This window comes from Pagrus major, chromosome 18, assembly GCF_040436345.1.
Source record: "Pagrus major chromosome 18, Pma_NU_1.0".
Taxonomy (NCBI): domain Eukaryota; kingdom Metazoa; phylum Chordata; class Actinopteri; order Spariformes; family Sparidae; genus Pagrus; species Pagrus major.
Window position 1 is genome coordinate 37,133,469 of NC_133232.1, and position 71,633 is coordinate 37,205,101.

The 71,633-nt window shown below is 42.7% G+C and overlaps 4 protein-coding genes across 6 annotated transcripts; all 4 read right to left on the minus strand.

Annotated features, from left to right (window-relative positions):
- Positions 1–2,269: 2,269 nt before the first annotated feature.
- On the minus strand, positions 2,270–34,383 carry anxa5a (annexin A5a). The gene is made up of 11 exons (XM_073486591.1): positions 34,263–34,383; positions 32,078–32,172; positions 23,162–23,275; positions 18,957–19,047; positions 17,279–17,358; positions 16,729–16,779; positions 15,799–15,892; positions 6,245–6,340; positions 5,981–6,039; positions 3,868–3,990; positions 2,270–2,329 (listed from the first exon to the last, which is right to left on the minus strand). Exons 1-11 carry the CDS (start codon positions 34,381–34,383, stop codon positions 2,270–2,272), a joined length of 984 nt encoding a protein of 327 aa, XP_073342692.1.
- Positions 34,384–44,282: 9,899 nt separating this feature from the next.
- Positions 44,283–48,457, minus strand: ccna2 (cyclin A2). Its single transcript, XM_073486367.1, has 8 exons — positions 47,852–48,457; positions 46,962–47,220; positions 46,712–46,818; positions 46,367–46,590; positions 46,063–46,267; positions 45,800–45,913; positions 44,950–45,083; positions 44,283–44,860 (listed from the first exon to the last, which is right to left on the minus strand). The coding sequence occupies exons 1-8, from the start codon at positions 48,230–48,232 to the stop codon at positions 44,809–44,811; spliced, it is 1,476 nt and encodes a 491-aa protein (XP_073342468.1). The 5' UTR covers positions 48,233–48,457; the 3' UTR covers positions 44,283–44,808.
- Positions 48,458–50,948: 2,491 nt separating this feature from the next.
- bbs7 (Bardet-Biedl syndrome 7) lies at positions 50,949–56,976 on the minus strand. Of its 2 annotated transcripts, none has more exons than XM_073487112.1 (19): positions 56,522–56,976; positions 56,278–56,343; positions 55,841–55,903; positions 55,576–55,751; positions 55,304–55,490; positions 55,123–55,195; positions 54,931–55,038; positions 54,573–54,703; positions 54,245–54,329; positions 53,968–54,070; positions 53,690–53,882; positions 53,479–53,553; positions 53,303–53,371; positions 52,939–53,078; positions 52,102–52,266; positions 51,876–51,985; positions 51,673–51,776; positions 51,369–51,492; positions 50,949–51,166 (listed from the first exon to the last, which is right to left on the minus strand). In XM_073487112.1, exons 1-19 carry the CDS (start codon positions 56,555–56,557, stop codon positions 51,027–51,029), a joined length of 2,148 nt encoding a protein of 715 aa, XP_073343213.1. In that variant the 5' UTR covers positions 56,558–56,976; the 3' UTR covers positions 50,949–51,026. The 2 variants fall into 2 exon arrangements, with proteins under 2 accessions (XP_073343213.1, XP_073343214.1); XM_073487113.1 differs by having other exon boundaries at positions 53,303–53,368; positions 56,522–56,639.
- A 4,046-nt stretch (positions 56,977–61,022) lies between these two features.
- tmem33 (transmembrane protein 33) lies at positions 61,023–66,913 on the minus strand. Of its 2 annotated transcripts, none has more exons than XM_073486292.1 (8): positions 66,843–66,913; positions 65,724–65,794; positions 64,619–64,713; positions 64,310–64,497; positions 63,769–63,836; positions 63,306–63,439; positions 62,718–62,801; positions 61,023–62,100 (listed from the first exon to the last, which is right to left on the minus strand). In XM_073486292.1, the coding sequence occupies exons 2-8, from the start codon at positions 65,766–65,768 to the stop codon at positions 61,971–61,973; spliced, it is 744 nt and encodes a 247-aa protein (XP_073342393.1). In that variant the 5' UTR covers positions 65,769–65,794; positions 66,843–66,913; the 3' UTR covers positions 61,023–61,970. The 2 variants fall into 2 exon arrangements, with proteins under 2 accessions (XP_073342393.1, XP_073342395.1); XM_073486294.1 differs by lacking the exon at positions 66,843–66,913 and adding an exon at positions 66,606–66,643.
- Between the last annotated feature and the right edge of the window lie 4,720 nt (positions 66,914–71,633).

The following is a 71,633-nucleotide window of genomic DNA, read 5'->3' on the forward strand; positions in this document are numbered from 1 at the left end:
AGAGCAGCCGGTAAATAATCCTGTTGTTCTGGCTGGTGTGCTCACTGAAAGATCATCCTGTCCTCGCCGTCATCAGTGTGTTTCCTGCTGCGATCTCAGTGATGAAAATCAACATCATATTTAATGTCTTCAACAACAGCGTCACTTTGATGGGCTCATATTTCAACCAACCCCCGGTGCTCGGACAAGAACTTCTCGAACTCAGAACTTTATTTTAAATTCTACTTTAACTTGAAGACGTAAAATGTGTCTGACTCACAGGGACATAAGATCCTCCACAAGATAATAAGACAGAAAAAGACACATAATACTGAAGTTAAACAGCGTTGAAAAGTGATATATTTCAAAGATTTAATGATTCCAGCAAGTTCATCTAAAATCTTATGAGCTGGAATGTAAATAACATCTAATAAAAGTTGAATATTTTGAGCTCTGAACTAATTTAAATCCAGTTTTTGAATACAGATTTTAAAATAACACAGCTTGTTATTGACTTAAGGATACCACATAAATATAATATATAAATATTAATGATTTTTAAAGTTATAGCAAAGTTTCTCTGCTTTAAAGTAGCATTTATTTCTGTGGCGTTTATGTCTTGAGCCACTGAGAATGAAAAACACAGAGACTTTGCTGCCACCCTGTGGAACAAGTCCAGCAGCATGAAGCCATTTCTCATCTATTAATCTGAGTTAACATCAGGCTCCTTCATGTCTTTACACCAGCCAGCAAATGTCTGATAGTGTCCATCTACTTATTGATCACTGAGAAACACATTGCAATTCAAGTCAGATCACTTGTAATTAATGAGAGCAGGAGTGCTGTCGACATGTAGAGTTTAATAATTCAGTTGCATTTAGCACACGCTCCAAACTACTGAACATGACTGAGGCAGAACGACGGTAACACTTTATAATAAGGGCACATAAATATATTTAAGTAAAGCTTAACAAATGCATGACTCTTTCAATCGATGCATTAATCCAGGATGTATCAAAATTCCTGTTGCGTAACCATTAGAAAATGAAGTTATTATGATTTTATGTGATTGTTAGTTTGCATGTAACCCTTCACTGATACAGAGCAGTCTCACAGTAAAGCAGAGGAACAATTCAGCAGCAGGGAAGATATGCAACCGAAGAAATTCATAGAACTATTGAGATATAAGTCAAACTGGTGGTCAGATGCAAACATTTAGACAATAAACATAAATGCAGTTATATAAATTAACTTTTATTTACCAGAAATCCAGCAAACTTGATGCATATCGATTATTGTATGAAGTAACTGTGAGTTAAAATTCCTTAAAGGAACAGTTCACCCAAAAATTCAGTCATTATCTACTCAGCCTCACGCTGATGGAAAGTCAGGTGAAGTTTTGCAGTCTCTGAAGTAGATGGGGGTTTGGGTTTTTTACATGTTTTAAAATGTAAAAAAAATAACCTAAAAGAAATGGATGCATACAGCTCGTCCGTACAATCCAAGTGTCTAGAAGCCCAGAGATCCCAAAGTGATTTGAAAAGATTGTTTACACCCTGACGTGTGGTCGAGTTCATGCACCCACTTCAGACTCGCTAAAACTTTTAGCTGAGCAGCTACAGGAAGAGTCTGGCTTCAAAAAGGGTGAAAATAGCATCAGTTTGGGATCTCTGGGCTTCCGTAGACTTGATTATGCTGGATGAGCATAATCATAATGAGATTGTGATGGATGTATGGAGCCCTCTTATGATATTTTCAGCTGTTTAGGAGAATGCTCCAGAAATGTTTCATCTTTGGGTGAACATTCCCTTTAACTGATGATCGATCAGTCGCAACTTGATCATTTGTTAATGGTGAGCAACAATAATTCATGATCCATCCTGTATTAAATCATCATGAGGTATCTATTAGTTCAGCTTTCATTATGTAATGATTTGTACCCTTTGAATAAAGTGTTAGTGAAACCATTTGTTAAAAAAACAAACAAATATTTAATTATGTCAAACACAGCTTTATTGTCTACATTACAGTCACCTGTGCTCAATGTGATGGAGCTGTTCTCTGTTCAAATTGTGACTAATATTAAACAAAAGCTAAACTACGTTTAAGTGGATACACTGTAACTGCTGTTCATGAAGAGGATATTATCAAAAAGTCAGAAATGAAAAGTGGATGATTCAGGCTAATTCAATCAATAGCAAGCTAAAGTCAGAAAGAATCAACAACACTGGATCAATAATCTCATCTGGTGTGCAGCAGCAACATCTGAACAACACATCTGAGAGCAGCATTAATCATTCCCACCACAGAGGTAGAGTAAAGCCTTCTGGTAGTCTCCAGTCGTGTCCTCCTGCAGAAACAACACACACATTATTATTTCATCAATCTTATACATTCAAAAGTTTGTTTTCTAGTAGAAAGTACTGAGTCAGTTTCCTCATTTCTTTTCCATATTTATTTCAAAATGGCAGATTTTTGGTATTGTTGCTCGTCATGCAGGCGGGCGGTTGAAGCTCCAGGTGGTTGGACGTCCTGCTCCTCCTCCCCACATGTTGACGTGCCTCACCTATAAGTGCAAGTCACGCACGGCAGTGACCGTAACCCTAACCCTAACCCACGGCACGAGATGCAACAACATAAAAGACAAGAAGACGGGAACAGATGGAGAGGGAGAAACATCTGGACTCCCACTTGAGTGAAGACAGTGTGTACTTTTGCCACTTCTGGTAAGATTTAGTTGATTGGTTTAAATGGATTCAAAATACAAAGTGTTGACAATATATAAATCCATGATGAATGTGGGTACACTTACTTTGAAAGACAGCTGGCTGACTGAAAATGATTAGCTTTTATAGGCAATTAAGTATTATTAAAATTCATATTCATAAGAAAACAAGACAGACTGTATTTTCATCTACGCTTTTCCAATCTACTGATTACCCAAAGTGCTTTACAACACATGCTACATTCAATCATCATACACACATTCACGCACTGATGGACACGTGTAGCTGTTGTTTATGAACAGCTGCAAATACGTCACACAACAGAAGTATCTAATACTGGAAATGTAAATGGTGTATACATATATAAGTACACTGCTGGCAGGTAGTTGTGTAAAGAGCTGCTGGCTCCGATGTTTCCACCAGTGTTCTGCTTCACCTCCCGAGCCTCGTCATGAACACGACGAAATCACAGCAGGAAAAGCAACGTTGGAAGTTATAACATAAATGATGGCTTGGGCACATTTCCAATAGCCAGTAAGCCACAACTGTGACACGTGTGTGATCGACAAGTCGAATTATCAGCGGTGAGAACGCTCTATGAACACGAAACGTGATATAAAATGTCACATGGAAAAATACCGCCATGAAATATGAATACTGTTGAAAAAGGGAGCATTTTGAGATAATAATTGCTATAATTAAATATAAATGAACTCTGTAAGAAAATATATATTGGATCATTTACACATTTCACTGCATTTCTTCAAAGGTTATTTCGTAATGACTTATTTATCTATTCAATATCAGCCATGTGGGGTTTTACTGGAGGGTGGCAATAACTCTGCCTGAACATCTGGCCCAGGAGAATACAGTAATTCACTTCGACTCGTGAAAAGAAGGGGAGCCATCTCATCAGGCTGAACAAGGCATTTAGAGTAAATCACTAATCTGCACCCCATCAGTGCGCCGACATGAATGGTGTATAAGCAGCACAACCACGGTACACCCAGCTGGTGCTTTGAAGCATGCAGAGGAGCAGACGAGTATGTTGAGGACATCAGCAGGAAAACAGTGAAGAGAATTACATTATCTGTCTTCTGAAGGATTAGACTATCTGGTACATATTGATTCATATTGAAACACAGTGAGCACTGATCAGTACCTGGATGGTGCTGTAAAGAGACGCTCCATACATCTTCTTGAAGCTGGCTCTGATGTCCAACATGTCCACCTCGCTCCTCGACACCATGATCCTCATCAGGGTGTTGTCATCAGTTCCAGCGCGCTGAGGAACATAATGAACAGCTGGAGTTGCTGCAGGTGGACTCTTTAAATTCCTAACAGTACAGTTAATTGACTTCAGAAAGAGAAGCTGCTACTTTAACATTTTTAAAAACACTTTGTTTTCAGAAGGTACAAATTTAGATTTGTAAATGTATTTTTCCTACCGTTCCAAGCTGGTTTCATTTGTATATGATATGAAAATCAATTAGTCTTTAAAGTCTTCAAACCTCTTTAAGAACATGTACATTATTCAATCATAGTGAACATCAAGTCTTTTGGGAAAAAACATTTGTACAATTACTTTCTGAGAGTTAAATGAGAAGCTTGATGCCACCTCAATATGTAGATGTTGCTGCCTTTCATCAGTACCTGGCTATCTGATCCACTATGGGGACAATAAAGTAGTTCGTATCGTATCGTATCGTTCGTATCGTATCATTCGTACCGTATCATATTGTATCATATCGTTCATATCGTATCTTATCATATCGTATCATATCGTATCGTTCGTATCGTATCATATCGTATCATATCGTATCGTATCGTTCGTATCATATCGTATCGTTCGTATCATATCGTATCGTATCGTATCGTTCGTATCATATCATATCGTTCGTATCATATCGTATCATATCATTCATATCGTATCGTTCGTATCGTTCGTATCATATCGTATCATATCGTATCATATCGTATCGTATCGTTCGTATCATATCGTATCGTTCGTATCATATCGTATCGTATCGTTCGTATCATATCATATCGTTCGTATCATATCGTTCGTATCATATCGTATCGTTCGTATCATATCGTATCATATCGTATCGTTCGTATCATATCGTATCGTTCGTATCATATCGTATCGTTCGTATCATATCGTATCATATCGTATCGTATCGTTCGTATCATATCGTATCGTTCGTATCATATCGTATCGTTCGTATCGTATCGTATCATATCTTAAATGTGTTTTCTAAAATGTTGAACAATTCCTTTAAACTGAATGACATCAATAATGTGACTTTAAAGGATATTAATTGAGGATTGATTCTCATTGTGGTGGATTATGCAGCTACAAATCAAGTTTTAAGAGTCTTCTAACTGATTCTCATAATGTGTGAGAACACATTAGCACAATATTTAGCTGTGATATGAAGTGTATCTAATTTTTCAAACATGCCAAACCACTGGTATTGTTCTTCAAAGCGATAAATCAGAGAGACATAGAAACAGCTGACCTGGCTCTGTCCAATTGAAATATTATCAAAATCACAACATTGCCAGGAGCCATATCCAAAATCGCAGGGGCTGCAATTTTCTAACAAGTTAAAATGTGTCACGAGTAGCATTTTAAAAAATCATTGCTGGTCTACAAATCATATTCTCCAGATCTAAGGGAACATGTACAGTATGTATGGCTGTTTGGTATAGACCACAGCAAAAATCATCATCATCATTTAAATTTTTCTTGTGTGAAAATGAAATCTGAAGCTCACTTATTATACTTGAGCTATATGTTTTATTTTATTTGTTCAATTTGTACAAAAATCAACGTGTAATAACACAACCAGCGGAGACAGAGAGGAAGGAAACAAGTATATTACAAAAATGTTGTAACTATAATGAGAAAGAGCAGTGAGACCAAAGGTGTCTATGTATTGTTTTGCTGAAATATCTACTGAAGTTAGCATGCTAACAAACTAGTAGTAAACAACAACAACAACAACGCTGCCCCTGTGCTCCGAGATCCAAGTCCAGGCACATTCAGCTAATCGGAGTGCTAGCATCACGGCTAAAGGAGCTAACAAATGGCAGCTACAGTTTGCAACAGCTTCCTGTTACTCTAACATGATATGCTGCCCCCTATTTGTTTGGAGTATGAATTCTTACATATTGCACCTTTAAACAAAACCCAACAAAAATACACTTACACAGACACTTAACACAACACACACACACGTTCATGTCTGAAGGTACAGTGTGATACCTACCCTCATAGACTTATAGAGACGATCCGCAAAAAAATCTGGAACACTCTGGACACATTTCACTGTGGAGAGACAACATCAGACACTCACAAGCCTCAGTGTGAAACAGACTTTTTGTCACGTTAATCTGCATTGATTTCTCCTGTCAAGTGTTATCTCCTGCTGTACTTCATTCTAACACGCATGTCAGAGAAAAACCCAGAGGGAGCTCCACTCTCGCCTGTTTATGATCAGTTAAGTACGACCCTGATAAATCACAGGTCTTACCAACAGCGAGCAGTAAGTTCTCCAGATTCCCGGTGGTCTCTCCTTCAAGACTGTCCTCGATATCAGAGCCAGAGAGCTTCTTGTAGGCGTCAAACACTGCAGAGAACAAAGCACCGCCGTCACACTTTTGATATTCTGCTAGGAGGGAAATAAACATCTTGACTTCAGGGTAACTGTGAAACAGAAACTTAATTTCAGTGCTTAGTTTTTTCTTTGCATTCTGTATGAGTGTGTGATTTTGACTGAGTTATTGCATTGTGTTTATTAATCTGTAGTACAGAACCACAGTCCACTTTTGAGGACATCATTACAACCCAAAAGAACAACCACCACGTTATGTCACAGTTCAGCTCTGCCTCACCACTCTGCACCTGCCTGCTTCAATCTGCCAATCAGACACACCCCTCTCATCAAGCCAACTCCACTCACCTGTGCTCTCTGCTCTGCTCTGGCTGCATTTAAGCTCCAACTCCACTCTCACTCATTGCCAGATTGTTCTCGATGCTTGCACCAGACTCTCCAGCGATTTTCTGCCTGATCTCCCGGTTCCGACCCTGCTTGCCTCTGACTATCCTGCCTGACCGATCTCCTGGATATTACCTCAGCCTTCTGTCTTCGACCACGAGTTTCGCCTATCCCCTCCTGGTTACACACCTGCTCGGCTCTGCGGCTACACAGCTCACCACTGGACCTGTCTGCCTGCTAGGTAATCCACCTGTTGCCGGCTTTGCCTTCAGTCAGCGACACCAGACTCACTCCTTCTCTGATCTCGCAGATCACTGTGAGCCAAGACTTTTCTCCTCATCACTGTATAAACTGTTTAAGACTCCAGTGATAAATAAAAGTCATTACCGACTGATATCCTGTCTGCCTGTGCTGCTTTTGGGTCCTCACCATACCCGTGACAGTACAATCTGGCCAGACATGGACCCAGCACACACGGCTATGGATCGCCTGGAAAAGGTAGAGGCGATGCTCCAGCACCACGAGGCGCTGCTACTGTCAAACTCCGCAGATGTCCGACTGGCAGTGGCTAAACAGGAGCAGGCGTTTACCTCGCTAGCCTCGCAGGTCCAACAGCTCGCCGCAGCTTTTGCTCAAGCTGTCCCTCTGCCTCCGGAACCAGTCCAGCCGCCACCAGCTCCGGCTGCCTCTGCCTCTGCCTCTGTCTCTGCCTCTGCTTTCGCTTCGGAGCCTCGGGTGGGAGTTCCTGAACGCTACGCCGGGGACGCGGAGGGCTGCCGCCCGTTCCTCACGAACTGCTCCATCCTGTTCGCTCTCCAGCCCCACACCTTCGCTTCTGAGGACGCCAGGGTGGCGTTCACTGTGAATCATCTGACGGGGCGCGCTCGGCTGTGGGGAACAGCCGAGTGGGAGCGTCGCACTCCAGCGTGCTCCTCTTTCCAAGCCTTCGCCGCCGAGCTCCGCAAGGTGTTCGGAGAAGCTTCCCGAGGTCCGGATGCTTCTGGAGGGCTTCTGGGTCTGAACCAAGGGACTCGTTCAGTGGCCGATTACTCCATCCACTTCCGCACCCAGGCTAGCTCCAGTGAGTGGAACCAGGCTGCCCAGTGCGACGCATTCCTGATGGGACTCGCTGACTACATTAAGGACGAACTGATTTCTTACGAACTCCCCACCACTCTCGACGGCATCATCGAGCTGGCATCCCGCATCGATCGGCGCATTCAAGCGAGACAGCGGGAGAAACATCAGGGGCTCACGGGACGACGCCAGCCCGCCCCGTCACCAGCAGCTTCCGGGGTATCGACGCCTCCTGGCAGCCAGCCTTCAGGGGAGCCTGAACCCATGCAGGTTGGTCGGGCCAGCCTAACTCCTGAAGAGAGGAGGAGACGCCGCGAGGGGAACCTCTGCCTGTATTGTGGCCAAGCCGGACACTTTATTTCCCGGTGTCCACTAAAAGGTCGGGCTCACCAGGAAGGGAGGAGTTCCTGGTGAGTCATACATCTAGCTCCTCCCCCAGCTCACGATCCCTGTGCCAGGTCCGCCTGCTACTGCCTGAGGGATCCCAGACCCTCGCCACCCTCATTGACTCTGGCTCTGATGCCAACATTATGGACTCGAACCTAGCTCTGCAGCTGGGTGTCGGTCGGATTCCCCTGCCAGCTCCAGTTTCCACCAACGCTCTGGATGGCCGACTTCTTGGAACAGTGACCCACCTGACAGCGCCGATACGGATGTTAATTTCCGGGAACCACCATGAAACACTCCAGTTTCACATCCTGCACTCTCCTCGCCATCCTCTCCTCCTGGGGTTCCCATGGCTCCGACGGCACAATCCACATCTAGATTGGACCACAGGGGCGATCCTGGGGTGGAGCTCATCTTGTCACCAGGTCTGCCTCAAACAAGCCGCCGCACCACAACCTTCTGCCGGGACCAGTTCTTCCACCGATGTGCTGGGGGTCCCGGCTGAGTATCTGGACTTCAGGGAGGTCTTCAGTAGGGCCAAAGCAACCTCCCTTCCCCCACATCGGCCCTATGACTGCGCCATTAACCTCCAGCCCGGGGCCACGCCGCCCAGAGGACGCCTGTATTCTCTATCCGTTCCTGAGAGGGGGGCGATGGAGAAATACATCAACGATGGTCTAGCGGCGGGCATCATCCGTCCCTCCTCGTCTCCGGCTGGAGCCGGTTTTTTCTTCGTGGAGAAAAAAGACAAGACACTCCGCCCCTGCATTGATTATCGGGGATTAAATGACATGACCATCAAGAACCGGTACCCCCTGCCTCTCATCTCCTCAGCTTTCGAGCTCCTAGAGGGGGCCACCATCTTCACCAAGCTTGACCTGCGCAACGCCTATCACCTGGTCCGGATCCGCGAGGGGGACGAGTGGAAGACGGCGTTCAATACCCCCACCGGTCACTACGAGTACCTGGTGATGCCCTTCGGCCTCACCAACGCCCCTGCTGTCTTCCAGGCCCTGGTGAATGACGTGCTCAGGGATATGCTCAACAAGTTTGTCTTCGTGTACCTTGATGATATCCTGATCTTCTCCCGCTCCAGAGAGGAACATGTGCATCACGTCCAGAAGGTCCTCCAACGTCTCCTGGAAAACTCCCTGTTCGTCAAGGCCGAAAAATGTGAGTTCCATGCCTCGTCTGTCTCCTTCCTGGGGTACGTCGTAGGGAGGGGGACCGTGGAGATGGACTCAGCCAAGGTTTCTGCCGTCACCACTTGGCCCACTCCTGATTCCCGCAAGCAGCTTCAACGTTTTCTGGGCTTCGCCAACTTCTACCGGAGGTTCATCAGGGGCTACAGTTCGGTGGCGGCCCCCCTCACAGCTCTTACCTCCTCCAAGGTGCCCTTTCTCTGGTCCACGGCCGCCAATGACTCGTTTCAGGCCCTGAAGACACGATTCACCTCTGCCCCCATCCTCCAAATGCCGGACCCTGAACGGCAGTTCGTGGTCGAGGTGGACGCTTCTGACTTAGGAGTGGGGGCCGTCTTGTCCCAGAGAGCGGCCTCCGACCAGAAGTTGCACCCCTGCGCCTTCTATTCCCGACGTTTGACCCCGGCTGAGAGGAATTATGACATTGGGAACCGAGAGCTCCTCGCAGTCAAGTTGGCTTTGGAAGAGTGGCGACACTGGCTCGAGGGGACTAAACTGCCGTTTCTGGTATGGACAGACCATAAGAACCTTGAATACCTCCGGTCCGCTAAGAGACTGAACTCCCGCCAGGCCCGATGGGCACTCTTCCTGACCCGCTTCAACTTTTCCCTCTCCTATCGACCGGGGTCCCGCAACGTCAAGCCCGACGCCCTGTCCCGTCAGTTCTTGGAAGAGGAGAGGGACAGGGCCGACCCAGACACTATCCTGCCTTCTTCCCGTCTGGTGGCCACACTCACCTGGGAGATCGAGGAGAGGGTCAGGGCCGCCGCCCAAGACCAGCCCGGACCCAGCGCTTGTCCTCCCAACCGTCTGTTCGTCCCGCCTGACCTCCGATCCGAGGTTCTACAATGGGCCCACAGCACTCGACTTACCTGTCATCCAGGGATCCAACGGACCAAGGACGTCGTGCAGCGCCGGTTCTGGTGGACATCACTGGACGAGGACGTTCGGGAGTTCGTTAATGCCTGTCCCACCTGCAACCAGCACAAGCCGGCTCACCATGCCCCTGCCGGTCTTCTACATCCCCTGCCTGTACCTCATCGTCCCTGGTCGCACATTTCTTTGGACTTCGTCACCGGTCTACCACCATCCAGCGGCAACACAACTATCCTAACGGTGGTAGATCGGTTCAGCAAGATGGCACATTTCGTGCCCCTGCCCAAACTTCCATCTGCCAAAGAGACGGCGAAACTACTCCTCCTCCACGTCATCCGTCTCCACGGCATCCCAGTGGACGTGGTCTCTGATCGGGGTCCCCAGTTCGCCTCAGTATTCTGGAGGGAGTTCTGCTCGCTCCTGGGAGCCACCGTCAGCCTGTCCTCGGGGTACCACCCCCAGTCCAACGGCCAGACCGAACGCAAGAATCAGGAGATGGAAACGGCACTACGCTGCATGACGTCTCAAAACCCTACTTCCTGGTCCGAACAGCTTTTATGGGTAGAATACGCCCACAACACATTGACCAGCTCTGCCACCGGTCTCTCTCCCTTTGAGTGCACCTATGGGTTCCAGCCACCGCTCTTTCCTGCACTGGAAAAGGAAGCATCCTGCCCCTCTGTCCAGGACTTCATTCGCCGTTGTCACAGGACCTGGACCCGAGCCAGGGCGGCTCTACTCCGGGCCGCTGACCGCTACACCGCGGCCTCCAATCGCCACCGCTCCAAGGCCCCGGACTACCAACCGGGGCAGAAGGTTTGGCTCTCTACACGTGATCTTCCCCTCCGGGTGGAGTCCAAGAAACTGGCTCCACGCTTCATCGGCCCATTCGAGATCCAAGAGATCATCAACCCGGTGGCAGTGAGGCTCAAACTTCCTAGATCCATGCGAGTTCATCCCACGTTTCACGTCTCAAAGATAAAACCAGTCCAAGAGAGCGCCCTGGTTCCTGCCACACCGCCTCCACCGCCTCCTCGCCTCATCGATGGAGGTCCCTCCTACACTGTCCGTCGCCTCCTGCAGTCTCGCCGGCGTGGGAGGGGATTCCAGTACTTGGTGGACTGGGAGGGTTACGGCCCTGAAGAAAGGTCCTGGGTCCCTGGGAGGGACATCTTGGACCACAACCTCATCAGGGACTTCCATCGACGCAACCTCACTCAGACATCCAGACCCAGGCCACCTCCCAGACCACATCCTCCGTCGGAGTCCCCGAACGACAGCGACGACGCCAAGGACAGGACGGGCCCCCCCTTCTCTGAGGAGGAGGACGACGACACCCTCCCCGGGACCAGGGAGGTGGAGATGGACGCTGGACTCTCGGACGAGTATTAGCCCTCCTCCAGGCCCCCCGCCTCCCACCCGGCTTGGTCCATTCTTCTTGGGACGTCGAGAGCCGTCCCTTGAGGGGGGGGTTCTGTCACAGTTCAGCTCTGCCTCACCACTCTGCACCTGCCTGCTTCAATCTGCCAATCAGACACACCCCTCTCATCAAGCCAACTCCACTCACCTGTGCTCTCTGCTCTGCTCTGGCTGCATTTAAGCTCCAACTCCACTCTCACTCATTGCCAGATTGTTCTCGATGCTTGCACCAGACTCTCCAGCGATTTTCTGCCTGATCTCCCGGTTCCGACCCTGCTTGCCTCTGACTATCCTGCCTGACCGATCTCCTGGATATTACCTCAGCCTTCTGTCTTCGACCACGAGTTTCGCCTATCCCCTCCTGGTTACACACCTGCTCGGCTCTGCGGCTACACAGCTCACCACTGGACCTGTCTGCCTGCTAGGTAATCCACCTGTTGCCGGCTTTGCCTTCAGTCAGCGACACCAGACTCACTCCTTCTCTGATCTCGCAGATCACTGTGAGCCAAGACTTTTCTCCTCATCACTGTATAAACTGTTTAAGACTCCAGTGATAAATAAAAGTCATTACCGACTGATATCCTGTCTGCCTGTGCTGCTTTTGGGTCCTCACCATACCCGTGACACGTTATACTTTACCACTTGATGATAATTCAATAATAATATGTGTATGTGCTTATTTCAGAGGTCTATTTATGCCATGAAACATGCCGTTCCACTATAGTTTAAACAATCTTTATTAAGTTTAGAGCCAGAGACAGGACGTCAGAGTAAACACAGGTCGCTGCCATATTCCTGAAACACCCTGAAGTGGTAAATACTGTTTCCAAGGAGACAGAAAACTGACAGCAGTGCTTCTCTGATCAGACACGTTTAACAACCTACATTGATGCTTTTCTGACAAGCCACTTGTAGTCGGGAGAGTAATTGGTGTTTTGTTTCTTCGTAACAAAGGCAGAAGTATCCTGCTGTGGTTTTATCAAGCTGAGTCATTTTATGAAAGTATGATGTGACTTTGACAGGTTTACATCCCAGCTACTCATCCGTCAATAAAGTTTTGTTTAACTATTAAGGCATTTTTTGTTGTCAGCCCAACAAATCAGTTTTAGCATGTTTCAGTTCTGATATGTTTTATGTGTTTAAATAGGTAACAAGGGCCTTTTAAAGAGGTCATATTATGCTAATTTTCAGGTTCATACTTTTATTTGGGGGTCGCAGTAGAACAGGTTAACATACTTACAAAAAAAACACATTATTTTTTCTCTGCTGCAGCATCGCTTTTCACACGGTGTCTTGAACGTTTTAGCTACAGAGTGAGACATCTCGCCTCTGTTGAATCTTTGGTGACTTAACGGGCAGGATGTAGCCAATCAGAGGCAGAGTGGGGCGGGTCATGCCGAGCAAGGTAGTGTGATCTAAAATAACGCAGCTACAGCAGTAGCAGCTGTATTACTGCTGACTGACTGGAGTGTATGTATTTTATAATAAACATATACAAATGTATATTTATATTACGCCTGTTGCACAGCGATGCACATGAGTTACAGAAGTAAAGGCTCGACTCCAGACCAGGTGTTTCAGGCAGCGCAGCAGTGTTTTCTGTAGGAGACAGTAACTCCTCCCTTTAGCGTGGACACTTTGTCGACCTTTTACCTGCACAGAAATGCAACATAACACAATAAAGGAAAGGCAAAACCCCAAAGGCAGAATATGACCCTCATAAAACGCCTATTAGAAATGTAGGCCTCAGTGTAAATAAGACTACATGTGTCTCATGTGTATTACATGTGTGTCTACATACAGGATCAGAGCTGTGGGGGGGCTCAGCTCCCACACAGTTAAAATTATAATAATAAAATGTTTTGTCACGATAACAATCTTCACTATTTGTCCACTTCCTCATCTGGTTCTTCACACTGTTGATCCCTCTCTGTGTTTCAGTCACACACAAACATAACGTCATGCAGCTAGAAGATGACAGAATCTGATAATAAATGAGTGTTTTTGACATAAATGAATGTAAGAGGAGGATAACAGGGTGTTAACATTACTAAACGTGAAATAATTGTGGAGTCAGACAGAGGAGAGAAACCATAATGACAATAAATGAGCAAAACATTAATGAAGTAAATAACATTGATAAAATATTTTCTGTCTGTTATGGTTATAATGAAGGAAAACTGATCAAAAATAATAATTAATCTTTGGGGGGCTGTGATTAAATATAGGTGCCACTAAAAAGCCTAAAATCACTCATGTCTATGTTGAAGTGCTAATGACATCATCAAGTCACACAACACTTATAAACAGCTTGTAATCTGTTCAAAGACGCCATGAACTTTGAGTTTCTAATAATTGTTTGTGTTATACAGCATTAAAAAAACACATTCATTTAGATAAACTAACCTGTAACTGTCAAAAAGTGCATGATAATGGATTTATTAACCGAACAAGGTATTTACTAGCTAAGAGCATAATTAACTGGTTTTAAGTACATAGTTAAATGTGAATAAATAGTTAATAAGTTATGTATTAATCTTAATAAAGCAACAAAAAGCTTAGTGGAGGTTTAACAATAACATTATAAATGATAAAAGTTAGTTAAACTCAGTAACTGTGTTGGTAATTCACTCATGAGACTTTTATAAATGTTCTCAAGCATCTATAAACTCTGAACAAGTTTCTTAATGTCATTGTCTTACTTTTGAATGTCTTATAATCCAAATAAACTTTGTATTTATGATGCTATTACTCACTCGTATATAATCGTACTGACACATAATAATGTTGATAATAATTACCTTTTGACTAACACTTAAAAATAAAATAGACTTTACTGTCTTTACTCATTACGAGGCCCTTCAGAAGCATCACCTGTTCACCTGGTTATTTTATTCTCTGTATTGTTATTTGCCTGAATCTATTTTACTGTGACGCTGAATTTCCTTTATCATGTTTTGCCATGTAAAGCACTTTTGTTTAGAAATAAATTATATGAATAAAACATTTAATTTTAATTATAATTCTGGTCCATAAACATAAACATATAAGCACAAGGTCAGGAAACATGTATCTGTCATTTGTGGAGACTCTTTCATGCTCGCTTCATGCTCGCTTCATGTTCGCTTCATGCTCGAATCATGTTCTCTTCATGTTCTCTTCATGTTCGCTTCATGTTCGCTTCATGTTCGCTTCATGCTCGCTTCATGTTCGCTTCACGTTCGCTTCACGCTCGCTTCACGTTCGCTTCACGTTCTCTTTCATGTTCGCTTCATGTTCGCTTCATGCTCGCTTCATGTTCACTTCACGTTCGCTTCACGCTCGCTTCACGTTCGCTTCACGTTCTCTTTCATGTTCGCTTCATGTTCGCTTCACGTTCGCTTCACGCTCGCTTCACGTTCGCTTCACGTTCTCTTTCATGTTCGCTTCATGTTCGCTTCATGTTCGCTTCATGCTCGCTTCATGTTAACTTCACGTTCGCTTCACGTTCTCTTTCATGCTCGCTTCATGTTCACTTCACGTTCGCTTCACGTTCTCTTTCATGCTCGCTTCATGTGACCCATCATCGACCTGTTCAGAGCGCGTCCACTCGAGTGCTGCAGCGTGTGTTCAGCTGAGTGTCTGACTGATTAACTGATCCTGTCTGACCTTTTCTTTGCAGTGAGTAATCTTTGCCGTCGGGACGCTGCTGAGCTTGTGCTTGTTGTTTATCACACCTTAATAAACTGTCTTGTATTTTGAAGTGCTCTCATCCTGCATGTCTAACCTCTGAGTGGACACGTTTCAGCCTCATTTCTTCTTAAGATATCTGTGACTTTTTGCACTTTTAACAATTATTTCAGCAATTTCTTTCTTTTTGGGTGAAAAAACTGACCTTAAGGATTTCCTCTGGTGCATTTCTCTACAACACTGAAGTTCTTTAATTCAGTGAAACTGCTTCATCATAAATAATTCAGACAGCATTTGTAAAGGCCAGTTACTGTTCAAATACATGTTTAAGTGAAATAATAGTGTATAAGAAGAATAGATAGTGGTGGTATGTTGTTTTCAAACTGTGATGTTGCTCTCTGATAAAATCTACATTCAGACATGAGAACAAGTAAATATGCTGCAGAAACCAACACTCACCTTCCCTGAGATGCTCGACGCTCCTGTTGCCCAGAATTTTGATGATTTTTTCCTCGTCTGTGCCGACCTTGCCCTCACCAGCAGCGTACAGGTCCTGTAGTGGCAGGTACACACTTGTACATTGCAGCTCACACACACAGCAACCTTTTGCAGACGTGATTTATTTGAACACACAGACGGTGACGGCACTGATGTAAGAGCTCGTACTTACCAACACAACACAGGAAACTTCTGTTTCGCTCAATATGTCTTTGCTATGAGAGAGAAGTTCTGCCTTCATGATCCTTTATGTTATGTGTTTCTCATCTTATGCTCAGATACACAAAGATTATTCAAATAAAAAAATCAATAATTATAAATGTTTTATGGGAAACAATTTGTTCCATTCCCGGAGGTTTACATCCTGTAATCAATTTTTCATATTGACGATTCTTCAGCCTCGACCTTTAGCTTTTGAGAGCAGCCACACAAATAAGATCATAAATTTAATGTGCTGACATTTGAAAGAAGAAACCATCTGATCGGAGCCACAGCGGCCATCTTCCTGTTGTTAGGGTCTATGTGACTGTTCTGCCACTAGATGTCACACTAGAGAAACCTGACACAAAACCAACACTGGAAATGAAAACAGTATAACCACAAGTGTCTCTAGGTTGCCTTTTTAAAACTGAAGCACCAGTTTAGATTCTGCAAAACAATAAGTTTGGCTGCTGTACAGCACAAAGGACGGGGCTGCCTGTTTCTGCACCTCACCTTGTCTCATGCACACATTCAGGACCTGTGCAGGGAGCAGTGTGACCTATAGCGACTGTCTGTTCATCGAATACAAAGCTGCAGCCAGCAGCCGGTGAGCTTAGCTTAGCTTAGCTTAGCATAAAGACTGAAAGCACAGGGAAACATGCTAACTTGTTAATGTGTTTGCTTTCTTACCTTGGCGTCTTTCTGGATCTTCTCCTCGTCTATTCCCTCCTCTCTGCTCCCCTTTACAGACAGACAGGAGGACATACAGGAGGACGGACAGACAGACAGACAGACAGACAGACAGGAGGACAGACAGGAGGATGGACAGACAGACAGACAGACAGACAGACAGGAGGACACACAGACAGACAGACAGGAGGACAGATAGGAGGACAGACAGGAGGACACACAGACAGACAGACAGACAGACAGGAGGACAGACAGGAGGACAGACAGGAGGACAAACACAGTCGGTCAGTGTGGATGGGAACACGAGAGCTCAGACCTGCATCTCTTTCCCCAGCTGAGCCCTGAAGATTACATGAAGCGCAGAGTCCAGGTCACAGTTGTGCCTGTGGACCACGACACATCAGAGACACCTCCTGTAGTGTATTCTGCTCTCACCTCCTCCCCTCCCATTCTCCAACCCACACCTCAGCCTCTCATGACTTTGTAATGGCCTCACCAGAGGCTCTCAGTATCAGGAAAGGAAACACAAGTCTCTCCCCCCTTCTCCTACCTGCAGGAGGATCACCAGTAGTTTCTGATAGTGCCCTGAGGTGTCACCGCAGATATCTTTCTCCAGCTTGCTGCTGAACTCTGGAAGAAAGAGGAGAAGAGGGGCAGAAGATTGCTTACACTTCCAGCTCACAACAGTCACCGATGGCTGCAATCGACCCCGGTGGACCGCCCTCCGCTCTGCAGGAGGATCTCCGACGGCAGCGATTTGATTAGTCGGCTAAAGGACAGCGTGGCCTTCTCTTTCGTCCAGATCAGATAAACTGGCCTCCTTTCCTTTGGCTGTCAGTGCCTTTGCTGTCAGATGCTATTTTCCATTGTGGTTTGTTGCAATTTAGAGACGTTTCTGGAGACGTTCTCACGGGGACACATTTGGGTGAGACAAGTGTGAAGAGAGGTGCAAATGATGCTACGCCATTGACTGTAAATAGACTTTATGCACCAGAGGCTTCTGCATCTTCTACTCACTGGAGAATACTAGATACTTCAAATACATATGAGATTAGAAAAACATATACTTCCAGACTTTAATAAAGTTCACAGTCTTTACATTTCAGCTTGTTTTTCAATCCTGTGAAATTATTTTTGAACTAATTGTTTCCCCAGAATTAAATGTAAAGACACTGTCACGAGTCACAGCGGCTCTAAAATGTGACTCCACTGTTTTTACTACTACTACTACTTACTAACTAAAAATTCGACTTCATACTTTTTCAAATGAAATCATTCAGTTACAATTGCTGTAATTTAAATTGGCTCGTGGCTCGTTACTTTGTCTTGACAGTAAATGATTTTCTGGTTTTATTGCAACATCGCTCCACCTGACAGCGCTGATGAAGACATCGACTAATCGATTCAGCATTAAACTGCACGTAAAAGCAGATGAAAGCAGTTTAGACGATGTGAGTTTGCTGTCCAGGAAATATTATTTTTCCATTTTTGTGCAAAAGACACGAGCACATCTGAAGTCATTCAAGCAGCTCCACCTGGATCATCTGGCTCTATGTTGTCTGCATGTTTCCAGCCTCTCTCTGTCGAGTCACACACTTCAGGAACAAGTCCAGGTCCACCTGTCCAGGTCCACCTGTCCAGGTGGCAAAAACTACTGAGTGAGAACGTGTTGAATGGAAAATAACGTAAAGGAAACCTTTGAGGGGCAAGAGTATATGTTCTCAATGGAATGTAACTAAGTACATTTACCCGAGTACTGTACTTACAGTTACAGTTTTGCAGCATTTGCACTTTGAGTATTTTCTGCTACTTTATACATCAACTCTACATTCTGGAGGCAAATATCGTACGTTTGCTGCCTGACACACCAAAGCCACAGTTGTGTATTTGGTATTAATTTTTTGATCGGCAATTAGAAAAAAACAAAACTGATTCCAATAATTAGAAAAATGCTGATTCAATAATAAGTCTCATAATTTACTTTTACTTGTGCTTTTGAGACTGAAGTGCATTTGATTTCAGCTCAAGTGAGACATTTGGTTTACAGTAGTAACACTAGTCTGTCCATGACAACGCTTAATGAAAGCTGTGGGCACATTAACACAAAACAAGGTTTTCTCTCCAAACTTAAAGATCTCATCAGCCTTGTTGCACATTTCAGCCTGTCACAATAAAGCAGAGGGAAAGCTCAGCCCGACGCATCAATAACAGAAACATGAGTGAATCACCTTTCTTGTACACTTTGATGATATCTTTAATCTCTTCGCCCGTCCTGGAGGCCAGGATTTCAATCAGCACATCGTCATCAGTCCCGGCTCCCTGAACCAAACACAACATGTGGATGAGACGACATGGATTTGTGTGGCGGCGTGTTCTCATAGCAATCTCACCTTTTTTCATGGTTTGTCAACATCAATAAAAGTGATTAAGCTCAACATTGTTTAAGAAAAAAGGCTGAGGGAAATGGTTGAAGTATAATTGGTCAGCACAATGTGCTAAAGAGGAATGAAGCGAGAGGATGAAGAAGCTCAGTTTACCGCAGAGAATTAGCTTTGAGGCTCAGCCACACTTTCACTCTCTTCTCTTCACCGTAATTAACCTCTCAGCTAACAAATGGAGCAGCAGGTGTGACGGGATGCAGCGGCCAGTCCTAAATGCTTTGCCTTCACTTTGACTGAACATTTCATTCGTGCTGGTAATGCAAATGTAAATGTGATTAAAGAATAGTAATTCAGAAGAGAATCCAGGAGTGCTGAAGTTATTATCTCAGGCAAACCTCCGTCAAACCTCCTCAGCCTTTAGTGTGACATAAGAAGCAGCAGAGGCAGGTTCGCGATGCATTAAAGGATTATGGTGGCTGAAACATCTCGGTGTAAAACAGGCTGTTAGATGGAAGCGACAGTATCAATAAGTGATATGTGTGCTCAGATGTTATACCACCAGGTGTTACAACCTGCACTGACAATCAGAGATAAAAAAAACGTGAAGGGAAGCAAAGAGAATAAGAGGATCGTATCTGTCGAGCAGCTCTAATGAAAAACAGCCTTGGCCTCTGACCCTAAATAAATCTGAAGCAGATGCAGACAAAGGCAAGGTTACTTCATTCATGAAAATGACACCGTATGAAAGATTGTTTTCATTATGCAGCGCACTGAGTGCTGAGTGTCACATGTCCGTATGTTTCCAGCAGACTGTGGCTCCTTTTGTTCAGGAAGCATGAGATATGCTATATGCTAATTAAGTTTAAGGTTTCAAGGTTCATTCAATTGTCATTTTACAACACGGGGTTTGTTACGTGTGGCCACTGGGAGGCAACCGCCATTCCGCCATTAGGCCCTAACTGTCGGCATGGCAACACTTCAACCTTTAATTAAACGCCCCATCATTCCGACATTTTTTGCCTCCTAAGGTCGGAATGCTGGTATTTATTTCTTTTTTAAACGTGTTGCCGTTCCGACACATCTTTTAAAAGGGTTAGCCTTGTCGGATGGCGGCATGTAACCGTGGCCAGTATCAGTGCCTCGTTGTGTTCGGCTACGGCCGTTTGTTTTGAGTTGAATGAATAAATCACTTCTAATTGACTGTGCTGAGTCGGCGTCCTTCACATGTTACTGGCCTGTTTGTGTTCGAGTCTTTGTTTTGGTTGCTTTGGGGCGTAACAGGGTTGTACAACAAAATGCATCAAGTAGGTTCATGCAACACAAGAAAAAAAGAAACGTATTTTTCTGTTGGCGTGTTGAGGACGAGTTCAAGAGTCACAGCCGGAGGAAAGACGCTCTCTGGAGGACACTTCTGTATTTTCTGCCAGGCTGCGGCTGGGATGTGGTATCATGAGTAAAAAACACACAGTGCCTTTTGTTTTTATGAAAGAAGCTGCGAGAAGAAGATTCGACCCAGAGCAATCGCAAATTGATCTTTTGTTCATCAGACTAATCGGTTCGTGTCCTTGCTTTTGTTCTCAGTTTTCAACAGCGAGATTAGTCCTTTTCACAGCGCTGACTGGGTTTATCAGAACAGCTGCTGCCACAGATTTATAAGATACTCAATGCAAATGTCATGCTTTGGTTTATTTGTTTCCTGTTTATTTCATGGATTCATCCTGATGTCTCATGTTTTCTTTGTGTTTCCCACCTTTTTGAATTGCCCCATTAGTTTCACTCGTCTTCTCTCGTTTAGCCTGTGTAAGTCTGTCTGTCCGTCCGTCTGTCAGGCTGCAGTTAGTACTGAGCTCAGGGTTTTGTGCTCCTCAGATCCTTCAGTTTTAGCTTCAGTTGGCTGCTTTTGTTGCTTGCCTTTGATTTTTTTGGACCACAGCTTCTTATCATGAAAGCTCACTCCTGTTGTTCTGCTCGCCTGCTCCTCTGTGTCTTGTGTTTGGGTCTTTTTGATGTATACAACAGCAAAGATGGCGTCTAATCACTACACTGAGAGCTGCTCGCTTGGCGCATAAAGAAAGTCTTTGCCCTCTGAAGTGTTTCTCCTGCTGGCCCTAACGTGAGCTCCTGCTCTGCTCAGCTTTTTCTCGTCTCAAGGAAAGTTTTACAAATATGAAACCTCCATGGATCAAATATGGAGTGATCTTGTTTGCAGTTCAAAGTGTCCTATTAGCAGTTTTACAGATGTCTCTTCTATATTTTGGCGGTCTGTGGGGAAAATGCGTTTAAGGCCGCACATTTACATTTACATTTACATTTACATTTAGGGCATTTAGCAGACGCTTTTGTCCAAAGCAACTTACAATAAGAACATTTGTCACAAGAAAGAAACCACAACATATCACCATCGATAAAGATAGAAACATTTTTAAGCCCTCATCTGAGCAAAGTAGCTGCTATTTATCAAGGATACCATAAGAACATAAGTGCTATGATGTAAGTGCTGATGTAAAAAAGGGTCAGAACATACAAGTGCATATTAATTATTTTATTTTGGGGGGGGGAGGGGGGGGGAGTCGTGCTCTGCGGGGTCGAGGTGAAGTCTGAACAAGTGAGTCTTGAGTCTTCTGCAGAAGATGGCGAGTGACTCTGCTGTCCTGACGCTGGTCGGGAGTTCGTTCCACCACTGAGGCGCCAGAACAGAGAAGAGTTGTGACTTCGCTGAGCGGCCTTTGTTTGCTCTCAGCGATGGCGGTACCGGCCGGCCAGCTGATGTAGTGGACCAAAGTGCTCGTGCTGGGCTGTGTGGTCTGACCAGTGTTTGGAGGTAGACGGGTGCAGTTCCACTGACGGCCTTGAAGGCCAGCACCATGGTCTTGAATCTGACGCGGGCCGCAACAGGAAGCCAGCGGAGGTCACGGAGGAGACGCGCACATTAGCTGCAATACCACGAATGGCCACTGGGCAGAACTGGAAATGTGGTCTTAATAGCAGATTGAAGACTGATAAAGACAAATAATGACTTCAGAAGAGGAACTCAATAGACCTGCAGAGATTAATCAGTTCATTGTCCAATATCAAATTCATCTGCAGCTGTTCTGATAATAAGTCAACCTAATTTATAAAGTAAAAATCTACATTTTCTGATTCCAGCTTCTTAAATGAGCTTTCTTAGTGAATATTTCTGGTTTCTGGAACAGTCGACTGAACATCTTTGGACAAGACATTTGAGGACGTCATTTTGGACTTTGGGAAAGACTCGTCAACATTTTTCACAATTTTCTGACATTTTATAGACAAAATAACGAATTAATTTATTGAGGAAACAATCGGCAGATGAATCTGGAGTGATAAAAATCGGTAGTTGCAGCCGTAACGCTCAGCAGAGACACAGAGTTGGATGATAATTATCTGTGGTTGAACCTTTTAACGATATCTGTCGTCATTCATTACTAATATGAAATGATTAGTGGAGGTTTAGTGCTCTTACAGCCTAATGAACCACATAAATATGTATTAGCTTTTCTCAACCTATACATCAGTAACATTGTTCTCTACTCAACAGTATTTAAGCCATTCATATCCATTCATTAGCCAACACATCCATCCATAATATTTTCACTTTTAAATGTTGTGTAACCAAATGAAGATTAACTCTGGATGGCTTTAAACCATCCAGACATATTTTACATTGACACAAGTCCTCGTCAGACGCTTCATCTCGTCTATCACAGGTGCAGCTGAGTTCCCTTCATACGGGCCGATGCCGGGCTCTGTTATTGTGCATGCTGGGTTATTGGCACGGCTTAAAAAGAAGGAAGCCTTCATCACCGTGAGCGGTTCACACATGTGGTTTTACTGCTGTGGTGAGTTGAGGTGAGTGCCATGAGAAAGGTCTGATGCTCACGTGCTCCCCCATCAAATGTTGGAGCAAATATGCACAAATACCACAAACAAAAGTAAATGAACTGTGTCGTCTGAGGGTTTTAACTCATTTGCATACAAAAGACTTGCAATCTGGATTAACTGGAGTTTCTGAGTTGACTTCCATCTGTTACCTTGAGAGCCTTGTGCAGTTGGGAAGCATCGTATGAGATAGCCGGAGTCATCAGGGCCACAATCAGACTCTCGAACAGCCCACCGAGCTCCGATTTCAACGCGCTGACCAAGTCCTGATGATTAATGAGGAGAACGACAAAACAGGAATAATTGTGTTTGTGTGGAACTTATCTTCATATCATCACATACATTGTGTAACATGGAGGAAACTGAACGAATGAGCTGTCTCTCTGGCATTTTACTCCATTAATAGTCTTTAAATGCATAAACAATATTGGATATAACGATATATAACAACACTGTGACACAGGAGAAGTTAGGAATCCTCAAGTAGGAAGGCACAGACTATCCTCAGGATAACTGCCACTCACTGCCGTCAGGTCTGTTGGTAATGACAAAGATCAACATGAACACTTAAATATTACGACTCAGAGGCTTCTCAGACCTGTCTGCTGGAGAGGCACATACCGTGTTGCCTGTTAGAGAAACTAACGCTGGTGTTTTGTTGGATAAACTAACAATAATGTTAGACTGTTGAAACAACCAGAGAAACAACTGACGTTAGCCTGCTGGAGAGGCTAACACTGATGCTAGTCTACTGGAGAGGCTAACACTGATGCTAGTCTGCTGAAGAGGCTAACACTGATGCTAGTCTACTGGAGAGGCTAACACTGATGCTAGCCTGCTGGAGAGGCTAACACTGATGCTAGTCTACTGGAGAGGCTAACACTGATGCTAGTCTGCTGAAGAGGCTAACACTGATGCTAGCCTGCTGGAGAGGCTAACACTGATGCTAGCCTGCTGGAGAGGCTAACACTGATGCTAGTCTGCTGAAGAGGCTAACACTGATGCTAGTCTGCTGAAGAGGCTAACACTGATGCTAGTCTACTGAAGAGGCTAACACTGATGCTAGCCTACTGAAGAGGCTAACACTGATGCTAGCCTACTGAAGAGGCTAACACTGATGCTAGTCTGCTGAAGAGGCTAACACTGATGCTAGCCTGCTGGAGAGGCTAACACTGATGCTAGTCTGCTGAAGAGGCTAACACTGATGCTAGTCTACTGAAGAGGCTAACACTGATGCTAGCCTACTGAAGAGGCTAACACTGATGCTAGCCTACTGAAGAGGCTAACACTGATGCTAGCCTACTGAAGAGGCTAACACTGATGCTAGTCTGCTGAAGAGGCTAACACTGATGCTAGTCTACTGGAGAGGCTAACACTGATGCTAGTCTGCTGGACAAACTAACACTGATGCTAGCCTGCTGAAGAGGCTAACACTGATGCTAGCCTACTGAAGAGGCTAACACTGATGCTAGTCTGCTGGACAAACTAACAATGATGTTAGCCTGCTGAAGACGTTAACACTAGCTTTAGCCTCAGACAGCCGTTGTCATGGATACAGGCAGTCTCAACACAGACACACACACGACAGAATGACCAGCTGCCATTTTGTTTGAGTTAGGACTCGAGGTCTGAGATGGGAAGAAATGTAAATGAAAATGATGGTGGTCATCACAAACCTTTGGTTTACTGGTGGATTGGTGCAGAACTCCACCTGCTTTACAGTGTAGAGTCTGTAACGTGATGTAGTTTGAATCCTGCCCATCATGCTGTGTGTCTGAACGTAAACAGTGCAACATGTATTTCATGACGCCCTCTTCGTTTCTGCTCATCCTCCCACCTTTCTGCCGTGTCTCCATTACTTTCTTCTTGATCACTGCTTGCCTCCACTTTTTCCCAGCTGGACTGGCAGTTATTTCCTTTTGCAACGCTGTTTCTGCCAGTTTATCAGCACACTCATTCATCAGCCCCTCGTGTGCTGGCACAGTCTAAGTAAACTACGGTAGCGTTCAGTGCGTCTCCGACAGCTCTCTGTTGACGGACTCAGACACAGCGACTGCATGTGTGCGTATCACCACCCTGTCTGCTCTGACCTCTTCACCCACTCTAACCTGATGCCACTATAGAAACAGATAACTGTTTGGATCATTACAGATTTACCTGGAGAAAGGAAAATAGATTTACTTAAACTACCAGCGAATCAAAAATACACATTACTGGCAGATGGCTTCATTGTTGTTGATTTGTGTGTGCAACGAATCACATATAATGACACTGCAGATGAACACAACCGGGATATAACTGCTGAAACAGTGTCGACAACAAAGCAAACAAACACCTGGAGGGATCCTGTAATCTGCTCTTCTTGGCCAGAAGTGTTCAGTAGGCAGACAAGTCATTTCTTTAACAGCTCACAGAAAGCATCTATCGCCACATCAGAATCTGTTTCCCTTCTCAGCTCTGTTAGGAGCCAGCGAATCGTATTCCCATCAACAGTTTGTCACAGAGGCATCACAGAGCAGGAATTACACTGAGCCACAGAGGCAGCAGACCCTGCAGCATGCAGCCAGACACATTACTTATACACCGCTAAGATATCAGTATTTACAGTTCTCATTTTGGGTGTTATTGCATATGAGCGGTCTGAGGCTCTTCAGCCATTACACTTTAGAGGTGCACTGAAACAGTGATGAAGGAAATGGGCTCCTCTGTGGGCTCGTTGTGATAAAACACTGTAATGTTCAGAGATATTCTGGAAGCTACTTGTACTTCTGAACCCTTCTTCTCCCCGGCTGCCTCAGCTACCTCCACGGCAGGCAGACAGCAAATGACCTGCTGCCTTCAGTCCACAGGTGGTCATGAAATAACTTGACAGTGTGATAGAACGGTGAGAGCAGGAGAGCATCAGGTGACCCGGGCCTCGTATAACTGATGGAGCAGCATTCTGGTCCGTGGAGACTGGAGGATGCTGGTCTCCCCACAGCTCACAGCTCTGGCGATTCACTTTCCCTGTATGACTGTCAGCTCGCTGCCAGATCATCAATGACAGAAGGTCTGAGATGCTGAACGTGCAGTGGAGGCTGAGCGAGGCTGAGCGAGGCTGAAGCAGCCTGGCAGAAATACAGCCGCCACAACGATCCCTCACCACACAGAGGCTGAGGCTTCTTCAGCTGCTGGAGGCGGAGCTTCTTCAGCTGCTGGAGGTGGAGGTGGAGCTTCTTCAGCTGGTGGAGGTGGAGCTTCTAACAGCTGCTGGAGGTGGAGGTGGAGCTTCTTCAGCTGGTGGAGGTGGAGCTTCTAACAGCTGCTGGAGCTTCCAACAGCTGCTGGAGCTTCTAACAGCTGGTGGAGGTGGAGCTTCTAACAGCTGGTGGAGGTGGAGCTTCTTCAGCTGCTGGAGGTGGAGCTTCTTCAGCTGGTGGAGGTGGAGCTTCTTCAGCTGCTGGAGGCGGAGCTTCTTCAGCTGGTGGAGGTGGAGCTTCTTCAGCTGCTGGAGGCGGAGCTTCTTCAGCTGGTGGAGGTGGAGCTTCAACAGCTGCTGGAGCTTCTAACAACTGCTGGAGGTGGAGCTTCAACAGCTGCTGGAGCTTCTTCAGCTGCTGGAGGTGGAGCTTCTAACAGCTGCTGGAGGCGGAGCTTCTAACAGCTGCTGGAGGTGGAGCTTCTAACAGCTGCTGGAGCTTCTAACAGCTGCTGGAGGCGGAGCTTCTAACAGCTGCTGGAGGCGGAGCTTCTAACAGCTGGTGGAGGTGGAGCTTCTAACAGCTGCTGGAGGCGGAGCTTCTAACAGCTGCTGGAGGTGGAGCTTCTAACAACTGGTGGAGGCGGAGCTTCTTCAGCTGGTGGAGCTTCTAACAGCTGGTGGAGGTGGAGCTTCTAACAACTGGTGGAGGCGGAGCTTCTTCAGCTGGTGGAGCTTCTAACAGCTGGTGGAGGTGGAGCTTCTTCAGCTGGTGGAGGCGGAGCTTCTAACAGCTGCTGGAGGCGGAGCTTCTAACAGCTGCTGGAGGCGGAGCTTCAACAGCTGCTGGAGGCGGAGCTTCTAACAGCTGCTGGAGGCGGAGCTTCTAACAGCTGCTGGAGGTGGAGCTTCTAACAGCTGCTGGAGGTGGAGCTTCTTCAGCTGCTGGAGGCGGAGCTTCTAACAGCTGCTGGAGCTTCTTCAGCTGGTGGAGGCGGAGCTTCTAACAGCTGCTGGAGCTTCTTCAGCTGCTGGAGGCGGAGCTTCTAACAGCTGCTGGAGCTTCTTCAGCTGGTGGAGGTGGAGCTTCTAACAGCTGCTGGAGGTGGAGCTTCTAACAGCTGCTGGAGCTTCTAACAGCGGCTGGAGGCGGAGCTTCTAACAGCTGCTGGAGGTGGAGCTTCTAACAGCTGCTGGAGCTTCTAACAGCTGCTGGAGGTGGAGCTTCTAACAGCTGCTAGAGCTTCTTCAGCTGGTGGAGGTGGAGGCGGAGCTTCTAACAGCTGCTGGAGCTTCTAACAGCTGCTAGAGCTTCTTCAGCTGGTGGAGGCGGAGCTTCTAACAGCTGCTGGAGCTTCTAACAGCTGCTGGAGGTGGAGCTTCTAACACCTGCTGGAGGTGGAGCTTCTAACAGCTGCTAGAGCTTCTTCAGCTGGTGGAGGTGGAGCTTCTTCAGCTGGTGGAGGTGGAGCTTCTTCAGCTGGTGGAGCTTCTAACAGCTGCTAGAGCTTCTTCAGCTGGTGGAGGTGGAGCTTCTAACAGCTGTTGGAGCTTCTAACAGCTGCTGGAGGTGGAGCTTCTAACACCTGCTGGAGGTGGAGCTTCTAACAGCTGGTGGAGCTTCTAACACCTGCTGGAGGTGGAGCTTCTAACAGCTGGTGGAGCTTCTAACACCTGCTGGAGGTGGAGCTTCAACAGCTGCTGGAGCTTCTAACAGCTGCTGGAGGTGGAGCTTCTTCAGCTGGTGGAGCTTCTAACAGCTGCTGGAGCTTCTTCAGCTGGTGGAGGTGGAGCTTCTAACAGCTGCTGGAGGCGGAGCTTCTAACAGCTGCTGGAGCTTCTTCAGCTGGTGGAGGTGGAGCTTCTAACAGCTGCTGGAGGTGGAGCTTCTAACAGCTGCTGGAGCTTCTAACAGCTGGTTGAGGTGGAGCTTCTAACAGCTGCTGGAGGCGGAGCTTCTAACAGCTGCTGGAGGCGGAGCTTCTAACAGCTGCTGGAGCTTCTTCAGCTGGTGGAGGTGGAGCTTCTAACAGCTGCTGGAGGTGGAGCTTCTAACAGCTGCTGGAGCTTCTAACAGCTGCTGGAGCTTCTTCAGCTGGTGGAGGTGGAGCTTCTTCAGCTGGTGGAGCTTCTAACAGCTGCTGGAGCTTCTAACAGCTGCTGGAGGTGGAGCTTCTAACAGCTGCTGGAGCTTCTTCAGCTGGTGGAGGTGGAGCTTCTAACAGCTGCTGGAGGTGGAGCTTCTAACAGCTGCTGGAGCTTCTTCAGCTGCTGGAGGCGGAGCTTCTAACAGCTGCTGGAGGTGGAGCTTCAACAGCTGCTGGAGGCGGAGCTTCTAACAGCTGCTGGAGGCGGAGCTTCTAACAGCTGCTGGAGGTGGAGCTTCTAACAGCTGCTGGAGGTGGAGCTTCTTCAGCTGCTGGAGGCGGAGCTTCTAACAGCTGCTGGAGGTGGAGCTTCTAACAGCTGCTGGAGGTGGAGCTTCTAACAGCTGCTGGAGGTGGAGCTTCTTCAGCTGCTGGAGGCGGAGCTTCTAACAGCTGCTGGAGGTGGAGCTTCTAACAGCTGGTGGAGGTGGAGCTTCTAACAGCTGCTGGAGCTTCAACAGCTGCTGGAGGCGGAGCTTCTAACAGCTGCTGGAGGCGGAGCTTCTAACAGCTGCTGGAGGTGGAGCTTCTTCAGCTGCTGGAGGCGGAGCTTCTAACAGCTGCTGGAGCTTCTTCAGCTGGTGGAGGCGGAGCTTCTAACAGCTGCTGGAGGTGGAGCTTCTAACAGCTGCTGGAGCTTCTAACAGCTGCTGGAGGCGGAGCTTCTAACAGCTGCTGGAGCTTCTAACAGCTGCTGGAGGTGGAGCTTCAACAGCTGCTGGAGGCGGAGCTTCTAACAGCTGCTGGAGCTTCTAACAGCTGCTGGAGGTGGAGCTTCTTCAGCTGGTGGAGGTGGAGGCGGAGCTTCTAACAGCTGCTGGAGCTTCTAACAGCTGCTAGAGCTTCTTCAGCTGGTGGAGGTGGAGCTTCTTCAGCTGGTGGAGGCGGAGCTTCTAACAGCTGCTGGAGCTTCTAACAGCTGCTGGAGGTGGAGCTTCTAACACCTGCTGGAGGTGGAGCTTCTAACAGCTGCTAGAGCTTCTTCAGCTGGTGGAGGTGGAGCTTCTTCAGCTGGTGGAGGTGGAGCTTCTAACAGCTGCTAGAGCTTCTTCAGCTGGTGGAGGTGGAGCTTCTTCAGCTGGTGGAGGTGGAGCTTCTTCAGCTGGTGGAGCTTCTAACAGCTGCTAGAGCTTCTTCAGCTGGTGGAGGTGGAGCTTCTAACAGCTGCTAGAGCTTCTTCAGCTGGTGGAGGTGGAGCTTCTTCAGCTGGTGGAGGTGGAGCTTCTAACAGCTGCTGGAGCTTCTAACAGCTGCTGGAGGTGGAGCTTCTAACACCTGCTGGAGGTGGAGCTTCTAACAGCTGCTGGAGCTTCTAACAGCTGCTGGAGGTGGAGCTTCTTCAGCTGGTGGAGCTTCTAACAGCTGCTGGAGCTTCTTCAGCTGGTGGAGGTGGAGCTTCTAACAGCTGCTGGAGCTTCTAACAGCTGCTAGAGCTTCTTCAGCTGGTGGAGGTGGAGCTTCTTCAGCTGGTGGAGGCGGAGCTTCTAACAGCTGCTGGAGCTTCTAACAGCTGCTGGAGGTGGAGCTTCTAACACCTGCTGGAGGTGGAGCTTCTAACAGCTGCTAGAGCTTCTTCAGCTGGTGGAGGTGGAGCTTCTTCAGCTGGTGGAGGTGGAGCTTCTAACAGCTGCTAGAGCTTCTTCAGCTGGTGGAGGTGGAGCTTCTTCAGCTGGTGGAGGTGGAGCTTCTTCAGCTGGTGGAGCTTCTAACAGCTGCTAGAGCTTCTTCAGCTGGTGGAGGTGGAGCTTCTAACAGCTGCTAGAGCTTCTTCAGCTGGTGGAGGTGGAGCTTCTTCAGCTGGTGGAGGTGGAGCTTCTAACAGCTGCTGGAGCTTCTAACAGCTGCTGGAGGTGGAGCTTCTAACAGCTGCTGGAGGTGGAGCTTCTAACAGCTGCTGGAGCTTCTAACAGCTGCTGGAGGTGGAGCTTCTTCAGCTGGTGGAGCTTCTAACAGCTGCTGGAGCTTCTTCAGCTGGTGGAGGTGGAGCTTCTAACAGCTGCTGGAGCTTCTAACAGCTGGTTGAGGTGGAGCTTCTAACAGCTGCTGGAGGCGGAGCTTCTAACAGCTGCTGGAGGCGGAGCTTCTAACAGCTGCTGGAGCTTCTTCAGCTGGTGGAGGTGGAGCTTCTAACAGCTGCTGGAGGTGGAGCTTCTAACAGCTGCTGGAGCTTCTAACAGCTGCTGGAGCTTCTTCAGCTGGTGGAGCTTCTAACAGCTGCTGGAGCTTCTTCAGCTGGTGGAGGTGGAGCTTCTAACAGCTGCTGGAGCTTCTAACAGCTGCTGGAGGTGGAGCTTCTAACAGCTGCTGGAGCTTCTAACAGCTGCTGGAGGTGGAGCTTCTAACAGCTGCTGGAGGTGGAGCTTCTAACAGCTGCTGGAGGTGGAGCTTCTAACAGCTGCTGGAGCTTCTAACAGCTGCTGGAGGCGGAGCTTCTAACAGCTGCTAGAGCTTCTTCAGCTGGTGGAGGTGGAGCTTCTTCAGCTGCTGGAGGTGGAGCTTCTAACAGCTGCTGGAGGTGGAGCTTCTAACACCTGCTGGAGGTGGAGCTTCTAACAGCTGCTGGAGCTTCTAACAGCTGCTGGAGGTGGAGGTGGAGCTTCTAACAGCTGCTGGAGCTTCTAACAGCTGCTGGAGGTGGAGCTTCTTCAGCTGGTGGAGCTTCTAACAGCTGCTGGAGCTTCTTCAGCTGCTGGAGGCGGAGCTTCTAACAGCTGGTGGAGGTGGAGGTTGCTGGCTCCAGCTCCACACCCCGTGAGAACACACTGTGTTACGATGTGCGTGGGCACAGCAGAGAGCTGAGTCGCTCCTCTTCCAGGTCGCTTCATGGGACCTTATTTTGGAAAACTGTGTGAATAGAGACATTCAGTCCATAAAGTGTCAGTTTGTTGTGTTAAAGTCAAACCTCGTGTAGTTTTGTGTTGAAGCGCTCAGTGAACTACATCGTCTCATCAGCACCAGAACCAACACCAACATGGAGCTCAGAAAAGCTCGTAAACAAGATGAACATCACAATCAATCTGCTCATATTGACGACTGCAGTTCTGGTTCTGGCTCAGTTCTGTGAGCTGCTGATATGCAGGAGCAGCTCTACAATGTTTCAGTGAGGAGACGACGTCACGAAGGCGACTGCTGGCTGCGTCGTCTTTATAATGACGTGTTTTCACTTATTCATCTCGTGTTTCATTAGTTTGATGACAAACTGAGACTTTCTTGTAAAATCATCTTTTCAGTTGACAAACTTCATGTGATTCGTGGCACAGTTCAAACGGGGTGAGGTGATTTGTCTCTCGCTCACTACCAGGCAGATCTTTGCTTTAATGTTATTTTGCTCTTGAATTGAACTCCAGTGTAAAGTAGTGGTCATCAGAGAACTAGTTAGTCCTTCATGAATCATGTTAATAATAAGCTCTGCAGCACAAAACACTTCACATGCTGACAGCTGTAAAGGTTTCACTCTTCGGGAGCCTGAATGTGCTGACTGTCAGACAGACTACTGAGAGACGGACTAACACAGTGTAGTTTAGCAGCTTTTAACGGGAGATATTCACAATAACTAAAATATAAAGTTCTGCCAGGATAATTTGTTAAGTAAAGAAAGTAATAAAGGAAGTGTAGAAAACCTGAAGCCTCTGAGCTGGATTAAGTGTCATCGGGACACAGTGTTAACGTGACCTGTAACCATCCATCATTTTCACCGCCGCTTGTCGTCGGCTCTCGGTTTCCTTCCCAGCGGCTCATCTTACCTTTCCGTAGGCCTTTTTATACGCTGCCTTAATTTGCTGGCGCTGATCGTTGCTGCGGGATGTCAGGAGCATCAGGATGGCGTCTTCATCCGTACCTGGACCACAAGTCAAAAAAGCATTAAATGACATCTGCAGTGAGCCGCACACCCTAACGTCTCTTCACTCTCACAGATTAAAGGCTGTTTACACCTGTCTCCTTAGCAAAACCTCATTGAGAATAATTGACAGCTTGGAAAATACTCCCAAATAAACCGTCGCCCCCATAAAGCAGGAGATCAGCATTTAATAGGATGACGATCAATAACTCCTAAAGCCACCAGCACTTCAGAGGAAACGGACAGATAGACAAACAGCATGTGATATTTCCTCTGAGGGATCGAGATGTTAATGATGGCACAAAGCCCTGCTGATCTGTGCGACAGCTCTGACTGCAGACACACGTGCTCAGGTCATTATTGTCCTTCTCACGTTTTTTTAGATCTTCATAAAATCACCATCTTACTGTGAGAAACTGGCAGGAAGTGAGAGTAGGACATAAAAGGAAGAAAAGGTGTTAATAGTCAGTCAGGTTGTGTTCAGCAGGAGAGGTGCTGGTGTTAATTGTTACACCATGAATTCCTGCTGTAGGCTACAGCTTTAATCTGATGATTGTCACGGGGCTCATTGATTTACACTAATGACTGCAGAGGGACGGTTCGATTGCAGTTTCCCATCACCTGTAAACTGCAAAATGGGGTCGAAGGTCAAACTATCAGAAAGTCATCTGGATTAAACCGAACAGCTTTTAACAAAGACATAAATCACATGAAGCGACATCTTTACATTGTAAAAGTCTTTAAATTGCTCTTTTTGCAGGAATGCTGACGAGCTGAACAGATTTCTGACATTTGTTTGTCGGTTTGTGCTTTTAGTGAAGTATTTATACTCAGTCAACAGAGTGAATGTCCAAACTACAAAACCACTTCTTTATGCTGAATGTTACATTGTGACAATGCTGCGCTTACGATCTGGGTTGATTTCAGCATGTAAACCACTCTCAGTTAGGGTTAGGGAAAAATGTTTTAGTCACCACAAAAACAGCTGGAGATGTCCTGAGGTCTGGTTAAACACACTCATATCTGTGACCACAATTAAAGCTGAGGTGTCCTGACCTCCAGCCAACAAACACAAACATGGTATGACGCTTACAAATGTTGAAACACTTCTTGTTTGCCTGCACCTCCACACGAGTCAGGTCATCAACATGTAGCGTGTTTTGTTGAAATGTCAGTACAGTTCGTAGCCTAAGACTTGTGAACGTAGTGGTGTGCAGAAGCGGCACTGCCAACATCTCAGCCTGGTGACTGGGCTGATTAAATCCAGTATGTTGACAAGTGTACGGCCTCAAACAACAAGGTCTTAATACAACGATCAGCTGGACCGTTACAGGAGTCTCACTGAGATGAATGCAGCAAAACAAACATTAAATTGCAAAGCACTTCTTTAACCTCAACAAAAACAAGAATTCATTAACGAGACACAGCTGTCGCCTGCTGGTACGGAAGATAAAACTACTGTTCTGACTTTACCGCTGCGGCTGTTTGGGAGAAACTATATGAGAAACACCTACAACTCAGAAATAAACCTCATGAAGTTTCAGTCAGCAGAGACGTGGACCTGAGTTTCACTTTGACCTCGAGTCGGCTGAAAAATAAATGACTTGAGATTCAAACTGGACTTTAACTGGAAGTTAACCAGTAGTTATTTGACTTGAGACGTGACGACACAAATGTCTTTTCTCTGTCAGATTAAATTATTATTTTGTGTTGGACGGTCAGTGATGGGGTCGGGATACTTTTTTGATTGAGAGGAAATTAAGAAAAAAAGTTATTTGTTTGTTGTTTGGTTACATGTATTTTCCTGTAGATCAATAATTACAGTACAAATTCAATCCATTGTCACAGTTTTTAACAGGTTAGACAAAGGAAGGATGTCTTGACTTGGGACTCGACTCGACTCGACACAACCTGTGACAGGTCCTCTAAATGACTTTGGACTTGCTGAACACTTTGACTCAAGTCATTTCATCACATGTCTGATAACCTGACGAAAGCTATCCAGTATTTACAGATATCTGTTCACCTGCACTACATGAAATGTAACACGCTGAGTGTGAGCAGGAGAGGCAGCAGCAGTGGAGACTGACCGATTCCCTTCATGGCTTTATGGAGGATTTCAGCGTCGTGTTTGGGGTTAAAGTTGACGAACGGTCTGACGCTGCCTCTGTACGCCTGTGGAGGAGAGACACAGATAAGTGTTTTATACATTTACGACTTGTAACAGTTGTGTGCGTCTGTGTGCACTCATGCATGTGTGTTTGTCTTGATTCTGATTCATATGTCCTCCTGCGTTCATGCCACAGAATTAAAGTAACACATGATTATATTTGGAATTAATTCAATGCAGTGTTTGTATTATAACTGTTATATTGCATAGTGTGCAAAATAGTTACCAGACTGAAAGCAGTGAATGAATGAAAGTGTGAGTGAAAGTTCAACCATATGGCTCATAAAAAAATGTCAAAATAAACAACATAAAATGTTTTCAGACAACTCGGCCGGCATAATTCAAGTCTGCAGAAGCCCTGTGATCCCAAACTGATCTAAAAAGACGTCACGTAGACCCTCAGCGTGAGGTCGGGCTGCTGCTTTTAGCTCAGCAGCCGCACTGAAGACTTTCTTCAGGGGCTTTTGGTGACTTGGATTACGAGGACGCGCTGTACGGAGCCATTTCATGTTGTTTTCCAACCTTTTTTTAATTACGTTTAAAACAAGTCCCCATCTACTTCTATTGTTTAGGAGAATGCTGCAATGCTGTTTTACTGTAAAGCTCCAGAAATGTTTTGTGGACTATGAATAAATTATAATGACTGAATTTTCAATTTATTCTTTAAATTCTAATGCATCTGAGAGTTCTGGTGCTCCTTGCTGGTCCAAATGGTGTTCAAATGCTTCCCCAACATAATAAGAATAAAACCTCAACAGAAACACTGAGAATGTTTCATTTTCGAGGCATAAATGTCATGAATATAATATACTGATCTATAAAAGAAATGCTGCCACCAGCCAACAAAACCCACCTGTGGTTAACCGCTGTCAGTCCAAAGTCTGGGGGCCAGTACTAACTTAAATACTGCTGGTGCTGCTGCTTTGTGTTGTGCAGGTTATTTTAAAAATGTCCTGTCTCACTTGTTCTTCAGGGATAATGTCATTTGAAAAAAAGCAATAAAACATTAGCCTCAGCTGCAGCCTTGTACCAAACTCTGCGCAGGTGGGAGAAGTGAAAGAATATTATCTTTCTCTCTCAGTGAAGGTTTCTGTTCATCATTTCTTTTGTTGTTCATCTGTTTTCACACACAGAAGCTGTTTGGTGTTTCAAGAGCACAACCTCCGCCTCGAAGGGCCACCTTCATACGACGCTGCCAGGGCCCCAATAAATATCTATATATAGATATGTATATATATATATATATATGTATAGATATTTATTGGGGCCCTGGCAGCGCACCCTAACCCTATATATAGGTAAAAACATGTGATGTGAATGTGATATGACATGTACCATGTGATATGATGCGTGGCCTGTGACAAATGTGAACGCATCAGTGGTTTGCAGAACATTAACTACCACCGTTTACCCTGGTAACAATGCTATTTCGTAATTCCTGAAAATTTGACCTTTTGCAGATACGAGCTTCTTTCTACATCGTGCATCAATCTAAGTCCTCTTTCTTGAGCGCACAGCAGTCAACAATTGTTGAGTCTGAACAGGATGGACGTGTTTTAAGCATGTTGCATGATGACAGTCAATGATAATCTCGAAGAATAGCTGCTTTATCTAGTTTTCAGGTACAGAGGGCTTCCTCTTCAGTGACGCTGCCATCAGGGAGCTGATTGTCTCCCAACTGCCCTTTTAGGAAATTGTAACCAGCAGGGATACAATAGACACACGTACCTGCAGTTTCCAGGCACATCGTAATACAATATGGTACAAATTAGACCATCGCCATTAACTGAAACTGAAGTTCTTGCCATCACTTGAGGTCTTAAATCAGCTCGTCCTCATCAGACAGTCTGAGCTCTCTCAACAAGCCGGAGAGGATAAAATCAAATCAAGGATATCAAATGAAGCTGCTCCTTCTCTTTTTGTTCCGATGTGAGTGCACGAGTCGTGGTAATGTTTTACTAATGAGTGCATCCTCACAGGGATCATCTAGACGTCAGGTTATGTGTGCACAAAAAGCAGCTAGTGTTGCATGCAAATCAGATGCTGTTTCTGCCAGTTATTTGTGATGTGTTTTGTTTGAGACTGGTCGTGCAGTAACTGTCAGTGTGCCTCAGAAAAGCAGTGACCTTTTCAGAGTCGAGACACACTTCATCACACAAACATGCAGGTAAGTTCTGGTGCTGTGGCTCAGAAATACTCGTCTTAATCTCAGCATTTTGGGCAAAAAAAATATTATTTCTTGTGGCAATTCTCGTTGCAATTTGAGAATATTTAAATTCACAGGAAAACAAACAAAGAGAGGAAACACTTACCATCCTTCTTTCTGATGGGAGACAACTGTTGTAACCTGAAAGAAAGTGGATGATAAAATCCTGATTAAAATAGGCTCAGAGTTTGTGTGTAATTGTCTTAAATCCAGATCTCATTGCTCAGTAAGTGTGTCAGCATCAATAAAGCAGAATAAGTCATGTTTAGTCTGCCTCTCACCAACAAGCGTGGTTCCTCTCTGTCTTCACAGGTGATCTGTGGCTCAGGTACACGCTCTTTATTTCCCTGCTGGCTGCAGCGTCACAGGTGAAAGCTGACAACATGTCCGTCCTCGTCCGCACGCCGTGTTGTCTTTCACTCACTGTCCGTCAAACAGCAGCTCATGAGCTCATGCGCTCAGCTGCTTTGTGTGACCTTCAGAAAAGTGTCAACAGGCTACTGAACGTGTCTCAAAGGTCAAGAGGGCTGTAAGTTACTATCCTTCCCTGCAGTGTTACGTTACAGTTAATGTCAAAGATTATCCTGTAAGATGTAGTTCAGGTTTAGTTTCTCTGCAAATGACACTTCTGGAGAAAAGCACAGGAAGTATTAACTGTAACGATGACAAATAAAAGCTCACACGCAACAACATACTGAATCAGTAAGGCTGAATACCAGTTTGACAAACATTATATACACCTGAGCCTCGAGCAGTGCATCGCTTTCTATAAGACCACCACATGTTTGTCGCTGTCCTGTGATAAGCTCATATCTCTAAAAACTCAACTTTTCTTGAGCTCAGAAAAACAGCCTGTTAATAAGCTTCGTCACGATGCAGCTTCCAGCTGGTTTTTAAAGCGTTTATCTAAAGAAGCACGAGGGTTTTCTCAACACATAAAGGAACACCTAATCCTTTCATTTATTACAAACAGCAGTCAAAATGGAGATTCAGGGGATTCAAACTTGAAATGTGACTTCTAATTTAAGCGGTCGGACAAATGAAGTGGAGTAAAAACTACGATATCTGCCTCTGAGATGCAGTCGAGTAGAAGTATATATATATATATAGATATATATATAGAAGTATAAAGTTCCATACAATGGAAATACTCAAGCACAGTACAAATACCTCAAATGTGTACTGAAGTGCAGCACTTGAGTAAATGTACTATGTTACATTAGTTCAACCTATAAGAACACATAATATATGACAGGATCCTCATTACAAATAACTATAATTGTTAAATAAATGCTGTGAAGTAAAAGTACAATACTTAAATAATGGAGTAGAGGTACCTCATATTTGTATGTAAATGTATTTAATTACTTTGAACACTGAACATCGATGATGTTTTATAAGTAAATATCTTGAGGTGCTCGCAGGAATATTGGCCTATAATTACTTCAAAGTCATGAATCAAAGTGTGAGAGCTCGTCTTTCTTTACAAACGGTAAATGATTGAATCAAAGCTCTACATTCTGGGACAACATGTTTTCATGTGTAGTTAGTTCACATGTGTTACAGCGAACAGAAGGCAAACAGGAGATGCCTGATGCCTGACAGGAGCACCGGGATCAGCAGAGCGCAGCGGCGAGGTGCAGCTCAGTATCATCACTGCTGTCCTCGTCCCTGCGAGCCTTAATTAAAGTGAGCGCTGGTGAGAAGATGAGAGTGTGAACACCATCTCTCAGGTGATCCAGTTACGGATACTCACAGTTTCATCTCACAAGAGCTCTCAGACTGACATGGAGTCAATTTCCTCTCGCCACAAATAAACAAGCAGCTTTTTTTTTTTTTTTTTAAATGTATCAGATTAAACAGAGACCCTTTTCTGCATAATTGAGCCTCTTTAGTCGATGAGCATTAAGCCTAATCAGGCTAAATGAATCATGTGCTGTTTTGGATGTTAAATGTCAGTTTCACTTGAATATTAATTATCACAAAACTCTCAAAATACAAGCTACAAGATGGAGACTTCATCTAAAGTATGGAGGAAAATTAATGTCATTACTTTATCCAAACATCATCTGGTCCTTCTAATCAGATCCTGTACAATAAATGAACCCCTAAAACATGACAACACTGAATCACAGAGTAAGACATTACATTTAAAGGCCCTGAAAACCTTTTTCCTCTGTCAGCTTCTTACTGATGAGACCCATCATGATCCTACCAGAGTATGCAGCCACGTTTTGCGGAACAGTCTCAGTCACCGTCAGCTGTGATCCTTCCTTTGGTTCATGCCTTTGGAAATCAAGTATTAGTTTAGCACAGATCTGAATAAACATGTATATCACATTAACTCTCCTGCCTAGAGAGGAGTCGGTCCGAGGGTCGCCTGTCACCTATCAGCCTATTAAATCTGATCACAGCACAGCCACACAGTCGGGATGACGCAGATTAACTCTAACTGTGTTAAACTCTGACTTTGACTGACTGATTGTTGCATATTCAGTCATGAATATTTAATGTTGTAGAGAAATATGACACGAACCATTTTCATAATTTGGACAGGACTGATTAATGGTTGCTTGTCTTGTAGAGTGTTGAAATTCTGCCTTGACAAAATATCTAACACAAATGACAGAATGGGTAAATAGCATTTTGAGGAACGACATGTTTGCTGTTGCCTTATAAATGGTTCTCTGTAGCTATAATTAAATCAACCAGTAAAGCTCAGGCTGAGACTGAAGGTAGAGGATAATCATGTGATATGATCCAAAGCTACTGAATGGACCTTCAGGTGAGATAGTTTGAACTTTGACCTCAGATTAGAGTTTGTTTTCATATGACAACAGCTACCGAGCACTTCTGAGTCATATGAGTAAACCAGTTATCCTGCAAACTGCTGACTGTTGCTTTCACTTCCCACTTTCATCCCTGAGAGTCAGTTTCCAAACCGAATCACTGTGAGATTTTCATTCAGGAGCCGAGCACCCTGGGACAGTCGGGTATACAGAGCTGTGGACAGCTCAATTAGTCGGGTGCTGACTGACGAACAATAAGCTGTATCATCAACCAAAGAGCCTCCCCGGCCACCGCCCATCGGCTGTTTGCTGTCTGCCTCTGTGCTGAGGGCAGGCGTTGTCAAATGCAAATGGCTCCATTTCAGCAATTACCTGGCCAGCTGAGTGGACGTTTGGACAACATCCACATGAACATATCGTACCATCTGGTGAATTTGAACAAGACTTTTTTGTGAGAATAATAGCTGCTTTTTCTGTTGGGTAACTGCTCTGATGTAAAGAAGCATGTAGCTTCAGACTGAGACACACGGGGGTTTTACTCTATTCATGTGTATTTCACATTTTAAATGGACCTTTCCTTTTTACATGGGAATGAGTAGAGAAACATAAAACGTATGCCAACTACATTACACACTGCATCAACAGCAATGAATACAGGATGTGTGACTTGTGTCCATCATAAAATGCCAGCAACATGTTGAAAACAGCCACTGTAAGAACAAGGTCTTTTTACCATGACATTTTAGTTTCTTCTGTTGCTCTGAGGCAGCTTACCTTGATTTATATTTTATTATCTCCAAGCAGGTGTTTTCATCTCTTCCTGTCAGAGTCTCACCCTCAAAAATATAACCAGAGTCCTAGAAAATGGACACATAATATGAGACGGACTCCATATTTTTGTTGTCTTCATCAGCAACATTTATTATCCACATTTCTCACCATATGTCATCAGATCTCATCCATTCTTGACCAGCGTTTCTACTGTCTGCAGGATAAACCCAGCAGGGATCTACACCAGAGGAAACATGTCCATCATTATTCAGATTAATGGCTCTGTTTTTATTACAAGAGGATTGTGAGTCCACAGATGGCCACGCTGTGCCCGAGGACATATTTCAGCTCAACAGCAGAGGTAGAACACATGCAGACATGAGATCTGTCCAAGATGTCAGACCTCATTAGTCTACAGGTGTCTGCTGAAGTGAGCAGACAGGTGAGCTGTTATTAGTTTGAGACGACCTGTGCTCAGACCAGTGGAAGATTTCTTGATTTATTAGTGCAGAAAGTGAACTGTTACAGTACAAGTGTCTCTTTCTTCTTTGTGAGGAATCAGGTGAGAAGATGGATACCACTACCACTCAGCTGGCTGAAGCTAGAGTCAGCAGCTGGTTAGCTTTGCTAGCTTAGCTTAAAGGAACAGTTCACTCAAAAATAAAAATTCAGTCATTATCAAGTCACCTCATGTCGATTGAAAGTCAGGTGAAGTTTCGTGGTCTACAAAACATTTCGGGAATTTCACAGCAAAAGAGCGTTGCAGCGTTCGCCTTAACAACTGAAGTAGCTGGAGACTTGATTCAAAATGTAAAAAACAAACAAAAAAACATGAAATGGCTTTATATAATCAAAATCTTTCCTGTAGCTGCTAAGCTAAAAACATTAGCTCATAGTCGGCTAATAATAACGTCTTTTCAAATTAATTTGGCTTCCTCATTCTCGTTAGGCCGGACAAGCTGTCTGGAGCCATTTTTATTTTTTCTTTCGGTTGATTTTTTTTTACATTTTAAAACAAGTTGCTATCTTCTTCACTGAACTCCTTTAACCCTCTTTCCAGTCTATAAGAGCTGTATCGGTCTTCTTATCGAACTCTCAGCATGAAAACAAATATTTCCCAAAATGTTGAATTAATCTTTGAACAGGGCGTATCTGGATCTAGAAGCAAAGGACACAGCTAGCCTGGCTCTGCTCAAAGCTAACACAATTAAAAAACAGTCATTTTTACACTTATGTGTTTGTACGGATTAGACAAAGGAAATATAAAGTCACTTGTTAATGAGTGAGCTTCGGTAAGTTAGTCAGGCTTTGTTACCTTTGGACCAAGCAAGGCTAACAATTTACTGTTTCCAGTCTTTATGCTAAGCTAAGCCTACGGGCCGGGGCTCCCGTTTCACAGTTACAGACATGAGAGAGGTATTCGTCCTCTTATCAAACTTATCTAACTCTCGACAAGGAAACAAAGAAGTTTATTCTCCAAACGTTGAACTTCTATAAAAACACCAACAAACGGATCAATTCAGCACATTGTGCAAGACAGAAATAAGAAGGCCAATCTTCTGTAACTAATGTAATTGTTTTGATCGATCTGTTCGCTGTAGAAACATGCCAGTGTTCACACCCCTTGAGAAATGTTTGTGACAGTGAAGAATCCCTCCGTCTGAGCCACGGGCGCTCGTATTACTGTGCTGCTGAATAAGGAAATCAACGGGGTAATTAACATGCCCTCCTCAGGGCTAATGGCTATTGATTCCTATCGGACTATTACATGAAAGACAACCTGGCCACCTCGGACTAATGATTGAAGAAGAATAAAAAATAAGCACATACAGACTGAGAGATACCATTTATACCATAAGTCATATGAAGTGTGATATGTCAGATGCCTGTGTAAACCGTTTGTTAACACCATGCAGCTTTAAGCATTAAGGCGTTCGGCTCTTGCAGGGGATATTAGTTTTCTGCCTCAGGGTTCTCATTTACTACACCCCCTGATACGGACGCACGAGCTGAGAAACGTCGTGCCACAAAGCAGCTCCCTTTCATATTTGTCATCTGCGTCACGTTCTCAATATCCCTCCTGCCAATTTACCAACCAGATGAGAGGAGGTCAAACTGCCCTCCTGAATGTGTTGCTTCAATCAGCAGGAATTGAGTTGCAGATTTAGTCTTGGCTAACTCTTGACTTTACTCTGCAGATGTTTGAGCTCGGCTGTGCGCATTAATCTGAGATATGAAAAGAAATCACATAGAATGGTCTTGAATAACCCCACTTCATGCATGTCTGCTGTAGAAGCTGCTAAAAGAATAGACAGTGGTTTCTATAAACAAGAACATGATTTTTATTATTTTGTGAGGGAATATAAGTCAAAAACAAGATTTTTTTAAAAGTCATTTTCTTACACGAATCTGCAAAAGCACATTCAAGCACTCCAACAAGCCTCAGTTCTGGCTGAGTTTTGGCAGAATTGTCCCATTTTTTCACGGCAGGTGCTGACGCCTCTGCTCAAAGCGAGGCTGTCTGAACGAGCGGACAGGCTGCAGCGTGGCTTTTCCCACCGAGTTGCTCAGCTGCTTGAGGAGCACCCAGAGAAGCAGCAGCATGAGGGTCAGGAGTCCCAGGAGCATCCCCACGTACAGGCTCAGGTTCCAGCCCCAGCCCAGTGCCAGGGGCAGTGAGGTGGATGCCACCAGGAATCTCCTCGGGGCAGGCATGGGGTTAGGCAGCAACCCGCCCTCCCCTCCTCCGCTTCCAAAAAACGTCTCCTTTTCCCACACTTGGATCTTCTCAGGGGTTAGACAGATGCTGTGCCGTAGCTGCAGGAGCCATTGTTTGAACAAGTATCCAACTGGTTTGGCTATGTTATAGAATTCCCATCTGTCTCCATGGTTTAATCCTCCAGTTAGCCGAGCAAACCTGTTGAGAGTGTGAGCGTGGTCTTTGAGCTATCCATTCTCCAGTGGTGGAAATCTTTCTGCAGCTGGGCTGTGCTGTGTTTCCCCCTCCGTCAGACTCCTGCACAGAGCCAGCCTCCCAATTTATCATGAGAGAGAGAGGAGGAGGAGGAGGAGGAGGAGGAGAGAGCAACAGAGAGATGCCTTCAACACCAGTGGCTGCCTTCACTCTCACAGAGAAAATCAAATCCCTGAAGTGGAAAATGTCAGTCCTGTTCTGTCATTTACTAATTAATAATTATGTGCAGACAAAAAAGGACAAAGCATGTCTTTATATTTCAGTCTCCCTTTGTATTCATATTGGACTTGTGTGCCAGTTTTTGGTGTTTCATACAATCGACAGTATCACTTCAGGTTGATGGAAACTGTATCCTGCCAAGATTTAATTGAAGAGTTGAAGTCCAGCTTCCATCAAAAACTTTTTTTCCTCCAGTTGACAGTGAGCTTCACTGTGTAGATGGATGTATGTGCAGTTTGACACTAGACTATTAGGGCTGCAACTAACGATCATGTTCCCTGTTGATTAACCCGTCAGTTTCCTTGATAGAGTGGTTTAGTCCATAAAATGTCAAAGTTGAAAATTGTTGATCAGTGTTTCTGAAAGCTGAAGATGACGTCAAATGTTCAGTTAACAAGCATAACACTGGGGAACAGGCCGAAAGGAAACTTATTGTACTGCTGATGCAAAATGTTACTTTGATCCCAAGGTCCCTTAATTACCTCAAAAATAAATCACATACTCAATTGGTTTTCACTAGAAACAAACGCCGAGTAGGAAACATCGTGTTAATACATTCTGTAATTTTTAAAGGAATGTCATTAAATGGATTTTGATGCAATTACTTTTTCATGCAACATTTTGTCAGACACAAGTATGCTACAATATGGAGATCTTTACATTTCTGTTCATCTCATTTCCCCATAACCTTTAATATACTCCTTTTCACCACCATTTGCTTTCTATAGAGACGTGTTCAGCCTCACAAATGCCAAGTAATTACATGCACATGGGAAAGCACCAGGTCAACAAACCAGTCTTTAAATTAACCAAGCTGTACAGTTGGACCCATCAGCTGGATTTTACATTTACAAGTTTCAGACAGCAAAAGACTCAAATAAAAGTCAAGTCCTTGTAGATCTGAAGAAACCTTTAAAATGACCAGGTGGTCCTCTGCTGCCCCCATGAGTCCAACATGACCATAAAGATTTAGAAATGAAGTCTTACTTTAAGTGAAATTTTATTTACAAGAGCCATATTTTACAGTGCAGAAGAAGCCTTGACAACATGTTAGCTTTCAAGACACAAATGTAATGAAACAGCTGACTCCATGACAGACAGAACACTTTAATCAACATCCCATGAGGTCTAGTTAAAGGTTACAACTCAAGTTGAACCAGCAACAACTGCTTCGAACATCAACTAACCCATAAAGTGGAAAAAATATAAGGTTTTCTGGGTTTGAATACATTCACAGGTCTATTGGAGTTGAAGACACTGTCGATCAAAGCAGAATGTTTACAGAGTGGTGATGAGACCTCCATTTTGTCTGATTAAAAGTCAATTAAAACTGCTTGATTAACTGTATTGTCTGTTATGCTCATTTAAAAATACCCTTTAAAAACTAACATGTAGCTCTACTCTAAGAGCAAGATGCTTGAAATTGTGGTCCACATTTAAAAAAATAGAAAAAAATTAAATAAAAAAGACTGGTACAACTCTACATGTATAAGGGGAGGGGGAGAAGTCAGTTCAGCGTCAGTTTAGTACGAGCCTCGATGAGGGAAACTTCATGATACCTGGAAGAGAAGAGGTCATTTAGAACATGTATGCAAAGACAAAAGTAAAGCAAAGAAACTAATGAGCAAGTTGTTTGCAGTCTACTTACTTGGGGCCCTTGTACTTCTCCCGAACAGACTGCTGGGCATGCTGAGCAGCATTGAGGTGAAGTTTGTGCAGATCCTCAACACACGGCATCAGATCTTCTAGGGAGTAGCCAGTCATCTCTGTCAAGGACTTGGGCTGAGGAGATAGAATAATCTAGTTAGCATGCACACAACCAAAAAACAAAAAACTCAGAAGCCCAACAGAAGACAGTTAAACCCCTTTCACACCAGACAAAGTCCCTCATCACCCACTACATGTTGTCTTCTCTTCAATGAGTGTATAGACTCAGCATTCAAATGACCCAACAGTAGTTATGGGTCCTTATTGGCTGTGATGAAAGACCTGGCTCAACATGACATTCCCTCCATTCAGAAACTGGTGTGTTCAGTTGAAGGACAGTGGCTTGTCAATACTTTTAAATCTCTTGTTAAAGCAGTGCCCAAACTTTGTTCCGTCAGTGGTGAGTTTAAGAAAAACAAACTTTAGTGACTTCAGTGCTCGTCAGCTGCCTTCCTGGTACTGCGCATGTGCAACTACAGAACAGATAGGAGTGAGATGGTCTCACTGCTTAGTAACTTTCATAATTAGCTTCAGATGAGGGGGATGCGGTCTACCTCTGAACATTACGATTAAGCTTTTAAAACCAGTTTGAACATCTGATGAGTAATGTGACCCGTTCCTTTCTACAGTTTTGTTTTTCCTGGAGCATTTGTGATGACAAATGTCATGAGAGAAAGGCGCTTTAAAAAATGCTGCATATACATTTCAATTTGTGTAAAAAGCTGCATTAGTCTTTTACAGAGGCTTGATTTGAAAAATTGCTTCATTTAGACCATTCCATCTTAACTTACCAATGAGCCACCAGTCACTGTGTTGTTGGCCATAACATAGGCTGCAGCAGCAGTCAGTGATGGCAGGTACTTCAAGAAGGGATCAGAATCAACCAGGCTGAGCTCCCCAAGGTACTGAGAAAATATACAAAAGACCGTTACATGCAATTCATGTAGATTACCATGACCAAAGACTGTTTGGGTTACAGCAAGATTAGGGATTTTTGTTGCATTTGCTATTAAAAAAAGCTTTTATTGTTGTCCAACATGTGCTACAGGCTCACCATTGCCAGGCTTTCCACCTGTTTGTTAACAGAATGGTGGAGGAAGTAGTGGGTGAGAAACTGGTTGATGGTCGGTGCTGCCAGATCAAAGGAGAGCACTTTAAGCACCAGATGCTCCATTCTTAACACCTGCTTCTTGGTGTAGGTGTCGTCTGTGATGTAAACAAACTCTGCCACCTCAGGGGGGTAGATCTCTTCAAATTTCCTGCATTTGAATATGCAAATAGTCACTTCACACAGAAACAGTCTTGAAAACATACTCGTAATATGAATAGACTGAAAATTTTAAATAATGTGCACATACGAAGCCAGCAGCATTGCAGCAGTCCCAACCAGCTGAAGCTTCCCCCTCAGGACCGACATGGAGGAGAGGAAGCGGTCGATGTAGTTTACAGCCAGATAAAGCGTCTCGTTCTGTAGCTTGTACTCTTCTCCGACCTCGACCAGCCAGTCAACTAGAATGGCCCTCATGCTGTTGGTGATGTCAGGCTGCTTCTTCATGTAGCCTGCCTTAGGCCTGGTTTTTACCTGAGGAGCAACACCAAGGCGTTACAGAATATACTTGCAATTTTCAAAACTTTAGATATTGAACTGCATTTCTAGAGAGGCCAGATGCTGAAAGAATCTGAGGCAGTGAACACAATCTCACCTCCATCTCCCTCAAGTACTTGTAGATTTCTTCAGCATATTCTGGGACCTCATTTACATTGACGGGTTTCTCCTCCCCCTCAACCAAGGACATATCCATGGGAGAGTCTGAGAAAAGGAAAGTTTAACATTCAGTTAAGTGAAAGGCTAAAACTTTGATGATAAACAAAAAAACTGGAGTGCTACAGTGTCAGTAACGATTCAAATTTGATCTTCCCGTGCCTGGTGATCATAAAGTATTTACAACTCACCAAAGCTGACATCCATTGCTGATGGAATATCGATGGTGGCCAGAGGCTGTCGGAGCCGTGCCACGGCATTGCTGATAGCGAGGGGAGACTCTGCATCGATCGACTTTGCTTTGACAGCGTCCACCTGTAGTGGCTTCTTGGTGCAGGCGCCATCGGGCTCATCCACATGGATCTGGAAAGCAGGCTGTTTGATGGATGGCTTCTCGTAGCAGCTTTTGCTGAAGTCTTCATTTTTGCAGGACAACTGCTGTGATGAGTCCTAGAAGCAGAAAAACAGGTCAAGTCAGATGTTTGTCTCATGAGGAGAAATGCTTTTTGCAGCACGGCAAAAATTACAATGAAGCCGATATTAAAAGTGCTGGTACTATACACAATTAAAAAGGTTCGTGTGATTACAACAAAAAGCTGCAATAGCATGGGGACTGAACAAAGTGGTGATTTGGGGGAACGAGAGGCAATTTATTTATTAGGCAGGAGTGATTATTGCACAAGAGATTACTGAAGTATTGTTGCACTCAAATAGGAAGCAGAGAGCACTTGTGTTTGATGCAGCACCCAAAATCCTTTACTGACACGAGGAACATGAAACAAACATAATCTGTGTTTTACTTCGTTAAAACCTTTTTTAAAGTATAAAGTCAAGCAATAACTCGGTGATATTAAAATGGCGGACAACTGGTAACAGACGCAGCAATAGCTGTACTTAAAATGCTTCTGCAAGTTTGTAAAAAGAGTAAAAGCAGGTTTAAAAAGGCACTACAGCCCGACATGCAGGTCACGTTAACGAGCATGATGACTGAAGTTAGTTGCCTCCAAAACCCACAAAGGCTCCACATCCCACCTACAGCCAGCAGCTCGGGCTAGCCGAGCCGCCGAGCCGCCGGACCCACCTGCTTGGTGCCGCGCTGGTTCAGGCTCCTGCTCCGCTGGTTGGTCTGCAGAGGGCCCAGCACGGTTCTGGTGCCGGCGGCTTGTTTCGGGGGAAGGTTCTCCTGGTTGTCTCCTGCAGCAGCTCTGGGTTTTAGCGAGCCTCGCAGTCTTGACAGCATGTTTTCCTGGTTGTGATGCTCACTAGCCGCGCTGCCCGGTCCTCTGTTAGCTCCCGACATGTTTCCCCCCTCAAACAACAAAACAGTCCAACCTGCCTGCGTTTCCTTATCGAAATACAACCGCGGCTGTGCGTCGTGTACGTGAACACAACAAAGAGATCTATTAGAGCCGAGTTTTGCTTCAGAGAGATCGCGTGTGGACTGTTGGATCGGGGTTAGCATTAGCTGCTACCGTGCTGAGGAAGGTTAAAGATGTGTTCAGTCAAAACCAAGCTGTCCAGATGTTCACGACACGTGGAAACGAAGTGTTAAAACAAAGCAGACGAAAACAAAATGCTCAGTCGGCGGTAAAATATCTACAAAACGTTAGACGCGTTTCTAAGCCGCCATACTCGTGAGTTTCGCCGCACCGAGCACCCTGCAGCCGCCGCGAGCCTCCTCAGCACAGACGCTTCTCAGTTCAAGTAGCCCGCGAGGATTGAAACGGACCAATCACAGGCGGCCCAGGCAGTGACGTGCGTGGTTGTACGGGAGCCGGGGGAGGACAATGTTCGCTTGATTGCAAATTCAAATCCGGTTTGACAGATTTGAACGTATGGATGAACGTTATGTAGGTCAACAGCTGAGCGACAAACACGCCACCTCCTTACATCATTTAACACTCCTTCTGATATAAGATGCACTCAGTGGACCAAATACAGGAAAATACACCTCCCTACATCATTTAACACTCCTTCTGATATTAGATGCACTCAGTGGACCAAATACAGGAAAATACACCTCCCTACATCATTTAACACACCTTCTGATATTAGATGCACTCAGTGGACCAAATACAGGAAAATACACCTCCCTACATCATTTAACACTCCTTCTGATATAAGATGCACTCAGTGGACCAAATACAGGAAAATACACCTCCCTACATCATTTAACACTCCTTCTGATATAAGATGCACTCAGTGGACCAAATACAGGAAAATACACCTCCCTACATCATTTAACACTCCTTCTGATATTAGATTCACTCAGTGGACCAAATACAGGAAAATACACCTCCCTACATCATTTAACACTCCTTCTGATATAAGATGCACTCAGTGGACCAAATACAGGAAAATACACCTCCCTACATCATTTAACACTCCTTCTGATATTAGATTCACTCAGTGGACCAAATACAGGAAAATACACCTCCCTACATCATTTAACACTCCTTCTGATGTGTCTTACTGTATTGTGTCCATGGTAAACATGATCATTGCACTGATTTTAGCGTATGACACGTAAATTGTTGGGCTGTCAGTTTCTGGCTATGTTAACCTCATGCACATGTAGTACACAGTAATAATTATTCTACTACTGTTTTTACTTTTTAATCACCTTTATGTTAATCAGCTTACAGTTGAACCACACTACTCAAAAACAGTTAGAGTTATTGGGCTATTTTAGTGTTTCACTTGTTTATTCTGTGACATATGAGGATTTTTATTTTCTGAATATTTATGGTCCCCAAAAATAATGCAACACATTTTGACTTTTGTTGCATATCTATGCACATGCATATATCCACCCATATCCCAGTACTCAGTACAGTAATCCCTAACTACTGTTGAGTAGTGAACTTGTTTTCACACACTGTTACTGACAGCTGGCTGCAGTAGTTCTGCTGGCTGGACCATCACGACACAGCTGTGTTTTCATCGTTATATTCTTGTGTGTATTGGTGTTTTGTATTTATCTATAAACATTTTTGGTTGTTTGGTATTTGACATAATGATGGCAAAACATTTTCATCTCTTGCCAGCAGTGGAAGAAGATTTCAACTCCTTTATTTTACCACCATAAACACTTCTGTTCAAACTGATACTTAGAGGTACAGTATTATCAGCAAAATATATCTAAAGTACTTATTATGCAGCATAATGGTCCCTGTTGGTGCTCAAATGTTATATGTATATATTTTTAACTTTGCTATAACCAAGACAGGTCCAGTTGAGATTACAGTCTTCTTTTCAAGGGACACAAGCAGCATACGATAAAAACAAGGAATTAGAAACAGATATAAAACAAAAATCATCCCAACGATTCTGTCTCCAGGTTTTCCAAAATGGAGATTTAAAACATTCTGCATATTCCAGTCTGAGGGTGCAAAATACCTAAAGCCCCTTTCCCAATGCCTGTTTGAACATGTGGTACAGAAAAATAAATCTCCTGTGACTGCGGAGTACTCGCCAACAGTTAGGATGGGAGCAGCCCAAGAATTAATGTAAATTTAACAATACCAGTGTGTGTGTGTACCATTATACACCAGGTGTGTACCATCTTTACTGAACATTTAGGCATTTCAAATATCTTCAAATATATATTATATATATATTTTCAAATATCTCAAATAAGTGTAAAGGGGATAGAAACTGGAAAAAAACAAGTATGGTAATATGATTTGTTGACTTATCAGTTTACCAATCAAGTGACAGCAGATGTAATCGATCAATGAATGAGAAATTGGTGGGTTCGGTGTTTAACATTTGTCACTTATAGCTCGTGGTATCACACAAGTCTTTTTCTTCCTATAGTTTCATATTCTTGGGACTGTTTGTTCATTATCCGTTCCATCAGCCCCTTCAGTGATGAATCCTACAGTGGTTACAAGTAAGCTACAATTTTTATTTCAAGAGGAGGAACTCACAGTTTTAAGGTAATCATGATAGAAACATACATTCTGTGTGCTTTCAACTGGCTTATATTTGGTCACCTCAACCGAAGCTTAGCTACTGATAAAAACAGGAAGCATCACCCTGTAGTGGTTTATTAATCACCACCTTTGATTTTAGATGCTATCAAAAAGACATTATGAATATTTAAATAAACGTACACCATAGTCAGGACAAACAGTATCTAAAAGACACAATGACAACATCATTGACACGGCTAGTAACTATCATAAAATTCTTTTGTATTTACAATACAAACATAGCACAGAGAAAAGACACGTAAATAAATACCATCTGACCTACATATCAACATCATTGAAAAAGTTTAACAGAGAATTCAAGTCATAATTATCGAGTATCTCCAGCAATGAGGACACCTTGGTTTTCACATTCTGGCCTTTGAACTTGAATTTGTCGATGAAGAGGTCTGTGATCATTCCTACAGGAAAGAAAAACAAAAATATGAATATAAATCCTATAAGGCTCTACTTCATACTGCCAGGCTCATATAGTAAAACTTAGGGGTTAAAGTGATCCTGTCTTGCAGTTTTTACAAGTGACAAATGTTAAAAAATAAGTAAAGATACATGGAAAGTGTCTCTGGATACGAGTGTCAGTGAAATGCAATGATAATGCTGCACCATAAAGCCTCTCGAGGTGCGCCGGCTGCTTCTTGTACTCCTCCAGGAGATTAGCGGACTCATCCAAGATGTTGCGATACTCTGGGATGAGGAAGTCAGCGTTCCCCTCATGAACCTGAAGCTCCTACCAGTCAGAGAAATCAGAGAGAAAGTGGGGTGAAGGTGAGTAAGTGATGAACATAAGCATTACTCAGAAAACCTGTCAACAGCCCAGAGAGGACTTGTAGCTTTTAACCAAAGAATAAACTGCTTCAGGTGGATTTTATTCTTTTTTTAAATTTTACTTGGTTGAACCTTTACTTACTTTGAGTGCATCAATAAGCTGAACTTTTCTAGCCAACAACAGCTGGTACTCCAGCTTTGGATGTATCATCTTCAGGGTGTGGCTCACGGAGTCATCATCGATATCTGGAAGATTAACAAAACAAACAAAAAAGATAGTTTAACAGGATTTGATTTACAAGAGTTTATCCCGTGTAAAAAGCAAACACTGATAATGAATCATACCGTATGAAATGTTGAGATTGATTTTCCTCTTGGTAGCTTCTTTAGAGAGAACATCACTCAGTATGGAGATGGTGGAGATGTTGTCTGACCTGAAGTGACCCTCCCCTTTGCTAAAATGACAATTTCAGAGAAAACGAATGTTTGATTCCAAGTAGATTGAAACACAAACACCCATGCAGTGATGTGCAACCACAGAAGAGTCTTCCTACTGTGTGCTAGTATTTACCAGTAGGTGGCTTCAAGCTGCGTCCCAAGAAAAGTGTTATGGAAATAGAAAGTGATGCTCTCTCCTGCTGGTGTCTTCTCAGGCACCTCTGGCAAACAGAAGACCACCCAGGAGTGGATCTCAGCAAAACTGAACTGTCCCACCAGACTGAGCCTGTTCATGGGCCTGTGTGACAAACAGGGAGACAAACAGAGATGATTTGTCACATGATGCTTCTGCTATTAACTTATATTTCACTCCATTACAAAACAAATCAATGATAGGTCTTTACAACATATAAGGGATTTGAAAGGTTTTCTTTCATGAAATCTGAAGTACAAACTAATTTTGTATAACTTCATGTTAAATTGGCTGTTTTAGTAATAATGCCCATTATGCCTTGAAATCCAGCATGAATCCACCATTCCAACAATCTGATCATCAGCATAAATTGCCTGATTATTTTCTTGATTAATTGATTAGTTGTTTGGTCTAAAATGCCAGAAAATGCTCAAGATGACATCCCCAAATGTCTTGTTTTGTCCACAACCCACAGATATTCAGTTTACATTCATAGAGGAGGAAAGAAACCAGATTATCAAAATAGTTGGTGATTAACTTAATAGTTGACAACAAATCGATGAATCATTGCAGCTCTAATTCCATCGATTTTAACCCAGTTTTGGCCATCAACACTAACTACACCTTTGCCTTGGAGCTTTAATAAAAACACATAAAAAAGCTTCTAAATAAAATTTGACAACGGATTTTAAATCACAATCTAATTTATTCAAATCATACTGATCGCCAATGAAAAATACAATTTTCAGTCAGATTCAGTTCAAATTCCAGTTTTACCTGTCTTGGTCAATGCTGTGTGTCCGCTGGTGGAGGGACAGAGGTTTGATCTGGTATTGGCGGACCTGGCATGTCTTGGGTTGCAGTCTGGGGGTAACGTAAGCCTGCAGGGTCCCATACTGTCCCTCGATGGACCTCACCTGGGAAAACATTTATTAAGGATGAAACTGATTATTATTCTGCAGTGCATCATCAAATAGTTTGAGCAAATTAAATGGGTGCCTATTTTACAATTTACAACTGTTACATATTCCTACAAGAAATGTTTCCATTTCATAATTACACAAAGGAACGCCCAATATGGTATTATAGCTTTTCATGAAAGAAGCAACACTAACATAAAGAGTTCTGATGCAAGTGTTACCTTGAGCTCAAGTCTGGTAGTGTTAGCCTGACATCTGTATGTAGCCAGGAGGAAGTTCCCATTAGGCTGCTGGTAACACAATAAGAGAGTCATCAGGCCTCTTTGTGCTGCAGCAGGTTCATGTCGTTATTTGTTCAGTATGTTTGTCCAGAGTAGAAATAGTTTTCACAGCTCACCTCTGAATCACATTCACTGAAACTCACAACAGCTGAATTCTTATCCACATCCAGCAGGTCTATGGGGACGTCACTCTGCAGAGAAGGTTCATCTTTAGGTTACATTTGGGACATTTATGTCTGCATCATGGGATTAACAGAATGATTTATACATTATGAGACAGTCTTTGCGCACAATTTTACCGCCACCCCGATTTATTAATGAGCAGACCTGAAGCAGCAGATTATCGATGGCAGTCTGCACCTCCAGAGTGAGGCTGTAGCTGGCATCGTCCTGGCAGAGCGTGAACTTGTCATTGATGCTGAAGACAGGCACAGCAGAGACAGCTGTGCTCGACTGGGAGGTTTGCTGGTACTGCTCACGGCCCTGCAGGACTTTCACCTGCAGCTGCTCCAGCTCCGCCCTGGAAGGGAACAATATGACTGACTTCAGAACAGATCACATAGTAAGTCAAATACATTAAAGGCACAAGGACATAAAGCAGGTACCTGAGGGCTTCTACTTTGGACTGAGTCTCTTTACTCATCCGGACCTCATCTCCAGGGCCGGCCTCAGCCTTCTGGGGCTCAGTGGTCAAACCAGTCACCCATCCTGCAAGAGGTCACAACAGTAATGCAGGAAGTTTTGTGCACGTCGGATCTCTTAACCCTACTTCACTTTTTAATATTAGCGGTTGGGTTTTAAGTAACTCATACTACATGTCAGACAGCGAAAGACAATGCTGTATCTCACTCAGCACACAGCTGTGATATTTTTAAATCTAACCTGTGTAAGTGGCAGTCAGGACCTCATCATAAGATTCCTTCCCCACGCAGCCACCCTGGATGGAAGTCACGCTCTCTGACAACACCTGAAGTCAGAGAAGACAGGAAACCTTAGCCATCAATGATGTGTATCAGTCATGTAATACAAAACATGGCAATGACTCAGCCACCTCAGAAAAAGACAACAAGGTATAAATATCAATGCACAGGGAGAAATTTAACTAATACATTTCAATCCTAAAAAAACTCAAGCTATTATTTCCTTATAATTTCAGGGACAATAAATTGAACAGATGTGGACAGAACACTATTTTTTATAACAAACTCACATGCTCAAAGCGTAACGTGGGCTCACTGGCGCTGTCAAAACCATAGACCTCAACCGTCCCATCATCCCTGCCCACCAGGATGTCATTCACTCCGTCTCCAACAATGTCGTAAGTGTCAATGCAAAGAATTCCTGATGGGAGACAGAAAAGAGTGAAGACAGTTCACAAAACAGTTCTTGTTAACAACCACAATACCAAACAATATCGTAACTTGACCAAAAAATTAAGAGGTTGACTGCCTGCAAGTTGATATTCACATGGTGTGAAGAATGGTTGGTATTAATCTAAACTTATTTATGATTTTTATTTAACAGGCTAAAACATGCAAAGCCTTGATATGCTCATGTAAACAACATACCTCCTTTCTTTTTGTCATTGTCGATCTCCCATTTGGTCGCAGCTGAATCCTCACTGATCTGGACCAGTCCTATTTTGCCATCTGTAGTTCCATAGAGGATTTCCTCTCCTGTAGACAAATCACTGATGTTATGTTGGGTATAAAGCAGTCTTGTTATGTTTAATTGTTCAGCACACAGAGAAGTTAACTTGCCTCCATCTTTGTTGTACTGTTCCAAGACAGAAGGAGGGCCGGGGACTTCAATGTCATAGGCAAGCTCAGATCCCTACGGCATAAAAATATTTAACATACAATAATAAATCCCATGTAAGTATTGAGGCAGAACAACTTACTGTATATCGACATCAGAATGGTAAATATAATCTTTGTCTACCTGCAACACTCGGAGAACCCGATCTTGGCACGCCAGGACCGGTATGGGGCGAGTCAGGTTTTCTGAGGACAAACACGTGATATCATTGATTTTGTCTCCAGAGAGGTAGTAGTCTTGGTCCTTGCAGTCACAGTAGTGGTTGTAGATGTAACTTGCACACACAAAAAGATCAGCGCCTGAGACATGCCTGGAAAAGAGATACATGCCGTTCAATACAGTGAAAATCACACAGTTCTGCAAAGTCAGTCGAAATGAAGAGAAGAGGTTCTTACATGGCGTTAATGCTCTCAGTGAGGTTGGCTTCAAAGGTGAGGAACTGTTTGCCCTTCTTGGTGAATCCTCGGACCTGAGAACCAGAACAAACAAAGATCTTCTCCTGTGGAGTCCCCACAGCTCCACCAAGGTCCATTCTGGCTATTTTCTGTCCTGGAAGTGTTTTAAACACCGGCTGAAACAGAGTCACATTTCTTGCTGTTAGAAAGTGAAATTCAAGACATTAAGATACAACTGGCTGTATGATAAGGAAAGGGAAATCACCACTGCTTCTCCTTTCTTCATCCCAAAACACGTCAGTATACCATCATGATCAGCAATAGCAACCTGAAACAAAGAGACAACAACCAATAACCATGATGCTGTGGTATAAAACAATGTGATTAAAAGACAATACAGTGCACAATGTAAAGTGTACTGCAGTGCTGCAGAGATGGCCTGACCTACAAGTCTTCTTCTCCAGATGACAGTGTGGTTAAGACCCCAATAAACATCACCTCACTGTGATTTTAAGTTTAGTAGTGAAAATGTTGATGCAAAAACAATGATTCCCAGTAACTGTGAATGATAATGGCAGCTGTAATACCTGTTAAAATCATAGTAATGTGATTTGTTTTACCATCTCATGCAGCCCTACCTCAAACTCCAATAAATCAAGGTGGGTGGTTGTCACAGGCACAGTTCTGACAGATTAAAAATACCTTTTGGGTTGCTTTCTTTCCCAGTGCTGGAAGCAGCCTCATCGTTTTCTGGGATGTCACACCGACCTGTGAAGACAAAGCAGCAGAGAAAATTCAATTTTTAACAACAATGTACAAAAAGAAAACAGCTTCCTCAAAGAAAACAACATGACAAGCTCAAGAAATGTTCAACAGTTAATGTCAGTGTAAGGCTTCTCAAAGGGCAACGTACAGCACTTAAACCACTGACTGTTGTCGGTGTTACCTGAATGTAGTCGGCTCGGTTCAGGTGAATCTCCATCTTCTCTCTCCCGCTGGATGTTTTATCTCAGGAGGAAGAAAAGTCTGGTGCAAATCTCCCGGTAGATTATCCGGTCATAAAACTGCAGTGATCATTAGTTGCAGTCCAGCCAACATTTCCGTCCGAGCCACAAGACGATAATAATGTTAGAGTCAGACTGGGATTAACTATGTAGCTAAGGCAAGGAGATTAGCTCGACGTGCTAACGCTAGCTAGCAGGCTAATTGGCTAACACGATTTATCTGGCCGCCAAATGTCCACTTCGTTCAACAGGTAATCTGTGACCGAGCCTACTGAGCGCCGTGAACACACCTGGAGCAGGTACGTGTCTGTACGTGACGTAATGCGCACCCGAAGTCTCCTTTAACGCGAATATGAAGCAGAAACGTCTGATGTGGCGCCGACAGCTCGACAAGTGTGTTGCTAGTGGCAACGCTGTGGCCGTAACAAGCTGTGACACCATTGGATGAGATGGAACGCCAGAAACTGACGCTGTGCCCTGATTGGTTGACTCGGTACAAACGTCTTTAGCTTTGAAGCTGTGTAATGTTTGTTTTCCACTGATACTGATTGATTAATACACACTGTGCTTATTAATACACAGTATACTTATTAATACACACTGTGCTTATTAATACACAGTATACTTATTAATACACACTGTACTTATTAATACACAGTATACTTATTAATACACACTGTGCTTATTAATACACACTGTGCTTATTAATACTCAGTATACTTATTAATACACACTGTACTTATTAATACACAGTATACTTATTAATACACACTGTGCTTATTAATACACACTACTTATTAATACACACTGTGCTTATTAATACACACTGTGCTTATTAATACTCAGTATACTTATTAATACACACTGTGCTTATTAATACACACTGTGCTTATTAATACACACTGTACTTATTAATACACACTGTGCTTATTAATACTCAGTATACTTATTAATACACAGTATACTTATTAATACACACTGTGCTTATTAATACACACTACTTATTAATACACACTGTGCTTATTAATACACACTGTGCTTATTAATACTCAGTATACTTATTAATACACAGTATACTTATTAATACACACTGTGCTTATTAATACACACTACTTATTAATACACACTGTGCTTATTAATACACACTGTACTTATTAATACACAGTATACTTATTAATACACACTGTGCTTATTAATACACACTGTACTTATTAATACACAGTATACTTATTAATACACACTGTACTTATTAATACACAGTATACTTATTAATACACAGTATACTTATTAATACACACTACTTATTAATACACACTGTACTTATTAATACACACTGTGCTTATTAATACACAGTATACTTATTAATACACACTGTGCTTATTAATACACAGTATACTTATTAATACACACTGTGCTTATTAATACACACTGTACTTATTAATACACAGTATACTTATTAATACACACTGTGCTTATTAATACACAGTATACTTATTAATACATACTGTGCTTATTAATACACACTGTACTTATTAATACTCAGTATACTTATTAATACACACTGTGCTTATTAATACACACTGTACTTATTAATACACAGTATACTTATTAATACACACTGTACTTATTAATACACAGTATACTTATTAATACACACTGTGCTTATTAATACACAGTATACTTATTAATACACACTGTGCTTATTAATACACACTGTACTTATTAATACATACTGTGCTTATTAATACACACTGTGCTTATTAATACACAGTATACTTATTAATACACACTGTGCTTATTAATACACACTGTACTTATTAATACATACTGTGCTTATTAATACACACTGTGCTTATTAATACACAGTATACTTATTAATACACACTGTGCTTATTAATACACACTGTACTTATTAATACATACTGTGCTTATTAATACACAGTATACTTATTAATACACACTGTGCTTATTAATACACACTGTACTTATTAATACATACTGTGCTTATTAATACACACTGTGCTTATTAATACACAGTATACTTATTAATACATACTGTGCTTATTAATACACACTGTACTTATTAATACTCAGTATACTTATTAATACACACTGTGCTTATTAATACACACTGTACTTATTAATACACAGTATACTTATTAATACACACTGTACTTATTAATACACAGTATACTTATTAATACACACTGTGCTTATTAATACACAGTATACTTATTAATACATACTGTGCTTATTAATACACACTGTACTTATTAATACTCAGTATACTTATTAATACACACTGTGCTTATTAATACACACTGTACTTATTAATACACAGTATACTTATTAATACACACTGTACTTATTAATACACAGTATACTTATTAATACACACTGTGCTTATTAATACACAGTATACTTATTAATACACACTGTGCTTATTAATACACACTGTACTTATTAATACATACTGTGCTTATTAATACACACTGTGCTTATTAATACACAGTATACTTATTAATACACACTGTGCTTATTAATACACACTGTACTTATTAATACACAGTATACTTATTAATACACACTGTGCTTATTAATACACAGTATACTTATTAATACACACTGTGCTTATTAATACACACTGTACTTATTAATACACACTGTGCTTATTAATACACACTGTACTTATTAATACACACTGTGCTTATTAATACACACTGTGCTTATTAATACACACTGTACTTATTAATACACACTGTGCTTATTAATACACACTGTACTTATTAATACACACTGTGCTTATTAATACACACTGTGCTTATTAATACACACTGTACTTATTAATACACACTGTGCTTATTAATACACACTACTTATTAATACACAGTATACTTATTAATACACACTGTACTTATTAATACACACTGTGCTTATTAATACATACTGTGCTTATTAATACACACTACTTATTAATACACAGTATACTTATTAATACACACTGTACTTATTAATACACACTGTGCTTATTAATACACACTGTGCTTATTAATACACACTGTACTTATTAATACACACTACTTATTAATACTCAGTATACTTATTAATACACACTGTACTTATTAATACTCAGTATACTTATTAATACACACTGTACTTATTAATACACACTGTGCTTATTAATACACACTGTGCTTATTAATACACACTGTACTTATTAATACACAGTATACTTATTAATACACACACAGAAAACTGTACCGTCTAATCTAATTCAACCCCATTATTGAGTTGGTAATGTTCAGTCTTTGTTGACTTTGTCGAGTGTGTGTAAATGAATGTGTAATCAATCATACGTTCATCACTGAGGTCACTGACTGGTGGGGTCGTCCTCCCTGTTTAGCTACATGAAGGGGGCAGAATATCTGAAACACAGTCCAGTTTCTGACCTCACGATGACCTTAAATCTAATATAATACTATAACAGGTCTATGACAGTGTAAAAATGGACATTACAGACATAATTTAAGTAGACTTAAAGGTGCAATACGAAAGAATTTTAGTTGAAAACACAAAAATGAACAACAAAATATGAAGAAATAAACACTTTGACGTTATGACATCCAGTATTGGGGGCAACGCGTTACAGTAATATATTTCTTTTAGCGGTAATGGAGTAATATAATGTCTTACTAAAACGATCTAGGCCATTTAAATTGTTCTATATAGGTTATTTGGGCATTTTGTTGAAAGTAACTAAAAAGTAGTGTAATAAGTAATGTGTTACTTTACGCAGACAGTAATAGTGTAACGTAATATAATACTTTAAAACAAAGGTAACTAGTTATATGTAATATCGCATTTTGAAAGTAACTTGCCCGACACTGATGACATCTGTGTCTCGTTCTGCAGCAATATCACCTGAGGTTAGCATGCTAGCCACGGCCGTGCCGGTGCTCTGTGCCTTAAGTCCAGACCACTAGATGCACAGCTAACCAAGCTAACTGGCTAACAGCAGCTACAATTAGCAGTTACTGGTGATATGCTGCCCTGTTTGTTTTGAGCATGAATTTGACAGGTGATCTTACATATTGCACCTTTAATAGCAGAACAGCTGTATCAGATTTCATGGCATTTTACAGGTGAACCACCTACAACAGTGGCCACCGAGCGTATAGTAAAAATCTTTTAACTTCAACTTTCTGTGATGAAGACCATTAGATGGAGTCAAAAGCTGTAAATTACAGTAAATTGACCTTGAGTTAAGGTTTTTTGGTGAGACTATTTTGGAAAATAAACTTCTCCACTCAGAAGATATTTTGTTCAAAACACACAGTTGGTCAGCACATAAATGTATTTCATATCTATATCGATCGTCGACTTGCTGACAATGAGGCGAAAATCAACTGCAGTAGTTAAAACAAATTATAAGCCCAAACAACATTACTGTTCTTTATTATTTTATTGGTTTAATTAAGAGATCATTTTATTCTTGTCATAAAAATGTGGTTTGTTTGTAGGCAAATAAACATTAAACATGGCAGAAAAAAAATCAGAGCATGCATTAAGCAAGAAAACTACGAAGCAACAAATGATGAAGCAAATTCAAAACAGCTTTCAAACTGAGAGACAAGGTCAGACTGCATTCAGGCGCATGACATGCAACTCATTTCAAATATGAATCCTACAGCATATTGTCTGGTAGCTTAAAATATACTATGAAATACAGCAGATATCTTGTTTCTCAATTCAACACCCATTTTGACATCATGCCTACACAGATTGTGCATGTTGTTAAAAGAGCGAGTTGATGGCATTGATAGAACACATTTAAAGTTAGGCATTTAGACAAATCAGAGCATCAGATGCACATAAAAAAAAGTTGGACTGGGTAGAAACAACAAACAAACCGTATCCTCCATCCATCCAAGCACAAGATTATTAAAAAAAGAACATTTTTAATTATGTATAAGCACATTTTCATTTAAGTTACTAATCTCAGAATGTTAATGTTTCATCATAGAAAAAGAAATCTTCATGAATAAATAAGGACATACGAGGAAGAAATAATAACAGCCGATACACAGAACACAGCTGATGTCTGTGCTCCGTTCAGTGAACGTAACAAAGTGAGGGGTGTCCACTGCTTCAATGAGGTCACATTAAGAAGATGGGAAAAGAAATGTCACCGTGAGACTTCAGTGCATTACTGGCTGGTCTTCAACTGTACTCAAATATTCAGAGAAGTTGGAGCACAGACTGTAAAGTTGACATTCAAAGAACAGTTCCTTCCGTTGATGGCAATGTCTGTCCCCATCAAGGTTTAAGTCACATCCTAAATGGTGGAAAAAACCAAAAACATAAAGAAAACAAAACTTTTATGGAGCGTGATCAGACCCCCGTGGGGGCGAGGCGGCTGACGAAGGCGATACTGCTGAGGCACATCCTTCTGAAGAAGACGGGGCAGGCGGGCTTCATGATGAAGTGCTCCAGAAGAATTCGCAGCTCTGTGAACAAGGTGCTGAGGTGGAAAACAGATGCATTTAATAATCAACTCTGTGTTGGTTCCACTTCAAATTCTCACTGAGGCTTCTTTACTCTATTTTTAATACTACTGATAGTTTTCAACAAGTTTTATTTTAGAGACATTTGTAGTTTTTCATCAATTCAGGAACAATAATGATGATCTAGACTGCACCACCGAACCAAAACTGAATTTGACAGTTGAAAAAAAACAGTGCACTCTCATGGACAAACAATGTAACTGCAGCACTGTTTCTGAATGACCTCAAACATATCGCCAGCATTTCTGAACTGAAATATTTTTGTCACATTTTGGGCAACATACACAGATAATACTATACTGTTTCTAAGATGAGCCACTGCTGGCTGATACTTTCAATCCCCCTCACTTATTGGCTCATGTGGATGCAAAGCACAGACATTTCCATGGTCCCAAACATTCAATACATTTTGGTTTGCAATGAAAAAACAATTATAAACATAAACAATGACAAATTATAAACAAAGTGTCTGGATTTTTCATCCCCTATTTCTGCAATAACAACTACCTTGAATATTATCATTTACATAAAGATCTATGCTTTATGACAATTTTTGTATTATTTCAAATCTTACCGGCAGTATGGGTTTCTTCTGGATGTGTAGCGGAGAGTGAGGAATCGGTAGTAAATGAAAGGCAGCAGCAGGCTCCCCTGGCCACTGTCAGAAAGACATGATATGGATAAATGAAAACTGACCTTATACATACAGAATATATGTTCAAAACATTGTTAATATTGATCTTAACTACACTAACAAGCAAATAGACCACCTGTATAAACTCAAACAATTCAATACGATGCCTATCTGGCCTCTGCAGGTTGCTCTGAAAGTTTGCACATGAACATATTGCATGTGAGAGTCGTAATGAAGCGGACTGGTAGTTCAGACACAGTTCAATAAGACTGATCTATGTGGACACAGTGGTTAACAGGATTTACAGGATTGTATTTTAGAGATTCTGTGTTTGACAACACAGAAAAAACGTCTGTTATGTTGCTCAGAATCTGTCCCTTCATGTCCCATCTGTGGCTTCAGGGATGGTTGCATAAGCACATACTGTCATTGCAGTGCAATAAATACAATATTACAGAAAGGATCTGCAATGTCTCTTGATAATAATAATAATAATAATAATAATAAAAACCTTTTGTGTGCACTTACCTGAAGAGCATGAAAACAGTGGCCGGCATCAAGAAGATCTCGTTGCAGGCGATGAACTTCAGGATGTTCTGCTGATTGGCTGTAAGTTTGTCCAGGAGGTTTCTGATGAACATCAGGCTGCTGGGGCCCATAGACTGCAAAGACAAGTAAAGAGATGAGAAGCTGATAACAAAGCTGCAGTGTGTCAAAGTTTCAGTGAGGCAGAGACTTTACATGACATATTGATACAGAGAAGTAAATGTGAAGGTAATCACAGTATCAATCATCAGCTTTATTAGATTTAAAAGTTGAATTTGGGTCTCTGAGCAAAGCCCAGTTGATTGAGTAGATAATTAAAACACCATTTGGCTGGTGGCAATTTTCCACCTGGGGGTTAAACAATGTTCAGCAAAATGCTTTCTGTCATTCATTTTTAACTAACAGCATTAGAAGTCACAGCAGGTGACTGCTGGCTTATACTCACATCAAGAACTTTCTTTGTGTAGGTGGTTGCATGGAGCAAAGAGAAGAGGAAGACTGGGAAGATGCTCACTGGACACAAATGTCAAGGGTCAACATAAAAAACTGGTTATAAACCTTCCATAACAACTTCCTGCAGTTATTAGGGCAGCATTATTCTAAATAAAGGGACATGATTATATGATTTAATGACTGAAGCGATGGAATAATAATACTAAAGCACCTGTGATATGCTGAATCCTCTGGAAAACCAAACACATCAAACACTTTCATGTTACGTACATGAAAATGTAAAAGTGAAAAGTGAATCACTGACCGTCAACTGAGGAGATCTTTGTTACAAAGACGACCACATCCCACTTCAGATTGAATTCTAGCTGCAGCCAAAGTGAACAAGTAGTGCTTCTTTATGATTTAAACCTTTGAGTAAACTAAGTCGTAGCAGGCAGGCAGGCAGCCCACATGAACTACTGTACCTCACAATTTCACCCAGGTACACAGCACTATCCATTCTCTTATGCCTATATTTGAAGTTGAAAGGATACTTGTGATGGGGTAGGAGTTGACCAGGATGAGTGAGTACAGCAGGTAATGGCAGCTGTCCTCCTGAAGAGCCTGGGCCAGGAACGCTCTGCTCAACTGAAAGCGTGGCAGCCTTTGATGCAGGCGAAGGGCGCTGGTGAGGGCGTTCGCTAACAAGGCTCGCTGATAGAAGTTCGCTGCTGCATAGGGTCTGAAATACACAAGCAGTGCCAAATATTCTGACATGTGTTCAGGCTGGGAGAAAGGCTCGGGTCAAGCAGCGTGTTGCTGTCAGTCAAGCTTGATAAAACAGTGTCACTGAGTGAACTCACCCCAGGATTGGTAGAATGAACATTACGGAGCAGTAGACGGTGAAGAGTCGTGAAAGCCACATTGCGGTTTCCAGCTTGTTGCTCATTAAAAATTGCTGTGGAAGAAAAAAAATGACATCCAGTAGTCATTACAACTGAACCTGCTCCATCACTTATGATACAGCATCATGGGGGAAGGATGTGCAGTGTTAGCTGTGTCAGGGTCTCAGGCAAAGAGCTGGTATGATTTCTGTTTTAGCATTTGAAATGACAGGTTGGGTTTTCTGTTATCTCACGTCTACTGAAAACATTTTTACTGAAAAGCTTAGACCTTCACTCATGTTCTCTCAACGCTCAGCATGAATCAGCCAAACTAAAAAACAACTTAATTCGATCTGGGAGTTAATTTTATCAGGATCTCAGCCAAAGTCAGGAGACAAGATGCAGCTGCAGCTCATGAAAGAACCTAATCCCTCAGCTGACATCAGTCGATGGAGCCCATCTTTATATTTCAGACAGTCTGCACATAAACTGACCAGTTTGAAGAAAGTTCAATGGATGAAAAAAACTAAAGATGGGAAAATTGTAAAATATGATAAACATCACAAGAGTCCAAGGTGAAACCTTTAAATGTCTTTTTTGTCGTCAGCCCAACAGTCCGAAACCCCCAAATATTCAGATTACAATTACAGAAGACAAAAACCCCACAAAATAATCTATGTGGAGAAGACGGCACCCTTTCATGCTCAAAAATGACAAACAATTTAGTGATCATCAAAAACATTAATAACTGTGCTACACTCACTGATGACAGATAAAAAACATGCAACATGTTTTCTGTGAGATCATTTGTTCCTATGCATTCATAACTGATGGACACAATCACAAGGACCTAAATAAACAGGACCTTTGAGAAACTCATAATGTTTCTTTTATGAACATGTTTCTGCTGAACTCTGAATATTAAGGTTTCCATGAAGTCTGTTCAAAATGGCCTCACCAGCTTTAGAAATCTCCCCCAGAGCCACAGAAGACATGACACAAATGTTTTTGTAGGCCCGGCAGCACAGTGACGAGCAGGGAGAGAGCTGGAAGATGCAACAGTGTGGTCAAACAGCAAACTTACCACCGGCCCGAGCTGGGGAGGACTTTGTTGGTTTGTGTCAGCCATCTTTGGGAGTGTGTGTGTGTGTTGCTCTGTTGAGAAAAGAAAAGGTCACATCATGAAGCAGAACTGGCGTCAGGAATCACAGCTAACTACAACACAGTGGTTGTTAAATTACAAGCCTCTTCTTGGGCTGCAGTTAACTGCAGTTTTCTTTATGGATTAATCGGACAATCATCTTTCTGTCAGTAAATATTTTTAAAAAAATGCACATTAACAACTTTTAAAAGGTGTAAAGTGACAAAGTTATTCAGTTGGTATATAATAAAGACAAACACCAACTCCTCACATGTAAGCAGATGTACTCTGGAATCATTTTCATTCATTCATTCATTCATTCAACAACTAGTCTGATCGACTGGCTGATTATTTACACAGTCACCTTCCGCCGTCTGGAAGTCGCAGGTGAGCTGTATGAAAACCTTACCTGGCCGGCTTTAATCACTGAGGATGTTTCAGCAGTCAGCATTAGCCGACGCTGGAGCTCGTTATTCATGAGCTATCTGAACAAACCAGGACCACTGGCTTTGAAACGTGAAGCTGTTAATCTCAATGAAACACAGCTTCACAGGACAATCAGCACAGGGACACCTGGACCCGCTTCCTACGGCTGACTTTTATAATTTCCTCAAGCCGAAGCTGCAACGTTATTAGCAACATTAGCTCACCTAGCCTTAGCCTTAGCATTAGCATTCGCTACTTTGGCTTTGTAATGACTGTTTTTTTAAACGGAGGACAGATACAAAGGGAATAACTAATGCGTTACTAATTATTAAACTGCATCTCCCAAACCAACACGTGTTAGACTCGGGTAACACTTCTGTCAGTGGTTTATTAACTTACTGCTAACGTGATGCCGATGCTAGCTCCCGTTAGCAGCAGGTGGATCTAGAATATTCTCTGTTACCATCGTAACTAGCATGTGAGCTAACGTTAGCTACCCTGGTCATCCGCTAGCTCGTGGCTTCATGTTTCCCTGGTTACGCCGGCTGACGCCGGGACTGTTTGCCGGAGCCGGAACAGAATAAATACTCCTCGTTAATCACACATACTGTCGTAATAATAAAGCACGGAGCTCACCAGGATCACCGCGTCGATCTGTCAGGGTGCGTGCTAGCTCAACACTGACAGGCTGCTGGGCTCCACACTGAAGTCACCGATCAGCTGACCCTTCAGGCAGCGAGGGGCGATCCTCTCGCGAGATTTCACAGTGATAGTTCCCGGCTCGATGACGACACCTCCCTCTAGTGGCAGAAGCATGAAAAGCAACCAGCTCAGTGGAGAAAATGCAAAGTTTACTCAAAATGTTTTAAATCTCATGATGAGGTGCAGGATGCAGAGGGGTGACAACCACCGGGTGTTTACAGGGCTTACTGTTTGTTTGTTTGTTTGTTTGTTTGTTTGTTTGGGTCCTGAATATTTATTCTTATCTTCTTCTTCATATATTTGTTCTATTCTACGTGTATAAAAATAAGGTATAATCAATCATATTGTATATTATTCATTGTATTTTATACACATAATCAGAGATTGGATATTATATTACACATATACACTGTAATATTCTCATTTACAAAAAGATATCAGGTCAATATGATTAAGATGCATATGATTGATGAAAATATGTAAATAATGAATTTATATTTTTGATAAGGATAGTATATCAGTACTGAAATTATATTTTTGTATGACAAAGATAAAAGTTAATCAATATCATATTCAGACAAGTTTAGTAAAATTAGGTTTAGAAGGAAGCTGGTTAATTATCATTCAATGACTTACAGAGAAGGCGATTAATAAGTTTATACTTCTTCTCACTCATTTTCAAATATGTAAACAAAGTCATCAAGTGTTTCTTTAGCTTTTTTCTGTCTCTCTGCTTTTTATTGTTATAATTATTGTTATGATCTTGTCCGTCGTTTCTTGTTCTTTACATATTCAAAATAAACATTTCAATCAAAATAATGACACTGTGTGTGTCACATCAAACCATCTAATGCACTTCAAAGGATACACACTACAGTTTAAAGGTTAAACGTGTGTTTCATCTAGAAGAGAGAGATCTTCATTGACTGAGATCGCAGTATTACCTCATTAATTCTGTGAATATTAGGAGTTTGAATTTCTTCTCCAAAACTACACAGTGCCCCTTTAATATTTAAATATGCAGTGATATGTAGTTTACATGTTATGCATTACTGTCAATTTGATATCTAAGCAGGCTATATACTGTACATAGATATGAACAAACTATGTGTATAAGATATACAGTTATGACCTGCACACTATTAATTCCATCTTTTTGTATTCCCACACGCCTCGGCACCGTCTGCACACAGTTTCAGCGGCAGTCTGACCTGCTGTAGACACTGTGACTGTTTATACTGGCTATTGTTTGACCTGTGCAAACAGCTGTATGTTTACATGTGAACATCTGTTTAGTTTTGATCTTCTGTGTGTGTCTGAGTCACTGACAGTGTCACAAGGATCTCTCTAACTCTGAGTAATAACACATGTGTCTTTTACATAACCTGTGTTAGTTTAGAGAATAAATCCTGTATGTAAACAGGAAGTCTCATCTACATCATTTCCAAGATAAACCTGTACATGAGCAAATATTTACAAAATAAAAGCACACATGCAGACACACAAGAAACAAATGAGCTCCACAATAAAGTAATCCGTAACAAAAAGTACACTCAGAACTCATCACTATCGTGTTTTATGTGTTATATGTTGACACTTGATTCGATCAGAATTTCAAAATAAAATGAAACATAGGATGAAACAGTGTCCTCATTTTCTGAGATGCTTGAAGCCAAAGTCAATAAAATCTGATTAATAAGATATGGATTCACTAAAATATGTCTTTTACGCAAGTAATTTAGAAAAGTGAATAAATCTTATTTTCAAGAGAAACATGTACATCAGCAAATACTTACAAAATAAAAGCACAAATGCTGACAAAACAGGAAGATCTACACTGATATTGTGGTAACTGACATATTACCACATTATTATGGTTATTATGATTATTGTTATTATTATTGTGATTATTATGATTATTATTGTGATTATTATGATTATTATGATTATTATGGTTATTATTATGATTATTATTATGGTTATTATGATTATTATTATTGTTATTATGATTCTTTTTCCATACTCTGTGTGGCAGAGATACAAACAGTAAGGTGAAGCGCGGTCACATTGTGCTGTAATGGTGGACACACTGCGGGTCTTCATTAACCCTGCTGAGGTGTGCAGAGCCTCGCTGTGCTCACGACATTTCACTGCAGTGCGCCTGCGCGAAGGTCAACGCCCACATTTTAGAGCAGGAACAAGAGTCAGACTTTTGTCCCCGACCCAGCAGCAGGCTGTGTGCTGCTCTGTATTTTCATCAAACACTTCCGCTCCTGATCTTTTTCTTTTTTTTGCCCATATGACCTCCTGCTGCATTCATGTAAATTTGAGAGGCTGCCACTGGAGGGCGCTCTCCACCAGACTATCACGTCCCTGCAGCTCGGCCTGTAGCCTGTGCTGGTAATTATTTTATCTTAAAGTGCACCTTATGTGGTCCCAACATGTTTTAAAACCTTACATGTGGCTGCTGCTGCGGCGCATATATCGCACATTATTGGCACGGTGTCGCAGGATGATGTGTTTGCTGGGGATGCCATTTGAAAATATAGGCAGTGTAAGCACTGTAGAATCTAATTATTCCTTTGCAAAACCTAATTAGGCATTAAAAAAGGTTAACGCCAGCGCCTGAAACGTTTTTGTTTAATAATCCCATTACTGACGGCTCATCATGTATAAAATGGTGCAGCAGGACACTAAGTTTCCACTTGTTAAAGGGAATCTCTGAGAAATAGTCGCAGATTTTTTGACACTATCAGCGGCTCGTAATTAAAGTGCGGAGACTGAGCAGCAGCGCACAGAGTAAGTAAAGCTGCAGCTCCTGCAAGCCTGCATGTTTCTGTTTAACTCGTGAATCTGCCTGCAGAAACTCCGTCGTCGCTATTTTCTGTTTCTTCTCCTTCTTCTTCTAAACGTCGTCTTCATTTGTCGAGCCCGACTGAGCGCAGACAGTGAAACAGACCCCGGTGATTTTTTAAGCGTCAGCTCCTCTCGGACCATCACAGCAGCCACTAGAGAGTCAAGGTGAGGATTTAAACGAGACGACATTTCTTCTGAGGAGGAACTGTGTGTGAACCCTGCACTGCGAAATCACCACCGATATTTATTATTATTATTGTTATTGTTATTATTATTATTATTATTATTATTATTATTATTATTATTATTATTGTTATTATTATTGTTGTTGTTGTTATGAATGTTTCCAAAAATGATGCCAAAAAAGTCTCCCATGTGGCCGATGATTAAGTATTAATGAGGGAATATTAAAAGAACATTGGAAATGAGCCGCGTGCACGAACATATAAATTACTTACACTACAAATATTTAGGATGAATATGAATTATAAAATAATGTGCTGATGTTATTATTATTATTATTTTATCGAAAGAGACGCAAACCACCTCGTTTTTTACGCACTGACGCTGAATTCAGACTTTTCTTCTCCTGAACTGCTGCACGTTAAAGGATCAACACAGCATCCGCCTACAGACAGAGCACATTCAAAAAGATCAGTGGAAGGATATTTTAATAACATCACAACATTTAAAAATGTGCTTCAATGCGGCTTATTATCATATTTATTTGAAATATTTTGGACAGCTACGACCATCAAAATATTCTACTGCTATTATAATAAAACCCCCATAACAACAACAACAACAACAACAACAACAATAATAATAATGATAATAACAACAACAACAATAATAATAATAACAACAACAATAATAATGATAACAATAACAATACTAATAACAACAATAATAATAACAATAATAATAATAACAATAATATCAACAACAATAATAATAATAACAATAACAACAACAACAATAACAATACTAATAACAATAATAATAATAATAACTGTATTCTCTGATGTAAAGGGCCTTTGTTTTCTCTGCGTACAGACTTTATTCCTCCACTCTCATCTTCTTCCTTTAAATCTTCTGCACGAACAGTCATGAAGAGAGAAGGCTCAGAGGGTTCGGTTCGGTCGGGTTGGGTCGGGTTCGGCTGGGTTGGGGAGAGTGAGTGACACACCGGGCTGAAAGCTTTCTAAAAGAAATAAACAGGAATGTGATCGCTCCATCTCCGTCTCTCGGATCTATTCGGCCAAAACAAACAGGGTGTGGCGAGGGAGGAAAATCGGGACAAGCGAGGAAGAAGACGCAAAGAAAGAGTCTGTGCGACAGAGAGGACAAGAAGGACACGGTGCATTTACTGCAAACTGGTTAAAGAAACAAAGAGCGAGATTTCAACAGACTTCTGCGCCTTTTATGTCTTTGTTGGATGAACTGAGAAGCGTTTCACGATGATTTCACGATGAGCTGCGGTGCGGATGGATCCCCAGTGATTTATAGTCACACTGAGATCCACACTGAAGTTAGATTTCTGTTGATTTGCGGGGATTGAAATAAAAAAAGATCATTTATAGACATCAGTGTTTTCTGACGAAAATATAAACACATATTCTTATTTTTTCTAAATGAGGTAAACGACCTAAAGAGAAGGACAGAATAAGAACAGGGCGAGCAGCAACACCAACAATATAGAAATATAGAAATATAAAAATATAGGAACATAGAAATATAAAAATATAGAAATATAGAAACAGGAACATAGGAACATAGAAATATAGAAATATAGAAACATAGAAATATAGAAATATAGAAATATAGAAACATAGAAATATAAAAATATAGAAACATAGAAATATAGAA

Coding starts and splice junctions, on each gene's coding strand:
- anxa5a (XM_073486591.1), bottom strand. CDS start 34,383: ATGTATAAAACACTTATCTGTGTCTCTCCTCCACAGGCGTACAGAGGC. Junction 6,341..15,798: donor CGTCGAGCATCTCAGGGAAG/GTGAGTGTTGGT, acceptor TGTTCTCTGCAG/TGTTTGACGCCTACAAGAAG. Junction 6,040..6,244: donor GAACTTACTGCTCGCTGTTG/GTAAGACCTGTG, acceptor GTCTCTCCACAG/TGAAATGTGTCCAGAGTGTT.
- ccna2 (XM_073486367.1), bottom strand. CDS start 48,232: ATGCTAACCCCGATCCAACAGTCCACACGCGATCTCTCTGAAGCAAAA. Junction 45,084..45,799: donor CAGTGACTGGTGGCTCATTG/GTAAGTTAAGAT, acceptor CTATCTCCTCAG/CCCAAGTCCTTGACAGAGAT. Junction 44,861..44,949: donor GAGAAGTACAAGGGCCCCAA/GTAAGTAGACTG, acceptor CTTCTCTTCCAG/GTATCATGAAGTTTCCCTCA.
- bbs7 (XM_073487112.1), bottom strand. CDS start 56,557: ATGGAGATTCACCTGAACCGAGCCGACTACATTCAG. Junction 55,904..56,277: donor GAAAGAAAGCAACCCAAAAG/GTATTTTTAATC, acceptor TCTTTGTTTCAG/GTTGCTATTGCTGATCATGA. Junction 51,493..51,672: donor AGCTTATTGATGCACTCAAA/GTAAGTAAAGGT, acceptor TCTGACTGGTAG/GAGCTTCAGGTTCATGAGGG.
- tmem33 (XM_073486292.1), bottom strand. CDS start 65,768: ATGGCTGACACAAACCAACAAAGTCCTCCCCAGCTCGGGCCGGTG. Junction 63,440..63,768: donor ACACAAAGAAAGTTCTTGAT/GTGAGTATAAGC, acceptor TTGTCTTTGCAG/TCTATGGGCCCCAGCAGCCT. Junction 62,802..63,305: donor ACTGTTTTCATGCTCTTCAG/GTAAGTGCACAC, acceptor TCTTTCTGACAG/TGGCCAGGGGAGCCTGCTGC.